Source organism: Mizuhopecten yessoensis, unplaced genomic scaffold, assembly GCF_002113885.1.
Source record: "Mizuhopecten yessoensis strain PY_sf001 unplaced genomic scaffold, ASM211388v2 scaffold739, whole genome shotgun sequence".
Classification (NCBI taxonomy): Eukaryota; Metazoa; Mollusca; class Bivalvia; order Pectinida; family Pectinidae; genus Mizuhopecten; species Mizuhopecten yessoensis.
In genome coordinates, this window is record NW_018403697.1 from 659,592 (window position 1) to 731,680 (window position 72,089).

The following is a 72,089-nucleotide window of genomic DNA, read 5'->3' on the forward strand; positions in this document are numbered from 1 at the left end:
CACGTCTGTATTAAAACAGGCTGTAGTTAGGACTCATTACCTTTTTTTCTCTCTACCAATTCCACTCATGCTTTACATTATAATGGGAAATGCGTTGCTTCGTTATTTCATGTAACTCCAGAAATAGCCCAAGCATTAAAGGACAAGTATTTCTTTTGAGATTTATGAAATTAACATCAGTAGAATTGAGACAAAATGGCACCCACTAACTTGTTTATATTGGGCTGTACAATGTCACGCTTAGTAAAAGCCAATATCGCTGATACCGTGATTATCAGACAGCGAGGCACCAACCACTCATAAACCATCAATGTACCAATTGTTTCTAAAGCTTATCTTCACTTAACGTTGTGAATGTCAACATATGAGTTGACGCTCTTCTGTCTTTCCAAACAAGAATCCGTCTGGTCAAGTCGATGGATGCCTAATTTTGGACCCGTAGAACAGAGGGTACGGAGTGGGCTTGAGCGAATTTATTGACATTACGAGCACTTACATGATGCTATAAACATTTTATTCATGCTAGGGAGAGAACTGAATAAACATTTAAACTGTTGAATGACATATATATTTCACTATTAGTTTAAAAAAACCAGTTATATATAATATGATGTTGTGAGAGCCTCTTGGCTCGTCACATCAACCAGTGTTCCATTTTTTTATTTGCACTTTCTGTTTGATCGTGCCATCCTGGGCGTCCCCGGCTAGTTGGTTGACAGTATAGTGTGACTGTTCGGGTTGTGTTTCTCTTGCATGAAAACAGAGACATTACGATGTAGTGGTATCTCGCAAGTAATGATAACTCCAATGTAGCGACACATATGCGTTAAAATACGTGGTACTCTCGGTGTAGTAATATGTTAAATATACTGATTCTCTTACTACAATGGTATTTTCAATAAAATGGCATTTCAATATAGTGGTACTCTCAATGTAGCGGTGTGCTCAATATAGTAGTACTCTAAGTGTAATAGAATGTTCAATATAGTGGTACTCTAAGTGTAATAATATGTTCAATATAGTGGTACTCTCTATATAGTGGTCCTCTTAGTGTGGTGGTATGTTCAATATAGTAGAACTATTAGTGTAGTGGTATGTTCAATATAGTAGAACTACTAGTGTAGTGGTATGTTCAATATAGTAGAACTATTAGTGTAGTGGTATGTTCAATATAGTAGAACTATTAGTGTAGTGGTATGTTCAATATAGTAGAACTATTAGTGTAGTGGTATGTTCAATATAGTAGAACTATTAGTGTAGTGGTATGTTCAATATAGTAGAACTATTAGTGTAGTGGTATGTTCAATATAGTAGAACTATTAGTGTAGTGGTATGTTCAATATAGTAGAACTATTAGTGTAGTGGTATGTTCAATATAGTAGAACTATTAGTGTAGTGGTATGTTCAATATAGTAGAACTATTAGTGTAGTGGTATGTTCAATATAGTAGAACTATTAGTGTAGTGGTATGTTCAATATAGTAGAACTATTAGTGTAGTGGTATGTTCAATATAGTAGAACTATTAGTGTAGTGGTATGTTCAATATAGTAGAACTATTAGTGTAGTGGTATGTTCAATATAGTAGAACTATTAGTGTGGTGGTATGTTCAATATAGTAGAACTAATAGTGTGGTGGTATGTTCAATATAGTAGAAATATTAGTGTAGTGGTATGTTCAATATAGTAGAACTATCAGTGTAGTGGTATGTTCAATATAGTAGAACTATAAGTGTAGTGGTATGTTCAATATAGTAGAACTATTAGTGTAGTGGTATGTTCAATATAGTAGAAATATTAGTGTGGTGGTATGTTCAATATAGTAGAACTATTAGTGTGGTGGTATGTTCAATATAGTAGAAATATTAGTGTAGTGGTATGTTCAATATAATAGAACTATTAGTGTAGTGGTATGTTCAATATAGTAGAACTATTAGTGCGGTGGTATGTTCAATATAGTAGAACTATTAGTGTAGTGGTATGTTCAATAAATATGAAGTGTCAGTGTAGTGGTATTTCAATATAGCAAGACACTTAGTGTTGTGGTATATCAATATAGCAAGACTCTTAGTGTTGTGGTATTTCAATATAGTAAGACTCTTAGTGTAGTGGTATTTCAATATAACAAGATACTTAGTGTAGTGGTATTTCAATATAGTAAGACACTTAGTGTAGTGGTATTTCAATATAGCAAGACACTTAGTTTAGTGATATTTCAATATAGTAAGACACTTAGTGTAGTGGTATTTCAATAAAGCAAAACTCTTAATGTAGTGGTATTTCAATAAATATGAAGTGTCAGTGTAGTGGTATTTCAATATAGCAAGACACTTAGTGTAGTGGTATTTCAATATAGTAATACACTTAGTGTAGTGGTATTTCAATATAGTAAGGCACTTAGTATAGTGGTATTTCAATATAGTAAGACTCGTAGTGTAGTGATATTTCAATAAAGCAAGACTCGTTGTGTAGTGGTATTTCAATACAGTAAGACTCTTAGTGTAGTGGTATTTCAATATAGTAAGACTCGTAGTGTAGTGGTATTTCAACATAGCAAGACACTTAATGTAGTGGTATTTCAATATAGTAAGGCACTTAGTATAGTGGTATTTCAATATAGTAAGACTCTTAGTGTAGTGGTATATCAATATAGTAAGACTCTTAGTGTTGTGGTATTTCAATACAGTAAGACTCTTAGTGTAGTGGTATTTCAATACAGTAAGACTCTTAGTGTAGTAGTATTTCAATAAGTAAGACTCTTAGTGTAGTGGTATTTCAATATAGTAAGACTCTTAGTGTTGTGGTATTTCAATATAGTAAGACTCTTAGTGTAGTGGTATTTTAATATAGCAAGACACTTAATGTATTGACATGTTTAATGTAGTGGGGTTCTTTTTGTAGAGGTATTTTAAAAAGAGCGTTATTCTCAGTGTAGTGGTGTGTTTAATATGGTGGTATTTTAAATTTATCGGTAAAAATTTACGTCATGTGATATGGTTTTTGTGCATTCATTAGATTATTACGCTGAGAAACCAATAAGGATTGGGTGTTTTGACGATTTTTGAAAGCAATATACTAAAACATACACATATAGGCGCCAACACACAACATATCTTAATGGTCGCGTTCATCATTGCATTTCCAATATGTTTGGATATATGGCAGAACAATTTTATCAATACACCTACACGATTTCTACTGCCTGTGCACCTGAAGTATCATGCGGTTATGCTGAAGGGAAGATAAGGTCACTTGCTATCTCAAACTCGAATAGATCATGTATGAAAATAATTATTCATATTTATTTGGATCTGTAGGAAGTATTCTTGACAGATTTTCGACAATTTAATTTCATATTCAAGTCATTCCACTACCCAAAATAACGAAAGCGTGAAATTAACATAATCAATCACATTCATATATTGAAGGATTATCCTGATTATGCCAAAAATAAACCCTTTCTCAAATTTTGTTTTTTAAATTGTACTCAGTTGTCTAACTTTCTGCAGGGTATTTGATATTTACAAGCACGTACCATATTTGAACTGGTGTTAATGATCGCTCGAGTCGACTAGTGAGGTCCCTGCAGAATTACGGGTTTTTGTCTGCATCCTCTGCTTAAAAGAGTTGGAGACTTTTGTGTACGCCGTATCTCCCTATGTACCTCCGGCCAGCATGTGTTCAAAATAATTTGACATAATGAACGGCAGGTCATCGTGTCCAGTTTATGACATTGTGGTGAGTGAGCACTATAAAAGAGAATTTTAGTGGCCACATCAACATAGAAGGTCAGCGGGGACTACAATAAGGACGTTGTTCCGTGGACCACAGCCGCTACGACAGCCTGTCCGCATCTCTGAGGAGCTGTCCGACCTCAGAGCGTGACCTGTATGGGCATAAGACATCTCAAATCTCAGAGGTCCTGGTATGCGGCAACTTACCCCCTCACGTCGACCGAACACCGGCTTCGTCAGTTATTGTAGACGATAAACACATCAACCAACCAACCAACCAACCAACCAGCACCATCATTTCTGGTGAATACCCTCATTTTATGGGGCTAGCTGTTGCGAGGACGCAACATATTGAACACACCAATGCATCTTATAACAATGTGTTTTGAAGAAGTACTAGTAACAATTACAAACTACAATAAATGTCAACCACTAAAATGCGTACCGGATTCAACGAATATTGGTGACAAGGTAGAAAAAAAATTAAACATTGGTTATTAACAAATGTCAGCGCCGAATGTCACAAGAGAAAATAAAACAAAATGAACGGAAGATAACAATTTCTCCGTTTGATCCGTCCTGGGAGCCTTTCCCTAGGTTTTCGCGCCAAATGATGTCATATATTTCTCCACCATTCGTTCACTTACCTTATTTGGTGACAGCCTCATGGAAGTGTGTCAGCAATCATGTTGCTTCATCTCTTATTTTGGATTGTGTGAGTAAAAGATACTATTTTTTTTCTTTAATGCAGATAAATGTTTGCTATTGTATTTGACGAGAAGATCTGTATTATTCCGTGTTTATGAAATGCAATCAGTTTCTGTCCGTCCTTTTTAAACTCCCAAATCTTCTTGTTTCGCCGTTAGATACTTTTGGTTTCCTGCACTATAAGTTTGAACTTATAATATCTTTCTCAATCTGAAATACAATGATCTCACTTCCATTTAGACTACCAACGTAAACTCTATGACCAGCTTGATGACACTTCTCACCAAGAACAAGCAAATGAACCATCCTACCTAAATGCCTCGTTACACAGCCTGACAATTAACGGCACGAAGAGTATAACCATCGCTGAACAGGGTTATATCAGCCTAATATTTAAAATTTATGTTTTGATGAAATTTCAGCTGTTTTATATACCTCTAGCTCTGCGGTAACGTAGCTTTCTGACGACGAGAGATTTTTCTTTATATATTGCGTCGTCAGACTCATCACCTTCGTAGTAAACATTTTATGTGATGACGATGTAAGGTGGTATAAGGTAGTATTGTGTAGTATTGAATACAGTTCTAGGGCCGGGGCAGAGGAGGCCGAGAATTAATATTAGTACTTATCCTTAGCCAGTGGATAGTGAAATACAGTGGTGATAAACTCATATATGTTGTTAAGGATTTTACATATGACATATCCTACAAATGTTCATAATTTCTTCTCCAGTGAAAAAAACATACAAATAAAAAAGCATTCGAAAAATAAATTAACCAATATACCTTAATAACTTCACGACCACAGCAAAGAAATCACTTGGCGACGATAACAAAGAGCGCGGTCTCGTGGGGAAAAATGTTACTTCGGCAGATCTTCTACTGTAGTTGAGTAATATGAGGTTTATAAAGAAAATAGGCGGGCTATTTTCCTCATTAACTCAAAATCTTACCAAATAAATGTGGAATAAACGGAAAAGAAGAAACTGTTGAAAAAAGCAAACATTTTATTTAAAATGCTTTACAACAGAGCCAAATAATTATGAACTTCAAATGAAACGACACCAACGATGTATTTTACCTAAACCATATGAATAATGTTTTAAAATGCTACCATTTTTATTATGTTTTTTTTCTTCATTATAAAACCTCGCTATATGAATGTTCTTTTTACCATAGAAGCAAATGATATTAACGATATTTTACAATATAACCATTCTGATAATTTGTTACCTGTGTTTGAATTCATCTTCGCTAGCCAAGTGTTCGCTTCGTTTACACTCCACTTACCCTTAGCGGATATAGCCGTGTTTTCATAATTCCCTCCACTGCCACCTAGCGGATATACCGAGTTATCGCTCTTCTCCCGAAAACTTTTAACCAATTAGAATGACCGTTACATACACACTCCATCGGCGTGTTGACAAAAGCACGTGTATGTCGAGGCGGAGTATAAATGACAGAGCAATATGGAAACGATCCAAAGGCAGCACACATATTTATTCCCCGGTCATTATTTACATGTGGCACAGAGTCAAGGATTTCAACCAACTGATTTAAAACTCCAGAAGTTTCCCCAAAGATCGTGCGCCTATCTTTTGGTGACAAAACACTCTGACATAAACGACAACGTGCTTCCGTACAGGGCGTCACCATTACTGTTTTCCTTTGTCAATAGCGCTATATGTAAAACGCGATTTCATTGGATGCGAGCGATTAGCACCGCACGAAAATTTGAAGGCTCGGTAAACACGGCTATATCCGCCAAGTAAGTGGAGTGTAAACGAAGCGAACACTTGGCTAGCGAAGATGGTTTGAATTATGCGTTTTACCATTTAACCTTTTGCATGCTATTTTTAACTATAAAATAGTATGAATAAAGCACGGTTTGTCATTTACTGTGAGATACAATTAAAACAACATTTGGTGTAACTGTTAAGATATTCAAATGTTTTAACCAATCCCTGCTATGTACAGTATCAGGTATGGAGTTTGAAGAATTCAAAAAGGGAAGTTATCAACGGTCAGCATTTATAACAGGTCACACTTAGTCTAGTAACTGTGTAGATTAGCTTGGTGTTATTTATGCTATTGAACTGATTGCCAAACAATAAGTCTTATTCATATTTATAAATGCTAAATAGCATACCGTCTCTGTACCCAAATCGGGACAGTACCCAAAACTCGACACTTTTGGCAAAATGGCCTAAGAAACTGTCATGCATTGCAAAGAAGTACTTTTATGTAAATTTTTTTTCATTTTGATAATACTTGTTATAACAATTTAACTGTATATAAGTTTTATTGACTGCTGATTATCGTTACATGGACAATAAAAAGGTAAGAATAATTACGAATAAAAATAAATCCTGATTTACGTGCCGTGCTTTGCTATTTATTTGGAGAACAATTTCAAAAGTCAATTTTATCAAAACTAATGCAAGTTTGGAGATGACATTTGATCAGTAACCCCATTGACTAACATATGTCAACTTTGCATATTTTTCTGCCTATATTGATCGTTTATTCCTAAATATTCGCCAAAATACCGGAAGTGTCGCTTTCAGGGTACAGTCACGCCGTTTCAAGAGCCTACACGTAACCCTGATTGTATTCCGCTTTCTATTTATAGAACCACGCACCCGAAAAATCAACTTGTAATATGAATGAAAAGAGAATAGTATCTGTGTTACTGGTAGGCAGAAATAGTTGTTGTGACTTTTAAGCATTTCTCCTTGGGTGTTTACGGACAATATTTATAGATACGCGCGGATTAATGTAGATAAACCTTATGTTTGTGACTTTTTTACGATATAAAAACCCCGTCGGGTACCCCCGAAAGTGTATGGACTGTGGTAGTGAATTTGATTTATGACGCTTCGAGGAGTACTGATATTTGCGAAGGCCGACTGGGAACATCAGTAAGTACATGTCAAAAAATCTCGTTAGGCACGGCACGGTAGTCTCGTGGTAGAACGCCGTGGCTCGTTACCGAAGGGTTGCGGGTTCGAGTCACGGCACGGCAGTGTGTTGTATCTTTAAGCAAGATACTTTACCCCGCTTGTTCCAATCTACTCAGCTGTAAATGAATGCGTGATTGGGCAGTGCTAGAAGTGTTAAATTGGTAGCTGTGAGCGCCGGAATGGCAGCACGAGCTGTGTGCCTCCCAGGGAGTTGAGAAAGGTTATGCTTTGTGATAAAGCGGTATATAGGAACGTCGAATTATTATTTAGTATTTTTTGTTATAACAAAACACCCTGATACGTTCGTGTAGCAAAGCAATCGCTCAACTCGTAATAAAGAGAAAGTTCCAAGCTTTAATTTAATAACGCGAAAATTAACTTTATAATAACGAGATCTGTCTAAGGACAGGATTAATGCGAACAAATAATTCGTAGTAACGAGGTAGCTGAACCCGTTCTAACAGGACAACTTAGGTTGTAATAACGAAATAACATATATCGTAAAATCAGAACCACTATCATATACTAAGGAAAAAGCACAACTTGTTATTATGAGAAAGTTAAACCTGTAGGTAGGAGAAAACGTTGCTCCCGACAACGGGATAACATAAGTCGTAATAACGATTTAATTGTTGTCTAGTGGAACTTATCGAATTTCGAAGCAAATTGCGAAGTGCGCTACATGTGCCATAAAACGGAGAAGCAGAGAGATAAAGAACGAATATATCTCCGGTAAAATAAATTTTAGCCTAAGGGTAATTAGTTTAGTTCCCCGAACAATCCCCAACAACCTTCCAGCTCTAACAGTTTGTCAAACTTAAGGTTATCTCAGGTGTAATAAACGTTGCTTTACTCATGTACAGTATCATCTGGTGGTGAAATTCACAGCAGATGGAATACTATTTGGACAAGTCTTGTTCTTTCTAAAACGACAGGTTAGTGTTTAAATGGCACAAATGCTATGTATACATTTTACAAATACAAATCCTGTTGTGCCAAAAATAGTACAAATATTATTGCATACTACCTATACAAATCCTACTGTTTAGCAGAAGGGCAAATGCTACCAATATTAAAATCCCCAAATAAGCAACTGGTACTTAATCATATAAATACTACATTACAAACCCTAGGCGTGCTATGGATACAGACTTCATATTGCATGTACAATACTAGTACACATTAGTTGTAGACGGTCTTGGTAATGTTGTAATAGTTTGTGCCTAATCCTTTTGCATTTCCACGGTAAAAATAAATATGTTTTAACTGAACAGCAACGTTTATATGATATCCATAGTCCTATGTTTACATTGTTCCATTATCACAAATTCTATGTTTACCCCACCTCATGTATAATTGTATATGAACCAATGTTGGATAACAATTATACCCTTCGAAAGAATATTTGAACCCAGTTGGATAAGCTGTGTGTCTTTAAAGATCGATGTTGAATAAGCTTTATATCTTGAAAGTAACCCTTGAAATCTCCTCTTTATCATGTAATTGACCATTGAACTCTGTTGATTGACACACGTACCAGCCGGGAGGAGATACTTAGAATACTATGGATTAACAGTAGTAATGCATGCAACCATATTGCCGCTATAACATTATTCTCGTTTCTTTAATATACTTTAATTCACTATACCAGATTACCTCATTATATATGTATTGTAACCTGGAATGAAACTTCGCTAGCACAGTTGGTCAAAAACATATTTATGATAATTATTCACGAACTTTATTGTGGAAGGAAATAGCGTGATACATCATAATACAATGAAGGCGTAATTCTACTTTCTTGACACAAAAGACTTCCGACCATCATCAGAAAAAAAAGGAAAACAATATTAAGTTATTTAAATTGAATATCAGAAAAATACCACTACTTAATTCTAAAATCGGCGTGATATAGTGATTGGAGTTCAAGCCACTCAACTATAATGGATTACACAAAAAGACATCTGTCTAACTATTAACATTGACCTTTACGATCTACTAAACGAGGAAAGGCTTATTTCGATCTTTTACATATTGTCACCATAATAGCTGTTATTCTTCTCTGTCAATTTGAAAACAAGAAGCGTGTGAGACATTTTCCTTAAGAACGTAGTAGACGTGGTAGTTTAGATCTGGTATTTTTAGCATCAATGTATACAATTTAGCGTTCTTGTAAACGTATTCTGTTGTATAAGGTTTTAGCAATTAATCTTCAAATATTTTTATATTTACAAGATTGAATACCGCCGATGATACAGAATAGAAATAACAAATGTCCTATATATGCTAAATGTATATCATGTTAATCTGGGTAACTAGAGGTTTAGTTTTGGAAGAGAAGTGCAAATTGTACCATTGCTCTATATATACTTCCAAATTAATTAATGAAACAAGAAAATATATTCTCTGTATAATTAAAATCTTGTTGGCTATCCCGATATACAAATGTTTTTCCACAAACACATAAGTGAACGTCTTAAGACAAGATAAGACCCAAAACAGCATCAACACTCAAAAATAATAATAATAGGAAAGTTATTTTCTAACACAAAGGAAGACAGTAACTGCGGAACACAAAAAAGGACGACAAAGACGCCATGATCTCCTTATAGAATATTAACGGGCCGCGGCGGCAAAGTGGTTAAGGCATCTGACATTCTGCTGCCACTAGCCCTCCACCACTGGGTCGAGGGCTCGCGGCCTACGTGGACCAGTCGCAAGAAACTGGTCGGTGTTTTTGTCTCCGGGAGCCTCGGCTTTCCTCCACAACCAAAACCTGGCAGGTTCTTAATAGGACGCAACACACAAACAAACCCAACCTTACAGAATAACCGGGACGTAATCAAGATTTACAGAAATCAAAGTGTCAATCATCAATAAATCAACAATTCATTTTGTTGAGATAGTGAGAGCTATATACATGATAAGAGGTATAAACTCAACAATGAGGAATTGAATTTTATTATTTCAATTTACACTTGAAGCAAACACGTCGAACTTGTGTATTGGGATGTTTGAGAGAGCTTACCATTTAACAAACACCCTCAGAGCAATGGTGAACAGGAGGCCATGCGTATACGGATTTTGTAAATTAAATGTTTAATCGTATTTTGATCTCTCGTAGTAGTTAAGATAACCACATATATCACTATGAAACGCGCATGTATCCTTTTGTTGAATTCGAAATAATGTCATGAAAATTGAAGTTTGATTAAGATCGAATTTAAATGTACGAATGTAGTCGTTCCGATTGAAAAATAAGAGTCTTAACTGCAAGACACAAACATTTTGTATAAAAATAACAGTTGTATGAATAGGATCCAAGTCCTCACAGACACTTCACTGTACTTTACTTCCTTTTACCGTAACACGCTACAAGATTCACAAGACATTGGATATGACCCCTTTTCCGGACTTTGACATGTTCCATTTTGGTTTTTAGATTATCCATCATGCGCAGTAAGGTATCCTCTTCATCTTGTATAAGTGCTAATTGCCGGTATGCATATGCTGCGTCTTGTAGTCCGCCTCGACCCCCCATGTCCATCATCTCTCCATCGCCTGCCTGAAACATGTCAAACACGTTATAGGTGAAACTGGGCAAATTATTTTGTTAAGCAAAGGACATTTTTTGATATTGAAAAAAGCACATAGAGAATGAGACAGTATGTTCCGAAAGCTTCATTGAATACACCCGTCAGTTAAATTCAGGATAAATATACTGATAATGTCACGTAAACAAAGTGAGAACCGGGGAAATGATAATGACACAACAAGTTACACCTATAAACAAAACCAAAAAAACATCGGCCTGATGTAAACACAGACCATTATAAGAATACAATACCAAATAGACCAAAAGCTTCAATCGTGGACGGATTTACAATAACATTTAGACATACCTTCTGTGTCATGTAAATGTTAAAAGTGGAAGGTGGCATGAACGGGAAAACGATCAACTAGTGAAGATATTGGGCAGGCGAATTGGAAAAAAATATCCATTATTTCTTTAATAATAATTAAAAAGGGTTGTTATGCTTTAAAAAACGTAGAGAGAAAATCTTCAAACTATATATTACGCTAAGCTTACTAAAGAATGTTTATTGATATCTTTTTGTTCCATTCAGAACAATATTCAAATGCATTTTGATCCAAAACCAATATAAATCTATAACAATGCGAAGACAGTCTGTCAAGGCAAACAATTGAGAAGTGTGATGTTCATTTCTATGAGAAAACGCAGATCAAATACAAATTATTCATATGTTTTACATTCAAGATCAACCTTCCTCTGTGTAAGTTAAATGTAGGAGAAATGGTTTTTTAAGTCATCAGATATTTACGGCATAAATCTACAAAATTATTGAAAGGCTTCGTGACAAATCAATAAGTAAAACAATACCAAAGAGTATAATAGAAAATTGTCATAAGATCCATTGATGTTAGAGGATTATTAAAATGATATTTCCACACGTCTACTTATAGCAACGCCTACCCTTTAACATTGATCGTAAGGTAAATTCTCACTTGTGAGTATGGGAGTGTTTCAATTGTATCACCAGCGATTGCTAGTGTACCTCGAGAAGTCGTTTTATTAATACAATTCATTCTAGTATTGATCTGTCAACAAAAGCGATAACAAGAGCAACACTTACAATCATAGTATTACAAGCAGTAATTTTATCAACCAAACGAAAAGGCAGATAAAACGTGATTTCACAATACGGTATCTATAACTGATGTCATTATATTACATGTATGCAGCCAAGGAATAATTGTTTCAAACAATCCAAAAGCAATGAATGGAGTAATAGTCGTGTTCTTAGTTTTATAAGAATGTGTTCCCTTAGCGACGTATATTGACCGAATCGAAAGCAAAAGAGTGATCATTGTTAACCGTTTTTTATTGCCGCTGTTAAATTTTCGCTTTTTTGTCCTCCCCAATGACAACGAATTGTATCATTATAGCGAATAAAGATTAACTACACCTTAGACAAAGTAATTTTATGTGAAGGGCGAAATTTTCCCTGGGCTAAAATTGAATATATGGCAGTGTGCTAAGGGCAAACGTTCTCGACTGGGTGAACATTTCCAGGAATAAAGTATTACAAGTTCGCAAAGTTGTTTAAACTTGTTGAATAAATAAAATCAATTATGATTGTCAAACACCAGTCTTTATTTTAGACCGTCACTGTTTAAATACATTCTGCCGATCAATATGAAATTTAGATAAGTACTAAGAATGTCAAGTAGACAGCAATCCAAGAAGCTATAGCGTCAACAATATTTGTATGACTCTTTAAACAAAACTTTTGAAAATTTATTGAGATTTGTTTTTAACTTTCATCTAAGATGCTCCGATCGTAGGACAGTATGTGTAACTAACATTGATGCGTCGTCATATATTGGCGGATTAATGACGATTTGGATAATCACAGTTTACGTTTGTGTGAACAGAGAGCACATAAGGACTTCCTAATTTTGATCGATATTGAGTAATTCTGGACGGCCAATATTGGCCGCAACGCTTACCCTCATCACAATGGTGATGAGGAATGCATATGTGAAACAGAGGTTAATGAGAACCATTTCGTGGGTTATCATCATAATAAAACAAATTCAGCATTTGTTTGGTTGATATTTATACGGGTTATTAATACATGTGGTAATAAACTTTAATAGGACATGGTGGTCATCTGTCGGTCAACTGATACAAATGACGTACGCAGTAATTTCCGTCTTATGTTTTGTCCTTTTCCGTGAAAATCCCGAAATAATCTTAATTGTCCATACCATAAATAATAAAGGATTGGTCAAGTTTTCATGGTTATATATAATTGTTTACCATATGAGTAATTAATTGAAGTGACACGTGGTATAACAGGAAACGTTTTAGCCAGGTTAATGATAGTAAACCAATTTTCAAATGTGATGTTGACATTTTGCTTTTGTTTAGGATTGAAATCTTCGCAACAGCTAAGACCATATAAATAGGGGTGCATAGGAAGGCATCAACAATAAAAGATATTTTATCCCAGGTGTTGTAATATGTGCTGCAAATCACCTTTGGTTTGTTCCTTAAATATCCCACCAGCAAGAGAGAGACGACCGTCGCCCCCCTCCCCCATCCACCACCAACAACAAAAAACAAAACGAAAACGACAAACTCCCAAACAAAAAAGTAATTCAAATTTATGGTTTTCTTGAATGTTTCCCTGGTTTCTTGGCTCCTCGAATAGAAAAGTATATAAGTATTATCATTATTTACGTATAATATTAAGTGCTTTACTTAGTATCAATTATATTTGTAAAACGAAAATGCCCGTCAGACAAACGCGAATAGCGCTTAAAATGAAAGGTTACATTTTTGCAATTTGACCCCTGAAATATTTTTTTATTCTTAATAAGATCTTTTCCTTGAAATTGATACCATAGTACTACATTCTAACCATAGCACATTGTTCCATGAATACTAGACCTGTGCTACACAAAACTATTTCTGCGTGTGTGTGTGGTTATACATTTTCGCAACAACCAAGGTCAAATTTGGACGGCATCTACTGACGATGGGGACATAGGTTGGTTCATTTTATTGAGACACGGCACCAAAATGTCACACCAAAAAAAGGTACATCACTCCATCTACTCATAAAATCTGACAACAGAATAATCAGACAACGCCAGAAGGGTCGTCATCAAATAGAAAGAGAAGATGAATGCCCAAATACGGAAAATTAAAGTCATACACAAATAGACCAGCGACACAAGGCATGCTATGCAGCGTCATATAGAGATATAAAGGAAACATAATCGGATAGGTTCCTTCAGCTACATGGGACTCAACAGGTGTTATTCCCCTGCAGTGTTTTATGTTTTCTTGGTGTTTTCTAGACCTTCTAGAGTTTGTTTGATGTCCAATTATCTATTCTTTTGTCCAATAGATTGGTTTCCTATTCATATCATTTGTGTGAGCGATTAAGAAAACATATTTAAATGAAAGGCTAATACAATTTATTATCAAAGTATAGTATAGAAAGACAGTATATTCTGATGCACTGCCATCTTTATTAAGCAAACACAAGTCTGAATTCTAACCGCACAATCAACATTCGATACAACGTTATAATCCGCCGCCGTGTTAGATTATTATGACGTCATAGTTCAAGTTGTAATGCATTATTTTCGATTTTTATTTCATGGTAGTACAAAAATAATATTCGACAAATGCAATTTGGAACTAAAGCAAAGAAAACACTAAGATAGGAAATCAAATATGAAGAATCAACATAAATGCAAATTATTTCTTTTTTTTTGCTGCGTTGAATGTATGTATACGGATAAATGCGATCCTCTTGATTGAGCGTAAATCGGTAAATGTTGTGGTGCGTGCTCGATAATTATACTATGTGTTGCTACCATTTATAAGCTACAGCTAGCAACGTTCCATAGACTAATATAGACCTACATGGAGCAGTACTTAACTCGCAGTAGCGCATGTACAGTCAATTCCAATTATCTTTATCAGATATAAACCGATAGTAGGAATCACATACTTAGTACTATCGACCAATATGTAAACAGAGAGGACAGATTTACCAATCCTCCTATTATATTAAGGATTCATGTCCCAATGCTCTGTGGTTTTTCGTATATAACTATAGTTAATTTATACTATCTTTAGTAAAAAAAAATGTACAAATTCCTCAAGGTTTGGTTGATACTTTTCAGAAACCATTTATCACAGCTTTAGTTTTTCCAGAAAAAGCAGTTTCTAATCAAAGTTATTACGAACAATTTGTGCAATGGTACGGGCACCCTTAAGCATCTCTTTCTAATTTCTACCATTTGTTATATATATTGCAATTATGTTTGTGCCGGAATCAATATCAATGTATGTTTCTTTGTAACACTTAACAGGGGTATCCTATACCACCATTTTAGATTATCTGTTGTCAGGATAATCGCACTTTCATCTGTTGCGCCGTGACTATTTTGAAAACTGATGGAAATACATACAGGGAGATTGTATCATAAATTTTCCATATAAGAAAACAAGTGTATGTCCTTGAAAGTAATGGACAACCTTTGTCAGCATCGTAATTCAAAGGGAACCAAGCGATGCTTCGGTGTGCTATTATTATGATACACACTCTTGATTGTATTGGTTTTGTTCCTTTTCCTATCACCGATCATTGCGAGATTTTATCATAGAATTATGTACTTTGTACATGGTCTTTAATATTAACTGTGGTCCACTCTACATGTAGACGTTTAATAATAATAAAGATTTATTGTTTTGTTGTGCGATATATCTCACAAAGGCTTTTGATTAAAATACATTTTCATCCAAATATCAGCAATACTCAAATAATTTTCTATTTTATCGGTCGAAATCGGTCGAAATCGGTCGAAATCTTCGAACAGCACTTTAACTAGATGCTATAAATTTTTAAAAAAAACGTAAATTTGTAATTTTACAACCTGATCTGGCGATCATTTGATCATGGTGGAAAAGATGTACGTGAGGAGGTTCTTTCATAAGTTAAAAAAGCTCCCGTTCCAACCTAGAAATGTTGTTAAATAAAAGAACTAAATCAAATATGAATCCCTCTGAAGACTGGTAAGTTGGGGAATGCATTGCCACACACTTCGTTTTAAATTTTAGATTCACTACATTTACCGACGTGAAGTGTTTACATAATGAATGATAACATGATCATCGTTCATATGGCCATATGTCACAGTCAATATTTATGTTGTTTGTCTGGCAGCATCGTATTATTAAAACTTCAAATATAGGTTGCATTATGTAGTATTTATTCATTACATTATGTAGTATTTATTCATTACATTATGTAGTATTTATTCATTACATTATGTAGTATTTATTCATTACATTATGTAGTAGTTTTTATTCATTACATTATGTAGTTTTGATTCATTACATTATGTAGTATTTATTCATTACATTATGTTGTTTTTATTCATTACATTATGTAGTTTTTATTCATTACATTATGTAGTATTCATTCATTACATTATGTAGTTTTTATTCATTACATTATGTAGTTTTTATTCATTACATTATATAGTTTTGATTCATTACATTATGTAGTTTTTATTCATTACATTATGTTGTTTTGTTAATAAAAAAAATCACAGAATGACCATTTCTTATTCCTGCTGTGAAACAAACACTCTTTCAATCCTCTCAATCATTGGTTGATAATTGAAATGGTTTATAAAGTAATGAACATGCTACGATTTGTCAATGACCATTTTACATGTACCACTTGTGTATATCCTCTGTGGTGAAGCAAACCAAAAGACGTATGCAGAAAGCTTTACAATGACACCAAAAATTAATGAAGTGAATTTTAATATAACATTTCTACATTAAGCCATGTATAACCGAATCATGTGTATTCTATCCCAACTTTACACATTACCAAAGACTTCGTGTTAGCATCAAAATATCAACATATATCATATCAAAAGTCTAGATAATATGAAAGTGTGAGCAAAGCCTTAATTCTAATTCAAATTAAATTAAATTGGACAAAATATGAAAAAGGAAAGATTTACACGGAAACCCCCTAAACACTTGTATTAGAATCAGACCAGGTGTTCCTACATGCTAAGCGTCTGCTGCTTCATTGACGAGATCTGACATGTAAATTTAGGTCAAATTCTGGTAGTTTATTGTACCTTTATTGAAAATTTAGGAAGTAACAATGAAACTACAAGGCACACTAATGAAACTAACTTTTTTGTTTCATTATATTTTTAGGAATTTCAGTTTGGTAGAAGGAGATGTGTACTATATAGCATGAGTAATTGACATTCATGATACTTTAAAGTAATACCATGTGGATTATTTAGTTTCGACATTGTTATGCAATTGAAGAAAAAATCACAAATGTGTATAATTATTTCACCATAAGCTCCGAAAGCAAAGATCGCATTACATCAATTATACAGGAGTTTCTGAAAATTTGAGCAATCGTGCACAAATTTAAAAGAATGTTTGATAAATATCTTTCATCCTCATCATGATACATCAACTTTTTTAGATCATTAAAAGTTAGGAATAGAGAACGGCGGAAATACTACAGACAGATAGATTAGACATAAACAGTACTTTTCTGACAAATATTTTAATGGCTAGCAATTACAGCTTTAACTCGAGGAGCGGTAACGTCTCATAGTTGTTGTATATTCTGTTTTAACAACTGACACCTTTTGTCATGTTTGTGTGTTTATATGTTGTTTGTTGTCATATCGACCTTCAAAGTTGAGATGTAGCTGTTATAACTCAATAAAAGCCTTAACAGAAACGGTTTATCGACAGATACAATCAGTAGAAGCATTGCCTGAAGTCGAATCTGTATACATGTATAAAGTATTCCAAGTTGCAACATTGTATTTTGTAAGAAATAGCTAAATTCTCAAATGCTGCTACATACATGGATGCATCACAAGTCTAGGCTTATTCTATACATGTGTCTACACTCTGAGACGTTTCTATGCTATGTGCATGCTTTTAAATCATTGTTACATTTTAGATGTATAGTTGTAGGTGTGTTTCAATTGTTGTTACATTTTAGTACATTCTTTCAAGGGAATAAGAAGACATATTAACCCGATCAAAGGGATGTTTCCACTGCGATCTTTCTTATACTTAACAATGATGACTGTGATTCTAAAATAATAAGACTATGTAATAACTTTTAGGACTTGATATCATATGTTAATGTACAGTAACTTATTCCATGTCAAAACCTTTATTTTCTGATACCTTAAAAAATGCGCTTAGTCTCATTTATAAATACAGTAGGATTTCGTTATTATGTCAATATTACAGACGACTGCATGTAGTTTCGTCTGTGCTTTGAATCTTGGCATAAGCAATAACGCTCCAGAGCAGGACAATATGTTAAGGCGTATAGCTTTATTGTGTGGAGCGCAATATCAAAATCTCTATTTAATGCCGAGCGCTCTACTGCTTTGTCAAGAAGAAGTGCATAAGCTGAACGTGCTGGATCTCTTGACCATAGAACGTAAAGATGTCACCAATTGATAACATGTTAATTACCAACGGCAGAACGCATTCTGTGTTCAGATGATAGCTAAAATAAGACACTCATGATGGTCAAAAGAGATGTTTCTAGAACTTGAATGCGATCACTTAAGGAGTTTTGCCCTTACGCTAAGCATAGATAGGCATTATTAAACGTCAATAAAAAAGAAAAAATAATAATAACTGAATACCGAAATCGAGTTATATTATTTAAGCTATGAATGATTAAATATGCATTGGTTTAAATGTGTGTGTTTTTTTTTTTTTTTATATGTAAACGATAGTTAACAGTTCAACAGTATATCGTTTATATGATATTACATATCATTTTAAAAGTAATGAAATATAAAAAATGATATAGGATAGAAATAAGAATGTGATGACGCTGGCTACAGAATACTCATTTACCATATTAAAGTGCAAATGTCATTGAAATATCAAAACACATATGATTGTCCTCCGGTCACAATGACATAGGTTAATCAGTGGTGTCTAGGGAGATTACGGGCGGATTTGCCGAGTGGTTAACACTCCGGCCTTCCACGCAGGCGGCCGGGGTTCGATCCCTATAGTCATCGTATGCAAACGCAGGAATAAAAACATAAGGAGATATTAGCCAGGTGACATAGGCCTGGTAGTAAGCGCCTGCTAAGGCAGCTCCTGCGAATTCCTAAAAATTGATTAATGAACACTGTTTATGCTAATTGTATTGATTGTATTTATTGTACATCAATGTACTGTACAGTGCGTTAGAGTGGCTTAGTCTAGCAAGATAGAGCGCTACATCAGATGTTGTATATTATTATTTAAGTATAGCAATTGACATACAGATAGGAAAGAAAAGAAAGATAAAAGTCAAAAGTTTTGGAAGAGGGAATGGACAAAAGGCAACAATTCCGTAGTGCATACCCTATAAGTCGACTCTAATGATTTTGAATGACGTTCGGCAAATCTGTTCTTTGAAGACTTTGGCCTTAAGATCTTTAGAGGTACTAGCTATGGGAAACAGTGAAATGGGTTCTATCTGTTTTTATCTATTTATATTGATATATTTACAGTTATTGCTAAGTGCATAAAAACCTATTAATATACTCCATGTGTCTGCTTTATTCTTTGGCTATATTCTCACGTAGTTTAACATTGTATAATGCCTTGCTAATATAAACAAGGACAAAATGAAATAAGTTCATACGTTGGTACTTGCATTGGATAAAATGTACACTTTAAAAACACTATATAGAGAGACGATTTATTATACCCGTAACGAGTTGTATGTATACTACTCTCCAAGAAATTCATAGTAGATAAATACTCATAAAAAAGCCAAGCATACATATTGCTTTAACGAGCTAACTAGAAGCAAAAGTCAGCAACACGGGCATAACAGCTACACTGTGAATGCGCTACACGCCCAGTAATGAGTTTGGATAATTGAGTTGCTATAAAGTGGGAGCAGTAATGACTGCCTGGACCAGATTGAGTCTCGGTGGTCCCATTCAAATAGCACTCTTTGTGAGAATGCTTTCTCTCACATTATGGAACACGTTAAATCCGAATCAACCTTTTCTCTCTATCTCTCCCATGCTTTTTTCCGTCTCTAGACACTGTTGGTCTAGCATTAGCTTTAAGACGGCTTTCAACACTTGTTTTTGCATAATCATTAAAACACTGTGTCAGTTATAGAGCTTTGTGACACTCCTAACCCCTTATTGATAAAGCAGTTTATAGCACAGTGCAACGCTCAAAATTTTCCTACAATAGTAATAAAACAATGTAATACATTTCTCCATGTTTTGTTTTAGCCTGACAGTGAAGTGACGGGGTACGTGACTACACTGATCCAAACATCTTACACCGTGTGAGGTATATCTCTAATTCCATCTCCCTTATATATTAGATGTCACGCGCCCATATAAATATTGGGAACTGGTTTAGTATCTTGTTGTCAAGACTACAATTAGGACTTAAGATGTTTAGAGGTACTAGATATGGGAAGCAATGGAATAGGTTTATCTATTTTTATCTATTTATATTGATATATTTACAGTCATTGCTCAGTGCATAAAAACCTATTAATATATTCCCATGTGTCGGCTTTATTCTTTGACTATATTCTCACGTATTTTAACATTGTATAATATCTTGCTGATATAAACAAGGACAACATGAAATAAGTTCATACGTTTGTACTTCCCTAGCAATACCTTGGTCAAGTGATGCTTCACGTATTTCCATTACCAAATTAAGAGGAGGTTTCTCTTTATTCAAAAAAATGCTACAGTGAAACTCTCCAGTGTTTTCCCTGCAGTGTGACAGGAATTCTTAGTGCTGAATCCGTGTTGGATATGTTTAATCTGACCTCTGTAACAAATGTTTACATTTCACCTCCAGTCTCAAGTACTCGTTGACAACTATGATTCATCATGAATGGAATAGCTTATGTTGCCGAGACTGACGTTAGATTGAATTTATCGTTTCATATTAGGAATGCCTGAAGTCCTATATGGCTGACTCCCAAGAGAGTTGAAATTCATTTTGGAATCATTTCTTTTCCGTGGTTTTGATAATTAAAGCTTTACTTCAACAAAGAGGGTTTGTGGAACAGAATCACTATGTGATTTTTCTCAAGATGATTAATCGTTAAATAGCTTTTGAGCGGACTGAATTGGCTTTATTGTTCATAAGAAAAATAATAATAAGCAGCCCTGTGGAATAACTTGTGTTGTACAATATGTTGCTTTTGATCTCAAAGGTCTCACGGTGTAATATTCTAACATTCTTTTGAAGAGTGTTTTACATCATTTTCATGATTTATCAAAAGCGATATGCTGTTACCATGATGATTGGTACGAAGCTTCCTGTATATCGGTTATGTTCCTATGACCATTCTGCTTATAAGGATCATCAATAAAAATGAATGTATGAAACCTTCACGTCTTTGTATTCTTTAACCATTTTCTAGAACACTTCGACAGCATACCTCATTTGACACGCATTCTTTATGTTAACGGAACAAATGTTTGCATGAACACATTTTTTTTTTCATTTTTTCATTTTTGATCTTTCTCACTCATTCATACCGTACGTTTATTTTCAAGGTTGGTATGCCATAAATATAACAGGTATCGTTTGGAAAGGCTTCCATGTAAGACAAGAGGTTGAAAAGTTGTAGTCAGTAATTAATGGATCATTCAATCAAGATTGTCGGGTTGTTTTCTGTAGATTTTTAAAAAAACTTTTTTTAGTTCGTTGTTCAAAATATGAATTGGTAAATGTTGCTGGGGATATTAGCATTAAGGTTTGCTTGCTTGTTTGTTTGTTTGTGGTTAATGCCCCATCGACAATTGTGGTCATTTAGGGCCAAGGTGATGTATTTAAAAAAACAAGTTAGTAGCGAAGATAAATTCAGATAAAAGGAATACTTGTGAAAAGCATTGGTATGTGTTAGCATATAATTAGAATATGAAAGGGGTTCAAATAATAAAAAAAAAAGAGAGATAAAGAATGGATTATATGGAATATGTGAGATATAGATAACGTCAAAGAGGGTAAGGTGGGTTAAAAAACTTTATAGAAAAAACCGATGTCTACAAAAAGTTAAATGATGCCCTCAAATCCACGGCACTGAAAAGGGTTTCCATATCCGGAACTCGAAAGTAGTTGTCACGAATGTGTCTGAAATCGGAACATTCTATTAAAAAATGTTCCACTCTAAATGGAGTGTCGCATGCGTTGCATGTAGGTGGACCTTAGCGTTTTACGAATGATTAGGATAAGTGTGCCCAATACGGTGACGAGAGAGGACACCTTCCTCTCTACGATATTAAGCGTTAAGGGCACGGAACACACACACAAACATAGGACAATTCATTCTTAAACAAACAAGATATGTTTAAGTGAGGACTGTCAACTTCATGTTTCATTTCTACTTTAACTGAATAATATATATACCAATGTATTTCCATATATTTATATATTTCTCTTTCATGCCAATTTACAGTATGTAAAACATAAGCCTCTTTGTCTTAATCTTTCACTTTTTATGCATCTGTCCCGATTTAATGGTATAAGCAATATTAATTTTGTGTCATGTAATAAAGAAGAAAGAAAGAAGGAAAGAACAGAAAGGTAGATAGAAGAACAAAAGAAAGAAAGAAACTCAGTTAGAATGTTGATTCACATTAGAAGATGTATTACACTAAAACAGATATAATATTTTCAACGTTTTAATTGAATTTTAAATTGATGATATTTGATACAGAAATATCCTTTTACAATGATTACGGAGATAATACACTATCCTTTTATGATTGTTAATTTAAAACGTGTATAGAATCTTGGTCAAAATCTAAAAAAATTGCCTCGATTACTGTTTGTTTGAAAACTTACAGTGGCATTTTGTTCTAGAGTTTATAATAATGTAGATATGTAAATATGTAGGTATGTTGGTTATTTATATTTTAACCGAGTGTAGAATCTTGGACAAATTCGAACTGATTTGGTTTTGAGTGTCAAGAAGATCTGATCTCAAAAACTAACAATAAAATTATCATTGTACATACTCTGTATTCACCTTATGATTCATATTCATCATATGATAAATGTTTTTCTCTCCCAAATCTGACATGAAATTTAGTTGAAGCAAAGACAGCAAAGGCCCTTTTTAGTGAGAATAAATGAGCTCTAAACCGGAGATTTACCCCAAATCAAGCATACAAAACTTCCAAGGCAAGCTTATTAAGAAATACGTAGGTTAAAATCATTTTGTGAAAAGCCGACAGCCAAAATGCCATAGTCAGCTTAACGACGTTTAAAGTGACGTCATAATTAAATGTGGTCGTCAGATTGTGATGATATAATAGTATAGGTCATTGAGAACACACATATCCAATTCGAGTGGGTTTTTTTGAGGGATAGAAAAGTAATGTAGAAATAGAACTACACTTGTTGAATTCTTGCTAGAAGGTTCTAACTTATACTAGCGATGAGGCAATAAACGCAATATTTTTTCGTATGAACTGTACGTGATTTGATGTAAGCATTGCCGAGAAGAAATATGATTTCAACAGCATCAGGAAGTTACAGTAAGGTGAGGGAGTGCGGGAATCCAACAGTATCTGTCACGGAAGGATCGAAATACTTCTGCATCAGATAATATTTCATTAGACCTAGGGGAGGTAGGAGTCCGATTTCTTTATTATTTATTTATTTACTTTTGGACAAAGTTTCATCATTTTACATAGTTAGGTAAACCATATGATTCACGTAAATGTAGTCTCAAATTAAATTCTATGCCAGGTAAATTTTATGAAACCTGAACTATATTACAGAAACTATTTACTAACGTTGTGCAAGTTAGTCCGCTAGTTCTGTAGGGATATTTATATTACAGCTACACTGTAATAATCAAACCATATGGGGTTTGAGAATGATAAGAAAACCACATTAATTAACTACGGAGACGTGAGTGGTTTCTAGTAGCACATCAGGGAGAATCAAATGCATTATCCTCACACCCACTTTGTGCATAATTCATTGTGTTCTTGATGCAGATTTCTATTCTCCGACACCGAGATTCCATTAGATGAAATAAACATGCTATAACTGAAGAATTATACACCTCTTGGTAGTTCATAGTTGTGGTTATCTCAACGACAAATAGGATTTAGCTGTTACAGCAAGGTTCTGGTAACAGCTAATGTACATCTGGGTACACAAGCATGATTTACACAGAATATGAAAATGTGGTTTAAGAGTTCCTCCTAACACTACGATATTACAAACATTGCATGTGATATCTCTTGTTTTATTATTTTGCGAGCTCGAGAGTATTTAAAATCATTAGCTCTGTATTTCTATTAATTTTTGGTGTGAAGAACAACAAGAGAATATGGACGTGTCAACAAACCTGTAATTCGATAAAACTAGGGCAAAATATGATCAAAGGATGGATTCACATTGAAAGCAGGAGAAAGAATAGGACCAGGTGGTCCGGAAATGTAAGCGTCTTCTGCATCATAGACGACACATGTCAGGATTAACATTGACAGCTGGTGAAAGATAAGGACCAGGTGGTCCGGACGGGTTAGCGTCTTCTGCATCATAGACGACACATGTCAGGGTTAACATTGACAGCTGGTGAAAGATAAGGACCAGGTGGTCCGGACGGGTAAGCGTCTTCTGCATCATAGACGACACATGTCAGGATTAACATTGAAAGCTGGTGAAAGAAAAGGACCAGGTGGTCCGGACGGGATAGCGTCTTCTGCATCATAGACGACACATATCAGGATTAACATTGAAAGCTGGTGAAAGATAAGGACCAGGTGGTCCGGACGGGTAAGCGTCTTCTGCATCATAGACGCCACATGTCAGGATTAACATTGACAGCTGGTGAAAGAGTAGGACCAGGTGGTCCGGACGGGTTAGCGTCTTCTGCATCATAGACGCCACATGTCAGGGTTAACATTGACAGCTGGTGAAAGATAAGGACCAGGTGGTCCGGAAATGTAAGCGTCTTCTGTATCAAAGACGACACTTGTCAGGATTAACATTGAAAGCTGGTGAAAGAGTAGGACCAGGTGGTCCGGACGGGTTAGCGTCTTCTGCATCATAGACGACACATGTCAGGGTTAACATTGACAGCTGGTGAAAGATTAGGACCAGGGGGTCCGGAAGGGTAAGCGTCTTCTGCATCATAGACGACATATGTCATACACATCAAGTAATATCACGTCAAATAACCTGAATCAAATTAGTGTCAGCAAAGCAACGAGGCACTCTTATAAGCAAAATAAAGAACATCGACCTTCATAAAAAAAATGGGGATACTAACATTTCCGAATAATTTTATCAACCTGAGGAAAAATTACGTTTTCAATTTTTTTAAGCTAAAAGATTTATATGACCGCCCTTAACTTTTTTTTTCTACGAATGAATAACCCGGCATTCATATAATAATACAAGATGAAAAGATAATTGTTTCCTATTTGGAAAGGAAACCCACTAATTCCAGGAGCAGATTTGTCTGGGTTAAAGCAATACATCGATAATGGTACATACGTTCTTTAAAAAAGAAATTACATTGTTTACGGGTTTCTCCTTGTTAAGTAGGAAGTATCATAATGTATTTTCAAATAATACATATAAAATGTATAAACTCGTATTTATAAAATATTTATATCCGTCTGATAGATATGAATGTGAAGCCTTAGAAATGCAGTTTAATTAGAACGATCTTAAGACTACGTTCGTTGAGTGACATTTCCATTCAATTTTTGTTATTTTGATTGCTAAGCGCTTAAGAACTCAGCACCTACACACGTAGTAGAGATCTTTCCTCACAGACACTCTGTAACCGTTTGTACAATTTATTCCTTCTAAATTTAATTTAAATTAATAATGCTCCTTTATAAATAGTAATAAAAGGCAAAGATTTTGCAATACGCTTCATTATCGTGCTCAAATTCGTCTAAGTGCGTTTCGTTTATATTTTGTATTGACTGTCGCTTTTGTACTTATTCATTGCATTCATTTGTTTCTAATGTCTTTAGTTTCATCCTACTGCTTCCTGATTGATTTCCATATGAGGCGACCAATGCGGGAGCTCTTGCTATATACTGATGCCTACGTTAACTTGCATCTACATAATAGCCACCTGGCTTTCAACATTTTGCCCTTTAACAGTGTTGATAAGATTGCATTTATCAATACCTTTCTGATTCACTACAGTAGGTGAATCATATGTTTACTTGTTTAAATCAAAAATGACGTATACGTTATTATTTGAGAATAGAGTTGTAAGAGCACATAAAAAAGGAGGATATTCAAATACAAAATCGATGAAGCAAGGAAATAAAAAGTAGACAAAAGTGCAATGTAGACAGAAGACCAGGTGTTTGGGAAGGGTAAGCGTTTTGTCTGCACAAAATTAGGCATATGAAATGAGAGTAAATCAAAATAATGTCATTTCCTCAAAATCAGACCGAGCAATTGACGACGACAAATTCTACCGGCTCCAGCACTGAGTGATATGCTGCTAGCTTAATGTATATATACTGATTATATCTTTAAAAGTTAAAGGTCTCAGGAGTGTCGACATGTATTACCATACATACATGCACAATATTAACTTACATTCAGACAAATCGAACGAGATCAATAAATGGCGTGATAGGTTATAGTTGTTAGACTTAAAACATTTACTAAGAATATGAAGTAAGGATTCTTGTAATTAGAATATGTTTGTCGGTGAAGAAAGCCAGGCAAAACTGACATTTCACTGCATCATATGACCGATTCGTTTATGTCGTATTCACAAGACCACTGTAGTTTAAAAATAAAAGTGCACATACATAAAGTTTTCCGAAATATTTATGCAAAACACAGCAAAAGTAGATATGTCTCTGCAACAGACCATAGTAGCCTCAGGATATAATCTTGTTTAGTTCAGCCTGATTCGAAACGTCATTTCGCATGTGTAATACATCCTTATCATCTAATCGGGGTTTAGCGTGGGAGCAATGATGATAATAAAGTTCTTTAAAATTTAAAATATCGTTATCAGTAAATATTTCCTTTGTTGTGTACCAATAAGATGTGTGTACGCAAGGTACTAACGCGGACAATTGGTCTAAAGGAAGTGTCGTACAGGACTTCAATGAAATCTTGTGTTATATACATGAATGGTTCTCATGAGAATATTAAAAGGAATTACAATCTTACATCTTAGTTAATCGTATCATCGACATCAAATAATTGTCTAGAAAAAATCCTTTGGACATAAACATGTCGCGTAAAGTAGGTATATCCTTTTGATTTGCACAAACAGTATCAGCATAAACACTATTATGTTTGTCTAAAATTCTTCATTTTCATTCGACGTCACTAGGCTACTACCCGTTCAGGTTCGAGGAAAGCAGGCCAGCTGTATTCCACTGCATGTGTATCGTAAGATGCGACGAATGTGGTGATCATGCTGAATCAGGGTTTTCCCTTTGTGTTCCATTTAGGGGGATTTTGAAGAAACCAACAATATGTATTCCCGTAAAATACGACTAAAATGGGTCCCTGCTGAATCGTATTTTTTCTTTGTCTTTTTTTAAGAACATATAAAAGGGACCAAAATAAATATGCTATCCCCATTGCACACTGTATGGATTTATTTCATTTTCCATCTTCCCTGCCTACTTTTTTGTCTAATTTTTCTTTCCTGTGCTGTCTCCCTAGGCATCCGTCCTCACATGATCCTGGCTGCTTAAACCACAAAAAAACTGAAAATAAAATCTTGGTGTAAGGGGCGACTTATATGTGGGGCCATGCTGAATCGGCGTAGGTGATATGATATGACATTGATAATAACAGACTTCATTGATTTATCGGGCAAAAATAATATTAGAGTTTAAAATAACAGATAAAACGTGAGCATACAACAGAAGTCGGTTTTAATTGCGTATAATAACAGCAATATTTTAATTCAATTTAAAAATATAAACATCTCTTCAAATGTTATACAAGTAAACCACCAAGCTAGTGAACTTGAGTGATTCACGAGCCAGGAATATGATAATCAGCGCTAATTTCGATAGGTCTGGTGATATTGATTTCCCAATTACTTGTCAAATATGTGTCATATCACCGTCAATTTTGTGTAAACCTTTCCAATAAATAATGTAATAAACACTGTCACAAAAGCCTGGCAGAAGCTACAAATAAAAACATCAATTTGGTAGGTGTCAACTAGGGGTTTCAGCCTTATTAATGGCGCACTTTAGTGAAATGGCTCTACAGTGCAGCAGCCACGTTATTTAGTACCACAACACACACAAACCACGTGGATCCCGTGTGGTTCACTTATTTAGGATTCATATACTTTGTATGTCCCCTTGGTAACGACAAATCTTAAACCTGAAGGTAAGATTCTTAAATTGTCAAACCCGAGGTTTACCGATGGGTTTAGAAAAATCTTGAATTCTCAACCACGAAAGGAATGATGATGTTTCTCCTATCCTTAAAAACCATTTGTTTCACTAACGAACTATGCTTTGTCCGCAACGGGTCCGGCTATAGTATGATGTTATCTGCCTATGCTGTTCAATTGTTGTTTCCATTAATTGAAACGTCACAGGAAATGACGTGGCTCACTTTGGTGTAGGACAACAAAATGTCATACAGGAAAAAACCCATTGAATGATCACTAAAATACGTAAAAAAAGAAACACCAATACGAAATTGTCTTTGAAGATACAGAACCATATAGTCATATGTTAATATATATCTAATTGATAATAATATACAACATTTGATGTAGCGCTCTTTCTAGCTAATATAAACCACTCTAAAGCGCTTTACAGTGCATAGATATAAAATTGATACAGTTAGCATATACATGTACATTAATCAATACAATTTTGAGGAACTCGAATTAGATGCTTTATCAGACGCTAGCTACTAGTCATATGCCACCTGACTTATATCTCCCTATGTGTGTATACGTATGCCTATATGTGTGTGCTGGAAATGTAATATGTTCTGTTGGTAGTGGGACCGCGCTTCTAACGGCATCATTTATAGTGCCACCCCTCACTTGAATGCTAAAGCACAGATACCGCAACATTTACCCCAGATCATTTTATACTCCATCTGGGTTGTTGGAGTTGTGTAGGCAGGAGAAAAACACTTTCTTTGAATATTACTGCGTACGACGAGTTCGGGGATCGAACTCTGGCCGCCTGCGTGGAAGGCCGGGGTGTTAATCACTCGACCAATCCGCCCTTAATAAGTGGTACAAAATGTTAAAAGGATGAACCATCTTTGTTTAATGTATTCCAAAAAAGAATTAAAATGCGACGAGATGACGAAATGCTTATAAAACCCTTTATACCGTTACCACGGTAGGCCGCAAAGGTTCTGGAATGTGACGACATATCAATGTGAAACGTTACTTAATAAATAATCGTTTTGACCAGCGGAGGAATATCTTAAACAGTAAGGAAGTGCCACTGCTTCACGGAGAACAACAATGATTAAACAGGATTGCTGTATTTGCACAGATAGATAAGGACTTTTTTATTTTTTGAAAACAGGCTCACCTCAAGTATATTGCCTAAAGAGACAGAGATTTTATATCATATTACAAAATGTTTTCTTAAGGATCCCCGTACCACTGCCAAACCCTGTAAATATAGTCCATTTGGTAGATTTTACCTGCATGGCAATATCTTTACTGAATAATGTTTGTAAAGAAGATGATATCTTTTATGAAAAAAATAATCAACGAAATAATGGGGGAAATGTTCTGAGAGTGAAAATGCAACGGAACTAGCTTCGATTCGAACTCTGGACCTCAGATCACAATAGCTCACTCCAACCAATCCAACTTCTTCATCAAATGCAGATTGTACCCAGTAGGACAGCTGTAGCTACATCTTAAATTTAACGAAGGGGAGGTTACTATATGCAAACATTAAGCAGAATTATCTAGTATTTTACCAAAATTGTGACAAGGAGAGCCACGGCGGCCGAGTGGTAAGTCGCCTTACCGTCTTCAATCACTAGTAGTGTGTAGCGGGTTCGGGGTCTACGTAAGTAGTGGATCTACTTGCCGAAAGTCATAGTGTCCACCACAAAACCTGCCATATCCTTAAATGACTATAGCTGTTACATGTATAATAGGACGTAAAACACAAACCTAACCAAACCAAACCAAACTTAATGTCCTATGACACTTTATGCGTATTTGAATAAAGATAAGTCTTGGCACAGCACCGACGACTTTGGCACATATGGTATGCTAAAGACAAATCATGACGTTAAGCAACATGACGTAGGAAAAACTGTGACGCTGAGTAACGATATGATTAGCAGAAAAAAGTAAAGTAGAGAAACTATGTTCAACGTAAAGAAAAGCTTGATTTCGAAAAACAAATATGACGTGGCGAAGAGTGAACATGACGTCAAGAAGAACATGACGTAGACAAAAATGTGGCGTTGAGGAAATAAATGCAGTAGAGAAAAACAAGACATTGACAAAAAATATGCCGTAAAATATTTTCACGTGAAAATGTAAAACTTTCGCAAGGGACCCTAGCAACAGCATTACAACAAAACAAACAAAATATAGTTCCATTTTCACACTTTAATTTGTAGAATTTATATACATGTCGTATATTATTATCATATACTTTATACTCCTTGTTTTAGCTTTGAAATAAAGCCAATAATGTTTAATGTTAATAATATGAGCCAAACAATAAATACATCGAGGGCTGTTTCACGGCGGACCTAAACTAAGTACGCCCTGTGCTACGTCATTGTAGTGTATCAATACGCAGTGATGAGGTTACCTGTGTTATGCAAGAATGAATGTCATTTTCGTCATTGGGTCCTAGCATACAGAATGCAAATATTGAAATAAAATGGAAAACATATCTATAAATGTTGTTAGGTTCAATAAATATATAACCATGCAGATATATTTATAAGAAAAGGAAACTAGAAATAGTATTTGACTCCAACTGAAGATGACAGATGAAAAGCTATCGTATACATGTAGTACACCTTGGCCTTATCAGGGTGTTTATAAAAGTGTTTCACTAATTAAAAAGACTACATCGTTTAATTACCCCATTATAACAAGTGTTTAGGTGTCAAAACAGATAAAATACATATGCATATATTGATTAAACATATTCATCATCCTTCATGCGACAAAACAGGAAATGGCTTTAAAATTACTTAAGAGATATTTTTACTCCCAATACAAATATATCATTTTGTTAAATTGTTTCACAGGCAATGAAACATTTATACATTTTTATATAGCTGTTGTATCTACAATAAATCTCTTACTTTTTATCCCACTCACAAAATTAACACATGTTCAGTAGGGACACGCTACCATTCCCTCAAGGTTGGTACAGCACGAACATCATTTAACCAGTTATTTCAATTATAGTTTTATGCCTTGAGTGAAGGAAGAATTCACTAGGCATCTGGTACCAGGGACAACTGGGACTATCTTCATGCCAACAAGTCAGATATGGTCACAAATATTTCAACAGAGGCTTATAAAATCCGTAATCGCCTTATGATTTTAGATTGTACAGTGATAGTTTTAACATACATTACAAAACGGGATGTGAAAAGAGTATAGAGAAAATAGACAGGAAAGATAAAAATGACATTTGCTGTAATGGGTATAATAGATCCCATTGAGTCTATAGAATTTCTCCTTATCTGATGTCACGGAGGTATAACTATAGGGGGCCTACATCACACACATCACACGTCCAGCATGTCGAAACCTAAGGGGACATACCTCTTCAAACATAGATTTACAGACCAAAAAAATCGGATTGTTAAGCGAAATGGCATTATTTTGTTTCTGTTGTGTTGTAATTTCAATACAAAAGTTGGCATTAGAATATCAATTAAACAATTATATATAGAGGTTACACAAAGAGTATGGTATTTATTTCCATACTCTCGTTAGTTAATTTTCAAAAGTTACAGAAAGACCTCGCTAAAGCTCGTGTATTTTGTAACTTTTGAAAATTAACTAACTCGAGTGAAATAAATATCATACTCAACAACCACGAGTCATGTGATCTGTTTCTACCACAATCTCATGATCAGTCGGAAATAACATACACACTGCTGGCGTAGTGATATGACCCATACGTAAAAAGTCAATCATTAAAATTCAAAAATGACTTTTTTTTTACAAATTTAATAATTGTCAAAATTAATGTTTCGGCAACAACTTCATGAAAAACTACTTTAAATATTGAGAGTAGCAGTATTGCATTAATTTATATAAATTAACCACGGACTATATGCGCGTAAGCATATCGTACGAAGTCTGCCTCCCGCTAAGTGATGAAGACGAACGTATCGCTGTCAATGTCCAAAACCATAACAATTAGGCCTACGTTTCTTCGTGACGGTTCTATGGTTGACATTTATTGTGAAAGTTCAGCCATAGTCAGGCCGTCCAAATTGCGATAACGAGACGTTGGGGGAACGAAATATTTTCCGACACTGTGACAGATCTTGTTTTGGTTTCACGACCTGGACACGCGACGGTGTGACGTCGAAACGATATCGAGCGTTTGTAGCAATTTTGCCTGAAACTAACGATCAAATCTTAAAGTGTCACCTTCTTTTAATATTGCCTTTATAACCCCCTTTTCTGCATAATCTCACAAAGTCACCAACATTTGTCGGATGTTGACAGCAGACGACGTAAACAAAACAGCATGTGGCAAAAAGCGCGTGGAAAAAGTCGTTCCGGTCAAAATTCATCTTCTCGACCAATCAAAACTCGTGAAGGTCATATACCACGTGTTGTATATAACTCATATTAACCTAACAGTTTGCGTGTTTATACAACGATCTGAGACTGGAATAACACAGCGTATTGTGGTAAAAAATGTAATTACACAATTTAAAAATTTCCCAAGCTACATATGTAACTCAACACCTTGTTTTGAAAACATGTTTTTTAATATCCATCCGAAACGTTCATGTCCACAGTATTTTGCAACAGTTATAATAAAGTCTGTATATATGCAACGGTTATTATAACATCTTTATATATGCATGTTCGGAGAAAGTACCTCTCCGTCACTACGTCATCTTGTGAGGAGACCAATGTGAGAATCCCATGTAGAATAAGGACTTTTATTATTTTACCGTTTACAAGTGGACATTGTGGTGACCGGCATTGATTGCTCTGCTGTCACAACACTCTTTCATCTCGGCAGGGTTTTCGTTATACAGTAAAACCTCGAAATAATGGCCCTCGTTTCATTTATCACTTCGTTTACCGCCAATATATTTCAAAGTTACTTTTACTCGTTTGCTTAAGAATTCCTTTATACATTTACCCCAATTTACCGCCAAACCCCTTATAACGCCACAATTTCTATGGTCAAATGGTGGCAGTTTATCGAGATTTTACTATACTTCAATGGGCAGCTGTTTTAACTTATTTTAACTAAATCTTTATGTATATGTATTCAAAATGAATGTCTTATGAAAAGTGATTGTAATTTAAAAACAGTTTTTTGAAAAACCTTTTTGAAAAATTATGGAAACTACTTATTAACCTCAACAAGCTTTGAAAGATTTAATTGTTTACCCGGTGATGATATGAACGGTTGAGGTGCCACGCTAGCATGTACAGTTTATGACATTTCAGTGTGATGGCACTATTACATATGTAAGTGCATTTTGTTAGTCGTCACATAACGTTATGACTGAAGGTGGTAAACACTAAACAAAGATCGTATTCCAAAGAAATTTATGTTTATAAATTCACATAAAGTAAAATCAGTTAATATGAAAATACATATTTTAGCGTTACATTTGAAAAAACAAAAACGTAATCAATTAATCATCCTTAATATATTTTTGAGATTTTCAGTCATTTTAACGTAAAATCTTTTAACCGAATTTAACAATATGATTGAACAAATCACCAATAGCAGACGACATCAAATCAATAATTCTGTTTTTAATAAAAAAAATTGTTGAAAAAATATTTTGTTGAAAAAGTTGTACTCAACAGAATTTAAAATACCTAATCATCTTTCTTTGTGCTAGCCTAACAAAAATGAACCTTGAATTCTGCCAAATGAGAATTTCAGTAAGTACAGTCTCATAATCAGCAAGGTATTGACAACGCTGCAGCCGATCTCCATTAGCGTTTAATTCCATTCAACGAACCGATGGTCGTACAACCCTTGGGATTTACCATTCCTCAATAAACTCTAATGAAAGAATACCTCGTCAGCGTTGAGGCTTATTGCTGACTCTGGATGCAAGACTTTTATGCCAGTCTTGTTTCGTTGTCCATCATTAAAGAGACATCCTTTCGGGGAGTATATCTCAATGGTGCTGATAGTGCTGTTAAGCCATTGGTGTATTTCATATATCCTGTATTTGTACCTGTATCCTAAATCGTGACATAGGTTGTCCTGATGGCGTTTTTGTCAAATGTATCTTTAATCCCTTCTATTTACCAGCAGACGTTTAACCGTCTGCCTTATAGCTATCTGACCGATAGTCCTCTAACAGTACTGATCGATTTTGCAAAGCTCCATCAACTTCATGGTAAGTTTTCTTAAACACATTTTTACAAATTAAACATTGAAGAAATATATTCATAGGTCATGTTTTATTATGTTAATTTGGCACATATGTAATTTCGAGTGTGTTTAGACAACCTTTTTATGCAAAATCTCAATTTCAAGGTCTAGTTAAGCTTGTTGGATCACGAACACGTAAGCTCCGGTCGGCTGTTCCATCATTCGTTATCCGATGGGATTAAGGTTTGTATGAAATTCAAGAGAGAAAAGTAGCGCCATAATATATTCAATTCATTAAGCACCCGATCGCTTAACAGCTCAATTAAAATATTTGACAGTAAGATTTAAAAGAGCTAAACACAAGTTGTAAGTTATTACAAATTATGCTATTTCAGGGAAAAAGTTCATTGTAAATCTAATTTAGACGACAGAGAGCAAAGCCTCCAATAATGTGATGGATGAAAACTTAACATGAATGAGTTCTTTGTACAGATAAGTAGTATCTTCCTTAAGGTTTTGTGTAGGGACAGCTTAATGTATATCAAATATTACAAGGGACAAACGTTTAGGTTATTTGCATCTCAATTAGTCTATAAACCAGATGATGAAAAAAAAACGTTGAAGGAAACAGACTTTAATTGAAAGCATTATAGTGACAATGAATGACAACATTTCATACAATATCCTGTTTTACTCTTTTATCATTATCTAATCAGTATTTTGTTAATCTTAAGTCTTGTTCTCTTTAATAATCATCCTAACAACCAAAACATAACAATGCCATCTACCTATTTTTGAAGTATAGTTCGATTTAACCAATCATATCAACAGATGCTTTGTAATACTTTAGTTTCATATAGGCTATGATTGACTGTAAATATAATCTTTGCGTATTAAACGACAGTGAATTAATTGCAAGCACTTATGATGTATCGGTTGTATGATTTCTTGCTGGTGGTATTCCCCCGTTGCAATGGTACTACCCAGGCCTATTTCTTGATGAGAAGTAAATACTATTCATATTTGAGGATTAATTTATATTCATAGTACTATCAAGGTTTTCCTTAAAACACGCTCTTTTAGCCGGACTATATTCCGCGGAAGGATTACAAATATTCCATTTAAGCCCGATGTGTGATACGGTTACGCTTCGCGCCACGCTTTTGCGGAGTCATTCATTGTTTGTTGATATTGAAGGTGAAGGAGCGGCTTGTGAACGATGAATGTGTCAACATACCGGACTGAATTGAAGACAAAACCGACACTTTTGAGATGGAAGTTTCTCTAGAAACTGTAAATATTTGAGGAGGTACAAACACTGCCCTGTTTCTGAACAGCTGTCTTTTTTCCGGATATATATTGGATTAATATTTCCTCGTATTTTTACCATATGTGTTGCATCCTCCACAATTTAAATGCCCCAAGCATCGGCTGAATAATGTGCCGCTAAATTAGCAGGCGCTTAATCAATTCTTATAGGTGGGGGCTTACCATGCAATATTTCTCTAGCTTGTACAAATTTCAATTCAGGTTGCTTTTTGATTGTAAAATTCCGCCGTCCCCGTCCTATTTAAAAAGATAGCCGAATATGTGCATACCGAATGCGATTATGGTATTTTTCTTAAATCTCAAGGCAACTGATCACCATACGTTAATGTTGATATAATCGGGTGAGGTGTCACCTTCGGTTTTTTATGACGTCACTTTCCAATGTGTTGACACTAAAAAATGCTCTTTGCGATGACTCATCATGTCACCTCAGCTATGCCAAATCTTGAAACCGTACACAACCTAACAAGGAAGGTCAATCAATCATACAGATTATAATTATATATCGTGTATGAGCAATTTTTTAACTTTTGGAGAAAAGATTTAATTAAGAATCCCTGCCCTACGGTATTGCGTTTTTTTCAAACTTAGGCATAGTTGGGCCAGAACACTTCCGTTAACTAGGCAGTGAAGTCGGTAACAGCGTTAGCATATAACGACCTGAAGTCCAGGGTTCGAATCCCAGTCTAGACTCACTCAGAACACATTTGTTTATTATGTGTTGTTTATTTTATGTTCTGTTTTTTTTCATAGGAAAATCCCGTAAGGTTTGTTTTCTATCCGTAAATGATTTATCAAAGTTATAGCCATACTGGAAAATAGGTTAGTATTGCTTAGTTACAGTTTCGGTAGTGGTACGAGCATCCTTAAACAAAGTTTGGTAAAGGGAGACAATCTACGGAACATCAAAATGTTGTGGCGGAGGCAACACTGTGAGGGTTAGTATTCCAGTTTATTTGTGTTTTTCGTCCTTTTAACAGCTATGTTCATTTAAGGACGTGCCAGGTTTTGGTGGTGGAGGAAAGCCCAAGTTTACGGAGAAAAAACACCGACCTACCTGGCGACTGCCCCACATCGGTCTCGAACCCGCGACCGAGTGGTGTAGGGCTAGTGGTAGCAGAATGTCAGACGCCTTAACCTTTTGGTCACCGCAGCTCCATTTTATAAAGGTTTGAACTATCATATAAACAATGACAGTTAAAAATATTAAATATTTCATGAAGATCATTGCTGTTTATCGTAAAAATAAGAAGTCATGCGAAAATTGATATTTTCAAAATACAGAACCGATTCAAACACATTTGATCTGATCGTGTCATATGTATAAATAGCATATAAAATATGTTAAGAGCACATAACTCATGTTTAAAGATTTGTCAATTGAAATTGTTGTGTTTTTGGTAAAAGTAAACTGGTAAAATTGACGTAGAAAGGCAATATTATCAAAGCCAGTTAGGTTTATAGATATTAAAATGTGTTTATGATTCAGAAAAAAATGTGTACTCGTTATGACAAAAAATACACTAATTAAATGCATTTGTTCTAATGAAAGACCATCACACACTCCATGTCATTTAAGGCGTAATAAGGATAGTTAGGATGAGCGCAACTTCCGTGCGCACCGCTTTCACTTCCGGCGCATGACAACATCTTGCTGACAGCTCATGCAAGATATATTTATGATGTAAATTTCAAACGAAACGTTCTCATGGAGCGCATGTTTTTGTCTTGTTTTTTGAAAGGAATCATCACAAGGTCCCTTTTGCTAAGGTGCTACTTTTGTTCCTATTATTGTCTTTTCTCTACAAAATAGGAACCCTGTTTATTTCTGAATATTTTAGCCTGTTTTATTCATTTTTTGGTTTCTTATTTTATTTATACAAATAAGTCTTACTTTTTGTTAACTTTGACAACTTGCAGCAACAGTGTCGTAGAATAACACTTTCATTCATGTATTTATTTATTTGTTTATTTTTGGTCGATAAATAGCTTTTGTGCGCGTTCATAAAGTACTTCAAACAGACTGGCGAATCGAGTGTCATCTCATGCTTATTTTAAATCGACCCGTACTTAAGGGTCTGATGACGATGACAGAGTACATACTGTGATAAAGTCATCGAAATAGCATAAGTTGATATCTCACTGGTTGTACTTTATGATTAGGAATACTATAAATACTCACTCGGTGACATACACACCCCAGCAAAATGTGTTTTCAGAGCGTAAAGGTTACACATATAGATAAAAAAATAATAAGAAACATATTGGCTGACACCCATGAGGGTACTCGCATATGAATTATTTGTCAAATCTATAGAAACCCAGGAACTTATAACAAGAACCCAATGGATATTAATCTAGAGAGAACAAAAACACACCTTACATGAACTTTTAGCAAGTTCACACATATCTCAAAGGCTGCATCAAATGGTTAATTTATCAGAGGGAAGACAATAAGATAGCTCTCACTAGCTGTTAAAGAGGGATGCTTTTCAACATTTGTTGTTTTTGTTCGAATCGCTGTAGACAATATTCATTTGTAATCCAATTGAATGATATTAATATTGAAGCCGGATAATGTACCAAAACGATCTTGCCCAGGTTGTAGATAAACGTCCACTTTGTATCACCATCCTGATCTATACGATTCAATGTCTAAGGTAGGACCTGTGCAATTCATCAAGATGTAGGTTCGGTCTTATCCCAGCGGAAATCAGCAGGTACAATAATGTTTCTCGCCAATCTTTGCTATCCTCCCTGATACGTATTAATTGCTGAGATACGCTAGCTTCACGTATTTTTAATTGAATTCCTTAAATAGAAATATTGCCATTTAGATCAGATCATGGAACAGTGATATCAAATTCGAACACTTTTGTCGTAATCATTGTCGAATAAATCTTATTTCATTCTGCAATGTAGATATCGCCAAGGCCAAAATACTTATTTCAGATTCACGGAAATCCTTAATCTTTTTCTTTTTCTTTCATTCCTTTCCTCGGATTGTCCATTTCGTGTAGCTCTTCCCAGATTTTTGGCGTTCGTCGATCAGATCTTGTGATATTACCCGTTTTCATAAAGCGAATTGCTACTCGTGATAATAATCAAACGTACCCTAATCGTTCATTGCTTTTGAGCTAATGGGGTATGATAACGAACGCTATGGTAGAAAGCAGATAGAATTTGGCCGTATTTCTTTCATGCAAGCATTTCTATTCGAGCATGATGAACTGGTGTATCGCAGTATTTTTGTCTTCAAGCAATAATATCGTGTGTTTACGTTGCTATTAAGTATATTGCTCAATAAAAGTTTATGACTAACATATGATACAAAACATAATCGTTTCGATTCATACACAATAATAGCTGCTCGGCTTTAATGGCGTGAGTTTCTCAACATCAAAGTATGTATAAATATGAAAATAATGATAAGTTACTTGAATTGGTTCAAACTAAAAAGGCCTTTTTCAGAAACATTATTTTAGGATTATGTATATTGTTCAAAGATAAAAAGTATAGCCAATGTAAATGACGTTTTTATCTTGTAAGCGTAATTGAATACTGACTTTAACAAGGAAAATGATAAATTGTCGTCTTCCATACTTGATTTCCATATGTATTTCAGAAAAATCAATAACGAAATGGGTCATATCATCTCATTGTTTTACATTAATAGTGTGGACAAATCGATATACTGTGAAAACATAGTTTTCGTGGGACATAAAATTCGTTGTTTTCATACCATTCCTTGATTTTTTTTAATTATTTCGTGTGTTTCTAGTACCCGCGAAATTAATAAAAAAAATAAAAATACATTAAGAATTTAAACAGTTCAGTGAACAATGAAAACTCAATAAAGATTAATACTTAACTCAAGAGTCATGCAAGCTGTATACACACCTTTTCTTCTAACGATTATAGTCTTTTTTACTTGAACGTCTGCACAGTCTTATCAAAGTTTGTAGACCATGACATAAATTTAGAGTTGAAATGAGAACCCTAGATTATTTCAATTAGATTGCATCATAGTAACTAAAGTATCAACAATAAAATGTGCATACAAACATGATCGAACTAGGTTTGAAATTTTGTAGATCATAATAACAATTGTCCGATATTTCTTAGTTTGTCTTAACGACGCTCTAGGTTTGAGATATTCTAGTTTTTAAGGATGAAGGTTCAAAATATCCTAGTTTATCATGATAAAGGTTCGAGATATCCTAGTTTAGAATCATAAAGGTTCGAGATATCCTAATTTAGATTGATAAAGGTTCGAAATATCCCAGTTAAGAATTATTAAAGTTCGAGATATCCTTGTTTAGAATGATAAAGGTTCAAGAAATCCTAGCTTAGAATGAAATAGGTTCGATATTTCCTAGTTTAGAATGATAAAGGTTCGAGATATCCTTGTTTAGAATGATAAAGGTTCGAGATATCCGAGTTAAGAATAATAAAGGTTCGAGATATTCTAGTTTAGAATGATACAGGTTCGAGATATCCTAGCTAAGAATGATAAAAATTCGAAATATCCTTGTTTAGAATGCTAAAGATTCGAGACATCCTAGTTTAGAATGATGAAGGTTCGAGATATCATAGTTTAGAATGATAAATGTTCGAGATATCCTGAATTGTGATAATGAGGTTGAAATATTCTTGTACATGATCACGACGTTTCAGATAGCCTAGTTTATAATAACGAAGTTCAGGCATCCAAAGTTTAAATGACGACGTTCCAGATGTCAAAGGTTATAAAAATGAGGTTCGAATATCCTTGGTTATAGAAACGATCTTCTAGATATCATTGTTGAGGGGGAAAAAAGTAGAAACCCGAGTTTATGTTTTTTTAAATTGGGCACATCTTCGAAAAAGCCAAAATACATTTGTTGGGTTATCCTAACGCATCCGAGTAAAATTTGAGATTTCATAGTTTTCGACTACGTTTATTTAGAGCGTAATGCCTGTATATAATAACGGAGGTGAACATTTCGCTTTTTGTAATTACAGAGTAGTGTACTAAGCACAGTGAAGCAAAGTTTTAATGACGACGTTCCAGATGTCAAAGGTTATAAAAATGAGGTTCGAATATCCTTGGTTATAGAAACGATCTTCTAGATATCATTGTTGAGGGGGAAAATTCCTGATATTTTCTTGTCTGACTGATATTGGAGATCACGATTTCGTAGTTTTTGATAATGACGTTCGTCTTAACAAACTGTTAATACTTCGCTGTTGTTGAATATTGAAGTCCAATTCTGTGCATTGGGCTATTAACACATTTGAATATATGAGCATGGTGACGCAATCCACTCTATCTTCCAAAATAATAAAACTACTGTGGGTGGTATTTTGTTGTTAATCAAAGGCTGAACTGCTAACAAGACTAATCATTTCGTTTAAAGGTTGAACTGTTGATAAAACTTTTCTTGTGGTCATTATTTTGATAAGTAGTGCAGTATTCTGTACTTATTGCGAGTCCGTTTTACTTTTGTACACGCAAACAGACGACAGTGCAAACCAAAAAATTGGTCACAAAGCTTGGCCATGCATTCCACTGTTAAAATCGTAACCTATATAATTCATCGATTGATTATAAGCATTGGCTATTAAGAAAATCAACAACTGCTCGTGCAAATGTATGGAACCGCATAACTCGAATACTCTGATAACTCGAAGTTTTCCACTACCCCGACGACTTCGAGGTAACGATGTTCGACTGAAATATCTACATGCTATTTTATGCTGTCTTCTGATACATAGTAGTTTTTCATAAGAAAAATATATCTGGTTATTTTTGTATGATAAGGAATTATATATTGTTTCCTCTGCAGTGGAACACGGGGGGATCCTTACATCAAGGAAAGGTGTAGGCCACTAATGATCAAACACCTAATAAACAAAATGTCATAGTTTGAAGGAATGTCATTATGGCGTCCTCGTAAAAGTTCTTTAAAGTAAATAGAAGTCTGTCGGGCAGAAAGCTATGTCTAAATGGATCACCAACCGGACGCAGGTACCCAGAAAATCCCGATATGTGTAAAAGGTGCTTTAACAGCAAATCAACTGTGGCATTTCTTTAATAGTCCTGGCATAATTACAGCGTTATACAATACTAAATAGCACAGCTAGACGTGTTCCACAAATAGTGCCCATTATAACAGCGGGTTCTTTTCAAATATTCTAGTACAAAAAATATGCAGAAACATTGTCTACCGAAATATGTATTTTATGAGCAATCCCGTCACTTGAGCAAACATACTTGCTCACAATGTATTGTAAAACGAAGTTTCCTTCCAATCAGTTTCCTAATTTTACACGACAAATCAACAAGGAATTGGTCACAATAAATATCCATTTAAAAGCCGGTAGTCCATTAGTCAATTAGTCTGCTAAATTTAGCAAAACACATTGTCAACAACAACATTGATCATATGCACAATTTCATTCCTCGATTACATTTTCTTGTGCCCAGTGTGTTGTTAATAACGAAGTCTCTAATGAACGTGGTCAGTGGCTGGATGGGGGTCCAACCCACACATTACAACACGGATCTGTTCGACATAAGTTTTAGCTTGGCCGACATACGATGGCGTACAGTCAGAAGAGGTCAACTGTTTCAAGATAAATCTGATATTTATAATCATGTAAGTTCTTCAATCCAGTTTTTTTTTTACGAAATCAACATGTGATCAATGGTGCTCCGTAAAAACGCAGAGTTACAATATTTTTTAAGCCTGCATTTTACTCCAGTTAATATGGTTGTTAAGAGGTCATGTGAAACTTCATCATTTTCGCATAAGAAGATCGAAATATGATAAAATGCCAAAATAAGAGAAAAAATATTCCAGAACTATTCAATTATTTCAAATCGACATGCACATGCAATTCAGACATAACAATTAGTAGTGAAATGTAAAAACACAAATTAGTCTCCTGAAAGTTTCGGTAAAATGTTAAAGGGACATTAAGGTATTTAACATGATATGTTCATGATATACATGACGAGGCCGAAATATAAGACAAATGTAAATTCGGATCAAATCCTAATTAGATTAATCAAATGGTACGAATACCAGTCTATGAATGGTCGACATCTCGTCTTCGAAACGTGTTGATGGGGTCACATTAGGATAACCCTTATCGTTCAACACACCTTTACGTAGGCAAATTCTGATTCAGAACAGAGTAAAGGCCTGCATGAAATGGATTAAGCTTTTTCAAAATAATGCGGCTTTGCCAATTTATCCAGAGGTGGCATTTTGTTGACGACAATGCTGACGTCACCCGTAATCACATTTACGAAAGGACTTCATCAAAATTTACACTTTGTTATTGATATATTTTTTCTCTTACGGAATATCATATAAATTACACTTATTTTTTATGACGTCATAAAAAGCCACCTGGTGTCGAAAACATCATTTACATCTATAGTTGATGACGTCATCAACGCGTAAATTTTCTCCAGCACGCACTATTGATGACGTAAAGGAAGTTTTTATAACGTTCCCGCTTTTAAGTATGAAGTGCTTGCATCCATAGCGCATTGACAGATTCATATATCCCTTTGCAAATTTTCGACATATGATGTCATGTTTTACAAATTTTACGGGATCCTTAAAATGATTCCTGATTACCGTTTTTCAGCACTCTGGACAAAATGACTACTTACACAAGAGAGCGTGTCAGAAACCCTTTAATATAATTACGACCGCAACATTGTATTGATGACATTTCAATACAGATTAGGAATGAGGAATTGCCATGTAGCTTTTCGGTGGCAAATTAGTGCCATTTGGTTTTATACAGACGTGCGGGAATATCATCATTAATACAAAAGTTGGAGAAAAACCAAAATGGTCGCATTTGGTCTTGAACTGCCTTTGCTGCTTTCGAAAAGAATCATTGTATTTGTTTATATATGTTCAGATCATTCGTTTATATATTTTCAGATATAACCATTTTCATAATAACACACACTGTACGATCAACACAGTAAGTATTGTCCTTCTTAATTTATTGAACAAAGTCTACACAACAGAATTATTCCCAACGCCGATTTCATTTGGTGGGCTTGGCTGGCGTCAAACGTCATAACATCATGACGTCATAACGCATGAAGGCTGTCTTTCCCTCGGAGAAGACAGGACCCTGTTTCACTAATGCTTGAAATCTACACGTAAACGTAAACGTAGCTTACGTCTAAAACCAGTTTCACTAAAAATTGTAACGTAGAGTTACGTCTGAATTTACGTATAAGTCTATGTCTGTCCTGGTGTACACGTAAGATTAAACGTAACTTTAAACAACAACACAAGATAGCTTTTGTTTTTATTTCGCAACGGAATATTAATCATTTTCGTCCGGGGAGTCAGCCGTTAGATATATTCCCAGTTGACGAATTTATGTCTACGTTTACGTGTAATTTTACGAGTTTTAGTGAAACTGGGTCCAGGTTTGTCTTTTCTCGGGTCAATTCCTGTCTATCACGGGCAAGTATGAGAAAGACAGTTATGCTACGGTAAGGATGGATACAAATGGTATTCATTCGAGAGACGCATCATTTCGTTTAAAAGTGTTTCAGTGGAAATCAAGAAAATAAGGGCCCAGCAAATAAACAACCCTTTAAATCACCCTACTCTTAATAATTTCCAAGGCCATTGAACAGATATGACGAGAAAAATCTCACATAGTTATGAACTTAATTCAAGATAAATTGTCATTATTTCTGTGGTGATATGTCTAATCTGGCTGAGCTATGTGCGGGTTAATGGTTAGTATACTTAAGGGATCTATCACCGTGCTAATTGCAGACGAAAACGAGGGGAGATTTATTGCGTGCTTTTTCTATACCTATATATGTGTACTTCAAGGATGTCCCTTATGTCACTATTTATCTCTTTATCTCCTTTATGCGTTCGTTTTCTTTCATTAAATCATGTCTGCTGCCTCAGTACATTTGTACCTAACGTATGTGACCTAGGGGTCGATAAATGCTGACGTAACAAACTCTTTAACTGCTGTAAATTACTTTCGTGACGTGGTAACTATTGAAGGTGACATTTGGCGCCAATTGTTGATCACACCAATGTCACTTTTGCTTTTGTGTGAGACCCCTACTCGGGATCATATCAAATTTTCAAATAGCATAGTTTATTTGATATTTACTTAAGAAGGGATTCAAGGTAATGCAACGCAAACATGTTTTGGTGTCTGTGTCGCGGTCACTCAAGTTCATTATATTCTGAATAGTTTTCATATTGAGTTTCGTTCCTTTGTTACAAAAAAGTTTTTTTTAAGTCTACGTTTAATATTTATGTACTTCTTATCATCAGATCGCATGCCTAATTGGTAAAATGTTAATGATTTATTACATTTAAGACGTGGATGCTTTTTGAGAGACTTATATATTATTACATTGTATTTTCAGGGTTTGTCGCGAGAACAATTTTCTCATCGCAAGCTCGTGGATACAATCGAGAGGCCAGCGTGTTTGGCAACTTAAGAATCTTCCCCCTCGGGTTGAGATTCCCCTATCTAACCCCCAAGGGGGTGAGAGATTATATTAATCTCACCCCACAGTTCTGGGAAAGAATAGGCCTGCTGTATCACCCTGCATGATACAATGTATCTAAGGGACAACTAATATGGATCTCCAGGTAGAATCGTGATTGTACTTTCCACGACACCTTCAAGAGGGCGTTGGGGAAACCGAAATAGAACTGGTGCCCCAATTTGAACAATTGGGATGTATATGATTTTATTCATCACTTTTCTGCTCTGTCTTTTGGGTGTTCCTCCCTAGTCGTACGGCGTCATAAGACCTTAGTGATTGGAAGGACGTTAAACCCCCATATACACAAACTAAAATCAAGAAAATGTTCCCAAAGATCGCGGTTTACAATCATGAAGTGGGATATAGAAGGCCAATAATTATAAAGGTGTCAATTCGTTCCGTATTTGTATATCCTGTTACCACATCAAATGACCATGATTGAACTGGATGTACAGCAATGCTTTTATCTGTTTGTTTTGTCTATTTGTTTGTTTGTTTGTTTGTGAGAAAAGGAACAATATAGGTCCCAAGTGTTGCAGTGGGGGCAGTATATCATTTAGATTTCTTTAAAGTTATATTATCAGAAAATACAGACGAAAGCCCGCGATTCTGCAGGGACCCCCTCATAAGTCGCCTGCTTAATGCCGGCGATACACCAGGCTTATGTTGTCCTCCAATCTACTGGGGTTTAGGAAGAAATGTGTAATGTATCTAAAATTAATTGTTCCCTTTAATTTTTAATAAAACAAATCTCGTTTTGAAATTATTGTTTCAGCTGATATTCCCTAGCTAGATGTGGTTATAAAGGACAGATTATTAGATAAAATATAATATAAACATTGTTGATCTTGTATGTCACCGTTTGAAACATGGCATGGTTTCTGTTTACGCCGCAATTAATGACAGGCTGTCAGTATGTATGCTTTTGCAAACTCGAAATCAATATATAAATTTCACCACTTCCGAACGATCAGAGACTTATATTTTTGTTTAAGAGAGCCTGGTGTTAATGTATAAATTATTATCATCCCAAAATTATCTGATGTTTTTTTTCTCCATTGAATTGTACTTAATGGTGCATTGTAAGAATTTATTTTCCCCCCAAAGATGATAATAACACATTGTTTAAAATCAGATGAACGTTTTGTTTGATGGTAAGTGCACATCCCCTTTAAAGAATATTTCACTTACAGCAATTTACTCGCCATGAACGGCAACGCTACCACACTATTAGGCGTTATGTCGGTGTTTTAAAAGTTTTAAAACATACTTTGAAGAACTTTAATACTTTAAGATAACGTAGTAGTTGCTTTGGCATAACTTGTTTTGTTTTTTTACTAAAATGTAACACACAAAACTATTAACGAAACACTTTTGTGAAATATGCTTCACTTTGAAAGTAATGATTAAACATGATCTATATTAAAACAATATTTTGACCTGCTAGAAGGCATGGCAAGTTTCCTTTTAACACTTGAATACATAACGATCATTTAGAATCTTTTATCAATAATCACGAAAAAAAATCAAACATTAAATACATCAACTTTCACTTTCATCGTTATACTGATATTGTCTCAAAAGGTCTATATATAACAATAGGCTGAGGTTACATAGAAATAAGAGTTTGATAAAGTTCAAATTTCATAATGGAACTGGGTTTAAATCATCTTCATAAAAATAATAACATTACTGGAATGTTCGTCGGAAGTATGAAAAGCAACACCAGATTTTTTGTTTTTAAGTTGCAATTTTACATATCTTAGGTTTGCAAAACTTGAAAGTACATCAGTCGCTATATAAAACATCCATCATCAAATATAATATCAAAGTTGTCATTTTGTCTTCACACTGTCTTGTCAACTGTGTTGAAAAAAAAGAAAATCGGTGTCGAAGAATAATGAGACTTGTATGACACAAGTGGAAATTTATAATTAGACAGTGATTAGGAATGATAAACTGGGAACGGACAGGACGAAAAAACAACAACAGAATACTTAAAAGTAAACAAAACCGTGGAAGGAAAGATTGCCATGGAGACCATAGAAATTCCTCAAAATTGTATTAATTAATGTAAGTGCTAATTGGATCAATTGTATATCTATGTACTGTAAAGAGCTTTAGAGTGGCTTAACTTAGCTAGATAGGACGCTATATCAAATGCTGTATATTATTATGAACTAATTTATAACAGCGATGCCTCAAAATTGGGGCACATGAAACATTTTTTAGTCCTAACTAACGCTGCAGTTATGTAATATGTGCCAAAATAAGATTGAACGTATTAGGCACTATGATAGATAAGTATGATATGTAATGCGCGGTAATAATTGGTTTAAATGATCTTTTTTTTGCGTTGGAAAAAGTATGTGAGAGCTGCAACTGCCAGATGACGACATCTATGATCTGTACATTGCCGTAAAAAGAACGTATTTCAATTTTAATAAATTTTATTGTCAAAGGACAAATGGATTGGGTAGCAGGCATAGTCTATTTAAGCCCTTTCCAAAAATAGTAACAGACAGTGGTACAAGCATATACATAGACATTAGAACACATACAAACACATACAAACAAGCTGGTATTATCAAATTAGGGGAAACAACTACTAATACTCATTGTTATGATAATTGAATCTAATGGTTTAAATTTAAACAAAAACGTTTGCTGAGTCAAACACCGAGTCAAGAATCACCAATACCGTATACGTCATACGCGGATGCAAGAAACAGTGATAGCCATAAGCCAAAAAGTATGCGTAATACGTCATACGCCAAAAAAATGTGTAATACGTCAACCGCCAGAAGGTATGTGTAATACGTCAAACGCAAAAAAAGTATGAGTAATACGTCAAACGCCGAATCAAGTAATCAGATTGTATGATCCGTTTTATGCCGAATCATTTAACAAGAACGTATGGTCCGGTTTTTTGTCGAATCAAGTAACAAGAATGTATGGTCCGTTTTATGCGGAATCAAGAAACCGGATGGTGTTGTCCGTTTTATGCCGAACCAAGATGTAAATTTCGTAATGCCCAGCCGTTATACGCCATATTAAGAAACTAGATTGTATGCCGTGTTATTTGCCGAAAGCATTCAAGAAAGTGTTATCCATCAAAACGAAAATAAACAACAACACATGTGTGTGACATGGTATACAATGTATGTCGACGGAAAAACATTAAAAAGGCCAGGAACGATTGAAGCCAATCTAATTGAAATTAGATCTTCGCATCGCTCCCTTTTACTGAAACATGACATATCAGAAAACGGGCGCGATGCAAATATCTCATTCTTTATTCGATTGTAATAAAGCAAAGTAAGTTGGAATAGGCAGGTACTCAGTTTATTTCTGTATAGACAACACCACTTTAAGGCAGGCTTACAACTGTATGTGCGATTTGTGTTCAGGCTTTGGTATTCTTTGTTTGTGAAATGTGTGAAATCTATAGCCCGGTCCAGGTTTACTCTTCCATTATAAAGTAAATTCACTGCATATCACCAAGTACAGATTATGTAGTAAGTACGAAATTAAAATCAATGAGTTTTACCTCAGCGTTATCAAATTTAAAACTTTTTTTCTGTACAGTTCTATGTTTATGCGTTAACCCATTCAGTTCGTGTTACCCATAGCTTTTAACAAGTGACACATCTGTGACATAGAACATTATTATATTACATTACAGATAGACCTACCCCAAAAACATAAATGTATTGCAGCAAACAGTATTAACTTATTAAGACAATGGCTAGGACACCGAAAAGTCAGGCAGCGCAAATGTTTCGAGTAACCTTTTGTATTGTCATGCAAGCAATGTTTTTGAACATAAAATATTTATAGATGACATTTATGAAGGAAATACAAACAATCTAATAAAATAAATAAAAAGATATTATGTTCTTATTTTATTACACTTTTTAATATGTACCTCCTTATTTTTTCGTTGACAAATGTGTTTGAAAAGTCGATGTGCAGTTTTTCTAACGCTGAACCCTAAAATATGTTTATTTAGCATAGAGTAAAAGGATAAAATTGAATTATATTCACTTCTACTGTTCGATGTACATTCTAATGCAAGGTAAAAAGTTTAGAGGAGAAGTTTTCGGATATAATATATATATGTACAAAAGATTGGTTTATCATACATCCTACCTATCAAATTTGTTTTTTGACAAAGATTATGGCACTTAATATCTAATGAATATATATATATCAATATTAATAAGTATTTTGACTTTAAAGTAGAGATAAAGAACGTAATGTTTAATGACTAATAAAGGCAATTTAAAAATGATGAAAAGTAGTGTATGAAAACCATGTAACGTAGCCGTTTGCGAAAGTTTTTCTCATAAGTATAATAAAATGTTACCTAAATTTCAATTGGAATAGTTTTTCATTTGTTAACGTTTTTTTAAACATGTTATTTATCCCAGTTTGTGCAGAATGCGTTGTCAGTTCTGCATTTATAGCGTCGGATCATGCAGAGCTTATTGTCATTTCCAAATAAAACGTAAAATAAACGTAACAGATTACAGGTATATTGTACTCACCTGAAGTGCTGATGACAAGTTTTCGTCGGCTGACTGTGCTTTTGCTGTGGTTATGAGTAATGTACAAACAAACATTGTTCCCAACATGAAACATAATCTGTATACATCTCTACCTATCATAATTGTTGAATGTAATATGCTCCTCTAGCAGGATAAGGTAAATGGCAGCTGATGTTCAACAGGCCTTTGCTCTTCTCGTACAGCTGCTTCCCCCTTTATATAAGTTGGCTAACCTGTACAAGCGCTCCCTACTCTTCCGCCCACTGAACGAACGCCTGCAGCAAGCAACGATATTATTGGCAGGAACACGGCTCAGTTAGGCTTCCCTAAGTTCGTACGTAGTCCTTTATTAGCGAGGTAGTACTGCGTCTAACTGAACGGAAGTGATCACCGTGCAAGATGGGTATTGATTATAATTGTTATATATTAATGGCTATTTTTGGTAGAGAAGGTATCAATTGTACGCGTTAATACATGATATCAAATAATGCCATAGTCAATTGCAAGGACTCACCTGTGATTGTGTGGGTATTGATTATAATTACTGAACATTACTGGTAAACGTTAATACGAATACGTTTTAAATTAGCTCATTAGTTTTCAAGTTAGTTGCAATAGCTCGTCTGTAATCCAATGTTATTTATCTGCATCGATTAACCAAATTAAACGACACAAATAGCGGCTTCAAAGTGAATGTACAGTTCATGTACAGTTCATGGTTCGTTCGGTTGGTTCATGACGTTAGAACGATGTTTAACATGTGCTTGAAACATTTTGTTTTTGAATTTTATTCATTTTCTTTCTTTGTTTTTACTGAATCGAAAACTATGCTTTTATATTTCCTTTTTCTAACCAACGGATGGTATTTCAGTATTGATAATTGGAATTCTACATTATGTTTCAATTAATATTCGTTAAAGATTTAAAACGATTTGGCTTCATCTCTTTCCTGATTCATAGCGCTAAACTTAATCTCTCGCAAAAATAAAATAATTTGACAGAAGATAACAGTTTGTTATTTTTGACAAATTACTACAGAATAAAATCTTGTAAATTTTTGTGAAACCCTACCTATAATTTGTCATATGTTAAGTTATTACTCAATTCATGCAACACGACTTGATAGCATCAAAATAAAGTGAATTTGTGGGAAACTTTGTGTTATAATAACTGATTATGAAAACGAATAAGGATGAATCTTTTTGTCCATAATATTTTATATTTTTTGTCATTTTTATGGAAAATTTTACTTTTTGTCGAGTAAATTAGACTTTTATTTGTAAACTGCATTTGCTTTTTGTTGAAAACACTACTTCGGATTTAAGCGTTAGACTTTATTCTAATAAATCAAAATATTATATCAATAATAAAATCAAAGATTCTTAGACGCTTCCATCTCATATTAAAGCCACTTACTAAGATCATACACATACTTAGGTGAAACTTTAAATAAAAACATCACTAGGGATACATTTCATAATAAGGTAAAATGTTGAATAGCGTAATGTTGGTTTTTGTTTATGTTTTTCTATATCAATGATTCCCAACTGATATTACCGTTGAATTTGTTGATTCGATTGTGTAAGGTATACTGTATTCTATGCTCAGTAGTTTGCCATGTGATTTCGTTGTTCTGGTTCGTAGTTTTAAAACGCAACATTACTTACATTGGCTTAGATGCCGTTGATGACAAAGACGCTTATACCTTACGCATATATCTCTCTAGTATTAAAAACCCAATTTCAAATTAAATTCGAAAGGAAAAATCAGAGCTGCATTATGTATCTAAAACGTTGGTTAGCGTTGTGTAAGCGACAGTCTGTGTTTAACGAAAAAAACATGTTTCCAAGATAAAGCAATTATGAGATTTTTCAATATTTTAGCTTGTCAGGAATGGTAACAAAAATCTTTCGAAGTCAATCAGGTTCACTTAATATAATATCTACAATTCGTTATCCTGCATTCCTAGCCTTCAAGCATATCTTCAGTAATCTATAGCGTATTTGAACTATTCTTGAATATTTCATCGTTAGTTTTAAGGAAGACAAAATATCATATATGTGTTTTAGTTGATGAGTTTCCTGTTTTTAATAGTGACCAACACTATCATATAAGTACTCTGAATTTCTTTAAATTGTATTTCTCTGTTTCTAAACTAAACACAATCTATTTCTGTAATATGTTATACGGCATGTCATGAAACAGATGTAGGAATTACTATTCAAACTGTATAAGATGATCCACCTCTTCTAAAGAGCAATGCGTCTTTCTGCCCGCTCTGAACTAAAATAAAAGAATGCTTTAATTTAAAACAGCTTACCATAATATTAGATATAAATGCACTTTTAAGCGTGATTATATAATTGAAGGTATGATGTTTTAACTGAGGTTGTCGTTTGACAGAACCACCAGGGATATTGCATTTTTATCTGCAGAGGAAGTAAATTGGTTTATTCACCTATGTTTCCTTATACCTAAATTTACTTTTTTAATCTGTCACATGGAATAAACAGTAACGATTGTCAAACAGAATTAACACGGAAAGCATCTATTAGAAAAGCGAAATACCTGTCACTGATGTGTAAGCATTATCTGTAGGTAAAGGGGATTTACCTCTGCCTTATGACAAGGACAAGGAAGTGAATATCTCGATCATATTATTGAATACTTATACAGCAGTGCGTAACATCATTTAAAACAGTCTGAGATAAAATCAAAGGTCTATCTACTGGAAACGACTAGAAGCTATTGAACAAAAGTAATTATGGTATTGGCTTCTATTTCTTTTAATTCTCCTATACTCCAAATTACAGAAAAAGTAGATATTACAATTCAAAACTTGGCCAAATATGTGGTTTTTTATCCTTAACCGAAAGAAGATGAAAAACATCATGACCTTTCAGTGTTTGTATAAATAAATATGTGTATCTGTATATATGCTGCGACTCCAAATCTATCAGTAAGGAAAACAATAGATGCAAATGATTTGGTTTTCGAGAATTGGTCTAGAGGAATAACTTGTACAGATTTCATATAGAACAAAACCATTATTTTTTAAATCAGTTACCGTTGATGTGTTGCATAAATATATTTTTTACATAATGCATTGCGTTTGTTCTTTATATTCTGAAATCGACTTTCTTTTGTTATTAACGCTTTCTCCATACGAAGTTGGTAAAAACGTGAAAAAACATTTAACTACATTAATTTATTGTCTTGTAACTGTGAAATATAACCTGTTTTTGAATTGTCATCGGTTACATGACTTATATACTAACGGTCACGTCACGATAACGTTTATTTTGTTCTTTAAAAGAAATTGATTTCTAGCATTCAAATGTCATTGACTGCTTTGTTGTTAATTCTCCGTGTGAGTATTTATATGGCAGATTGATTTTTATTCTCTACTGTGGAAAAAAAGAACAGTTTGTTGTACAGTATAACAAGTACACTTCACAGAAAATGTTCATGATTTCCTGAGGTATTTCAAATCGTACAAACACTTTTTCTCGAAGACTTTTCGTTGTAGTAGCTGACACAATAGTTAATAAGTAATGTTGGATGTTATTAATAAATGTAATAAAATATTTATTAAATTTCTGTCATTGTTAAGTCAAAAGCAGTTGCTCCCTGTGCTAGTTATTGCTTGTGTGTTGTATTGCAATCAGCCTTCGACTTCATGGAATATAAAACCAAGTACACACACATGTTCTACTACAAGCAGAGAAACGTCGAGCAATAAATCGCTCGGCCAACTATCAGCACCGAGGGACAAACTTATTAATTACTTTTCCTTGTGAATGCATTTAATATCAGTATCATATCATATTGTTCTTCACGCCATTGTTTCGGTAATCTGTTGCAGATGCTTTTATCTTCTCGAGTCCAAAGCTTTACACGTATATAGCCTAAACGCTTTTCTAACTAGTTATCGCTTTACTACGTCACTGCAACGCTTAAGCTTTCGTGTGGGCATTCGACTTTTGCATTCAAATTGGATACTAGTATGAAATTGCCATTTGTCTCACACGGGTGTTGTAAATAGTTCGATCTTATCTCATTATGACGACAAGAAAATATTAAAATCTACATTCATCAGTTGTTGGGGAACAACAGGCTAATCACGAATGTTCCCTATCGTGTGGGCTTTTCAATGAGACGTATTTTCGGAAATATACTTAGCTGTTCCAAATTGATCAATTGTAAAATGTTCAATAGCAAACAGGGAAGTTTGGGAAAGTTAAGGGTCCCTGTACCACTGTCAAAAAACGGTAACCATGCGCTGGCAACTTTTTCTCCATCGTGACTATAGCTTTGATTAATAATTTCTGAAAAGAACTCCATACATTGCGATTATTTTGTGAAAACAATAGTAGTGTTCTTAGTGTGAAAATGCAACGAGGTTAGACCAGAATTTGAACCCTTGACCTCCAATCATTTCATCATTTTACTGCCAATCGAAGCTTGTGTCTTACCTTGTTAAGAAAAGTATCCTTACCCTGTCGCGCTATAGTGATATCCAAAGCGAAATTAAGGGGAGGTAACTTTGAAATCCTTTAGTGTTTTGCCTGCAGTTGGACAAACATCCTTAAAGACAAACTTCAGGATAAAAAAAATCAACAAGCTACAATGTAGAAAATCAATGATGTACTGGCCTATTGAACGGCATTCTATTTTTGACATTGTTTAAAACTTGTGGTGAAACAACAAGAATAGATAACTACGATGTTTTTACCGACATTACAAACTAGTCACTCCTATTTATGGAATTTAAAGCATTCCACTCACACATCCACTTCCGACACACATACATCAACCTACTTACAACACATTATGTATAGCAAAGCTAGTGCAGTAACAAAAGGCAATCTAATTCTAGACATCGGACATAAATGTACACGATTTATTGCAATTAAGAAGAAAATCTTTGGATCCGAGAAATCAGATTCTACTTACATGTACTTCTTCGTCATTGTACGAAAGAAATTGTTCAGGTAAGATGAATCACAAACGGAGCGGAGTTTCGAAAACAATGACTAAGAGAAAATTGACTAACAATAGAAGCAACGCCCTAAACCAGAAAATAAACCAAACGATGAGGACAAACAAGAAACCATGAAAACATAGCAACGAAACGCTGTAATGTCAAGAGTGTCTCTATCAAGGAAAGCAAACTTTATTTAATTTGAAAGAAATAATCCATATACGTTGTTTCAGCCCATCAACAATGTAATATCACTCTTATTGGAATGGTAAAATCAAACGATGAGGGATTAAAACGAATAATGACATGTATTTTGTGTCCTTTTTTATTTGTCTGCAGACTGGAACCGTAGCCGTTTATGCTCTGATGTTTGTAATCCAGGAAAATCAATGGAAAGAATGACCAAACGCGGTTAGCTAACGACAGCAAGGCAGACGTTAAGGAGATAAATATCGGGCAATAGACCAAACAGGTACCGCTTTCTTTCCCTTAACGGAAATGTAGAAAAAAGAAGAGTCCACGAAGTAGTCAGTGGGTTTTCTCCGGGTACTCCGGTTTCCTCCCACACTAAGACCCCCGCGCGCTAACATCCGGGCCAACAAGAGTGATTAATATAAGCTGAAATAACGTGTTTCATAATTGTTGTAAGACAAATACAGTTTGTATTTTGAGTCTGAAAACAATGTTCCGGCTTTTTTTGTCATTGAGGAAAACGTGTCTTATTTGATAGCATGTCCATTTTGATGACAGCATACCAACCATTGTTTCTAAGTGCCACTGAAAACGACTGGATCCCGGTGTGGAACGAGTAATATTCTATGAAATGATATAAAATTCCACTCACCTTCGATTTAAATTTGAAGTACATTGTGTGGGGAGTGATTTTTGCAAACTTGCGCTGTTTGCTTTCATAGCTGTAACCATTGTAGCATTTGGATAAATATACATATGTGTGGTGTTATAATGTAAAACAGACGATGGGGTTCTCATTTAGAGTAATGATAATTATATCCAGCTAGAAAAATCAGATATGAGGTGTAAAGTTACACTATACACATATACCATTCTTACAATCAATACGAGTTTACTTTTTTCAGTTTCACAAATTGAATTGCCCCTTAAAGTTTAGCGAGTGTCTATGATTTCGGAGGAGCTACCTTATGGGATATCTAGCTTTTAGCTAAGTAGCGTATACTACCTGGTTATATCACTCTGAAAGGATTGAGTATGTAGGTCTTAACGGTGCATTATTGTTCTGTTATATTGTAAGACAGTGCTTAAAGTGGCAGTTTTTATCATATTGAAACCTCACTGAACCATTGCAGTACAACTATTGTGATACAGATAATTTTATACTAGTTTTTATGTTCGAGGATTTACCCTCAGCCATAAAACCTCTTTTTGGTTGCTCCATCTCGTACTGTTGAATAAAAAAAGGTAAATAAGACCCTTTTCGTAAAAGTCTTCCTCGCGATTATAATATAAAAGAGGTTAAATAGAAACCTATTTGCTTGTCCGTAAGCAAATTTTCAAATACATACACAATTACATGGTTATTCCCTCATTCGAAAAAAGGAAACCAGTTCCACGACTTACTTGTTTCCATTAGCGGGGGAGATTTTTGGAAGAGAATAGTACTTGTTATTTACCAATGAAAAGTGTCGTTAATATCAAAGATAAAAGATTTGAAAGAAATTTGTATCATTATCATTAGGATATTTCACAAACTATAAAAAGACCTATTGTTTTCCCCCCTTTAGATTATAATTATTAATGTTTTTGTCCTACCTTGTGTTTGCTCAATTTGTATCATCTAAGAATTAATTGCTGTGGTTCCGAAGCTCTTTAATGGTAACACGTGCGTTGGTAAACAGAGTTGCTTCCCCTTTTTACACCTTGCCCTTGATTGTTTTCGTCCAGAAGTAGCATACATGAACATCCTCATATAGTGAAAACAATACCCATTTTTATTACTTATTTATTTAGATAAAAAATAATATACATTCCGCGTGAAAAAAAAATCTATAACATAACTTTTGATACTGGCATGAAACGTCTTTCAGAGAGTTTCATACGATGACGTCACAATCACGCCACACTCCATCGGCCTTCACCGGTTTTTTCCGGAAGGATGAAAAATATCCGGGAAATCTTGGAACTGATGGCCGTTGCATTTATCTTTTTGTCGTTGCTTCATGACTTTTTAATTTCAGTTTTTGCCACAGGCACAAAATTAAAAACGCGGATGCTTCATTTTCGACTTTCTCCCTGTGATTCAAATTTAGGTCAGAAAAGAAAATACAATTCTTTAATATATTTTTCAAAGTACCAAGCTAGTCCTACATACATAAAATACTTTGTATATGCAAGCATCTCTCTTGTCATGCTTTCCAAAAACTGTTCACTTTTGGATTCATTAACATAAGTCGCAAAATACCAAATGGACAGGCAAAATAAGATTGCCGTTATCATATTTTCGAATTCATTTTTCAATGTGACGTCAATCACGTTGACATGCGCATTGAGGTTTGCCAACAAAGGTTGTACTCTCGCGATTAAATTGAAAGAGTCTACAGCTCTGGTAGATATAAATAGCACATTGTTTTGATTAGAAATTCCTTCTGAGATTTTCGAAAAAGAGTAGGCTTGATAACGCCGACCCAGAGGATAGGGTTATATTTATTTTTGGCCGTTCAAACAAGGTTCTCTTTATATAACATTTTGAAGGACTTCTAAAATATATAAACCAAACAAAATTTATAGAATAGTCAGGATCTGGTGTAGCTGGCGGCGGCTCAATTCCTCACTTCCGGTCCAGGCTTGGTGCTGCTATACGACTAGTGTTAATCTAAGGCAAACATGAGGCCTAAGAGCCATCTTACAAAAAATAGATTTATACATTAAATAATTAAAGGATAGACGGCTCCTTCTCTCCTCTGTCTTTCTTTTCTATTCCTTCACTGCATACTTCATTTCTTCTACTCATTTTCCCGCCTTTTCTTCATCTGCTGGATTACCGAACTACTCTGTAGTGAAGCGGACGTTAAACCAATCAATCAATCAATTTTAGAAATTAAGGCCACATTTTAATAAAATATATCACCAGAAAGAGTAAAAAACGCATTAAATTCATTCGAGTAGTATGGTACATGTATTTCATCATACAAAGAATGCCTAAGATCACTTGTAGACTAAGATTTTGTATAGCATTCCTTAGTTTTGTTCAGTGCTACCTACAGTTCTGTTAGGTGTGCTTTGATGAAGAAGTTTGCAAAACTATTTGTCTAATGAGTACCAATTCCTTTGTCAAGCAGAGTCAAACATATCTTTCGATATGCTTCTTATCATCTTTATTTTTTCAAGTGAACCCAAATGTTTTCTATTGAATTCATTTCATTGAATATATTCCCGTCATGGTAATATTATATTTCTGCTTTCTTCTGAAACTTAAGAACTTTTTCTGTTAATACTGGTTTGCTTATTAGAATATATTTCACCACCCGATAAATCGATGAAATAAATCCAATGTCAGCGCTTTCTCATATTTACCGTAAAAGAACCAATCCTCTTCGAATAGTTCATAGTTGTCATTTTAGCTGGGAAAATTAATTTCAATTCGTAAAGAAACGTTACATTTATCAATTTTACACATAACTGCCACGTTATTTTCAAAAAATAATGTTTGAATGTATAACGTGTGTACTTTCAATTTAATAATCATGTGCCCTTGATTTCTGAACAAAACAACAATGTGTTATTTATTTTTGTATCCGAGCTGAGATAATCATTAAACTTTAGTTTTCATCAATAACGCGTAGTAAAACTATAGTTGATATTATACTTAACCTATCTGTATCTATGGATACATTTAGAAATAAAATGGTTTATGTCTCTTTCGTGACTGCCTACTGTCTCAAACAATCAATAACTTGGCACCAATGAACCTTTATGGAAAGTCATATATTCACTACACATCGCAATAATAATTGAAAATGTAGAGGTAAATTAGGTTAATGAATAATTCCGGGTTTTCATCAATAACAATGATATCTTAACACTTTGTAGTACTGGGCTGAAAGTGAGACACCCAAATAATTAATTAGTGGTGTATAAATGGTGGGGCAGTCGGATACGGGATGGCTTGATTAAGAAAATATGTTAATGCCTCGTTTTGAATTAATTTACAGAAACTCAGCAGAGATAAATGAATGTCACTCTTGTATGTGTAATGTTTTTCCCCGTCTCATTGAATTGGAAAAGAAAATACAACATGAAGTTATTGGCCTTAACATGATATTGCCTCTTTACTACATTTAAATGCTTCCGTGTAAATATTGTAGTCCATCCCCAGAAAAGACGAAACGCGTTTTACGATTTGGATTATATATCATATCATACCTAAAATACAAAAAACAATACACTTAACGACAAAATTGAGCGAGGTTTTAAAATGCAAAATAGGGCGTGGATTAATACATCTTGGCGTGGAATTCAAAAGTCAAGCAAAAAGTACCAGACAAATAAGACGGTGTAAATTAATCAACCATGGGTATCGCTTGGGAAATATTTGCCTGTGTTGCAAGTATAAAAAGTATCAATTCCACATGTTTGAAATCGGGGAGTGTTATTCTGACGTTTACTCATGAAATATTTACATTTCTACTAAAATTTGACGTAATATACCTACTAAAGACTTCCATTGTGACGTCATAGGTCCCCAGACTCATTATGGTCGACTATCATGTTTATTAATCTCGTTTGTTAATTTTCAAATGGTAAATATAATACTGAAAAATTATTTACTCGAATTAGATAAACAGGTTTAGATATCCTATTTAACGGCTTTATATCTAGGCATTTACCTGCAATATTGTAATAATGTTGAAAAATATTGATTATTTTAATTTCATATTCATCAAGTTCGTAGTGTAACAGGTACAAATTAAGCCTGAAAAAATATGAATGCCGTCTGTGACGTCACAAATTAATGACGTCATGAGAAATTACATTCTTGTATAACGGAATGAGATGAACTCTATCCGACCAATCGGCCTGGACTGTTTGCACACGTTGGTTAGTGCAGAGCTACTTTTTCCACAAGGGAAGTAACTCGGGTGTTGTTTACAATTCGTCTGCTCTCTCCAATACACCTCAATACGGGCGTGCGGGCGTTCACATTGAAATAGATATGTTACATGCGCTAGTGTCGAAAAAGGAAATATATTGACGTTTATTTTTACTGCTGTTCGTCGCATGTACAGTGTACAAGGAAACTGTACCAGTGGTCGTTAACATTAAGTGATGTGCCACCTGCTTTAAGTACCAAAGCAGTAAAACCGTGAACATGGCGACCACTGGATACTTTGATGTCACCGAGTTAAACCAGTGCACGCTTGAATTTATTGAGATGTATATATGATTACGTGAACCGGTATAATTGAAAAAATTTGAACAGAAAAATATTGAATGATGCATACTAAAGCTACGTGAAATTGATGCTATTTATAGCAAAAGCTATCTACTGAAAACAAGAGAATGCTATTCAAAACGCTTTCTCTACAACAATTTATGAACATTTTACCAATCACCTCTCCTTTTTTTTTATTCATACATTTTCTAAATATAGATATATATTTTAAGATAACATGATTGATTATATCAATGTAATCGATATTTTTGTGATTGTAAGTAACAATTTCTACCGTACGGTCAGTGAACCTGGTATTTTTTACAGTCAACTTGATGCATAAACATTTGAAAATATGTCGTTCTTTATTCGCTCTAATTTCATAAACGATGCAAGTTTGTTTCTAAAGAGGCTCGCAATTCTGAGGACGGAGAACATGCTATAGAGCACAATAGCAATATTTTTGTAAAATATTAGGAAGGTTACGATAACTCGCAGTGAAGCAGATAGCAAAACGTATGTGAGTATGTGATTATTGTTGAAAAATGAAATGGAGAACAAATTTACTGTACCATTCCATGACGTACAGCTTTACGTTCGGTGACCATTTGCCAGCATATTCCTGGATGAAATGCCCTTTGAAAAAACGTCACTTGAGAATGAAATATGGTAAAACGTGAGGGAGAATCGTTCGATTCGGATAAAGGATGCCTACATCATCAAACATTCGCAAAATAATTTTAGCTGATAATTAAAAACGAACATTGTATACGTGATATTTGTGATACTTCAAAAGTAAAGCATTATTGCAACTGGCTTTAGATTTATGTTATGTCAGATAAGAAGAACAAAGGACAGGAACAAACACAAAACCAGATATTGTATATGGACTACGCAAATTTCGTGATAATTATGCACGAAATTATCAATTTTTTAAGTATTGTTGATACATAAACAACGAAGCTATATTGATGTTTAGGTAGGAAGCTGTACAAGGCAATTGAGCAGTTATTACATTCTTCATCCGAACTAAACATTATGATTTTTTGTCTGATGGATGTGACGCTAATAAGTAGTGGGCTAGAAATAATTATCAATAACAGACTTTTTGGGTTGAGTAGGGTTAGGGTTACAGTTACATGTATATTAACCCGAGAACAGATATTATTTAGTGAATATTAATATATCAAGTTGGCTCTAGAACTAAAAAGTTACAAATGTTACAGAGTAACGTTCAAATATGCAAGAGAACAACGTTTTTATAAACGGCAATTCCCTATACATTTCCCAAACTAACTAGATTTGTACAGCTGATTTGAGTGAACTGTTAGAACAGAATCCATCCCCGGTGTGAGGTACGATAGCCAAGGTCATGTGTAACGCTAACGTTTTCCACGGTAGATTTTTTATACACACCTTTTAGATTTTAAAAGGCGTAACTATGATGGGACCTGGCTACCGATCTTCCGCTATCCAAGTAGCTCATGTAGTTAGAGTACCCGTACGGATTCTGTACTCAAACATGCTTTCTTGAAACTCACTCAAATCATTTCAACCGATCTCAAAAAGTCGATTGTAAACATTGAAAACTGAATTCCGTCTCTTGATTTTTTTCCCCAAAGCATTGACAAATAAGATGTTTTGAACTATTTATAACCAGAAGAAGAAATTAGACTTGAGCACAAAAAACATGCTAGAGCATGCATGAGAATGATCTTATGCATATTAACCCCGGTTTTTTTGGGGGGTGGGTTGGGGTTCAGAAAGGAAAATGTTTTTTTTTGATAGATTATACTCCGATTCGCAGAATTGGATGATGCTATACCATACGAAGCATTACATATACTAATATTTAGCATATAATAACGTTTGTGCGAAGTCTGTTCACCATCATGACTCTAACCGGAAATCAGACACTGGATGATAATACAATAATAATTAGAATTGGGTACGGACAAGAATATCCGGAACTTTATTTTTATATCAAAAATGTGAATGTATACTTGAACAATATGTACATTATTTAAAGGCCCTTCTAGACGCCCATGTACATTGTATGTACATATATATGTTTATGTCATAAAATTATGGAAAAACATAAAATCACACACCGGGGAAAAAAAAAATTTAAAAAAATATTTACCCCGGTCTGAATCGTTGCATTTTCATCCTCAGAATACTGTTTTTGGTTTCTTGAGCTTATATTTATATCTATGTTGTTGTATAAAAGTACCATTGGGTATTGTTTTTTTTCCCAGAGAGGATTTATTGAATATTTTGTCCTGCCGATTAAATATTTTTCATTCATAGTTTCAGTTTTCGGCAGTGGTACAAGGATCTAAAATTGATATCGATATTATTTTGTATTATGATCATCCTTAATAAGGTTGAATAGAAATCATACATTGAAATAAAACCTAAGGATGACAAGATTACATTCGGAAATAATACATCAAGCACATGTCTGTGACATTGTAGCAACTGGTACGAACTGTCAATAACCATATCAAATAGGACTGGTATAACAGCTGCTTGATATGTGATGAGAAGGCCTATAAAATCATGCGTTTGGTAGACGGGATGGCAGTCAGTTAAGACATTTCTGGGTATTTTTTGCAAAATTGTAATGTTATATAAGGTGAGGTCATATTAGCTAACGATCCATTTGTTCTAGGGCTAAATATTTAAAAAAAAAATATTTTGTGAAGGTAGACGCACAAATACATTTCTTTTAAATTCGTAATTTATTAGATTCGAATAATTCATATGAATTAAGAAATTGAATTTGAAATTAATGTTGTTCTCCCTAAACCCTAAAATGTCAAGGGGTGATGCAATTACAACTCTTTGGTGATTGGTTTTACAAATCGAGGCTCGTAAATTCACTTTGAGCAACAACATTCACTTACTCAACACGGGAAATCTTTCATCTCACTCTTTGCCGGCCAACTTTACACTTACACTTAATTTCAACTCAACTCAACAGCCGATCCGAGAGCTTGACTGTATAAAGCAAAGAGTCGTGAGGTTTTTCGTATCCTGTGAATAGGGAGAACCGAAGGGAACAAAACTGATGCAAAGGGGTTGTGATCATTGGAGTGGTAAATATTTACATTTTATTTCAGTAGCAACAGCTGACCAAGAACAGCCCTCCATTGCTCCCTTCGTAAAATATTCAGATAGCTATCAATTCTTAATTCTGTTAATGCAGTCTGTAAAAAATGAGAATGTATTGTTCATACACAAGGCTGTTTAAGGATGACTGTGCCATTGTAAAAAACTGTAAATATACATTGCAATGGTTTTCCGACATTGCAATAGCTTTGATTTATCATTTCTGAAAAGAAACTCATAACCTTCGGAACTCACACGAAAATATATTAATAACTAATTTAACCGAAAAGTTCTAAATATAAACATGTAATGGTTCAGGACAAGGATTCGAACCAATAACCTCCAATCATAATACCGTCACTCTCGCCCACTGTATTACCTGGTCAGCGGTAGTAATCTGGCACATTCTTTTCTACAGTTGTATCCAAAACCTAATTAACGTGTGTAGTGGTGTGTTACTGCAGGTGATAATAATTATAATTTGAAGTTCTAATATACCGCTTTATCACACCCTAGTACGTAGGTCGTCTCAAAGAGATAGGACCTTTGCAACCAGCCAACATCTTGTTCAACTCCCTGGGGAGCATGCAGCCGGTGTTGCCATTGCGGCGCTCACAGCCAGCATTCAACAATCCCAGCACTGCCCAACCACATACTCATTTACAGCTAAGTAGACTGGAACAAGTGGAGTGAAGTATGCTGTTCAAAGATGCAACACATTGCCGATACATGACTCGAACCCGCAACCCTTCGGTCACGAGCCCGGCGTCCTACCACTAGACTACCGTGCCTCCTTGTAGTGGGGTGTCACTGCATGTACGAAAACCTAGAGTGAAATTCTCTGATATTTCCCAACAATGAAACAGGGATCCTTGAATTCGTTTTAATCAAAAGTGGTATAGTCGATTTATTATACATTTGTATGTGGATCCATGGCTTCGTTTCCCTTACAATAACGTTGTCACACGGTAGAAATTCAACATCGAGACGAGAAAACATTGTAAAAGTTTGGTAAGTGAAATGGGAGCTTTCATAAAGGGTATTCGTGCATAAAACAGGATAGTCCAGTACATGATAACTACGGCAAATATCCTCAATAGCACTCGTTCATCCATCAAGGTTAGGAGAGGACCTGTTCGGAACAGAAAACAACGAAATCAATATCTAGAAAATTTCTAGGATCGCCCTTACCTTGCTAATTTATAGTGTTAGACATGGAGGATATATGGGAACATAGCCACATGCTGAGGTTTGTGCGTGCGCCATGCGGGCCGAATAAAGTCCTGCCAAGCCAGTCCAAATATATGAAATAGGTAAATGCTACTCCAAAAATGGTTCCCCAAAATAGTAACCATTTATTTCTCTCTAAGAAACAACTGTAGGTCTGAAATCAATATCTTCTGAGACATCAAAGACTAACTTAAATTGATTTCCACCTCCGATTTTGCCGTATATTGCCATAATTATACAACTTATATTCATATATGTAAATTTTAAAGTTGATAGTTTTTAGGTTGATGTGCTGTGTGCTGTGTAAGGTAATTTTTAGATTCAATCTTGCGTCAGTCACCAAATAAAGTCAATTGTGAAGACATTTTATATTTGAAAATATTTACCTACTCAATATTTGCTTAAGTTGAGAAACATGGACATAGATTTTTTTAAAAACCGCTAAAATGAAAAAGAGTACATTTAATACCATATAAATTGACATGCACCATGCATTGAATAACAGGTCATAAGTAAATAAAAATAGTTTCATTAGGAAACTAACGATTCTTTAACAAGGCTAACGTGCGTAAAGATATCTTTCAACACAACAAAACCAACTTTCGGTAATACGGCTAAAATACTTTAAGTTGATTTCCATTGCTACGAAACTAACGATTCTGTCACGCAGCCTACATACGTAAAAGTGATTGCCATTGCTACGAAACTAACGGTTCTGTAACGCGACTAACATACGTAAATATGTTAAGAAACTAGCTTTACTGTAATACGGCCTGCATATGTAAGGTTATTTTATCGCCACATTTTACAACTTGAAAACGTCACATTAAAATAAACAAACAATATGTATTTAAAGATAATCCTTTTTTTTAAACAATATCTAAACCAAATTATATAGCACAAAGCTACTCACTTAAAATGAAATAGATATTTTGTATTTTATTGGAAATACGGATTAGTGAATGATCCCCGAGAAACTGCCAAAGCATGTAGTTATGAACTAAAAACGTTTTATTGTAAAGACAAAAGCATTAATAGTTTCTGAAAAGAATCGAAACTTCAAAAAAGAAAAGAGCCAAAACAGGAATGGTTCTTCCCGCGAAGAGTTTCAATTTTTTGGGGGGGTCGCGAATTATAACCTTTTATTTTTATCTATTTATTTATTTATTTATTTTCATTTAAATTTTTCAAATATTCATATTTTAGACAACTATAAACCTGAAAAGTATGGTATGATGCGATTTATATGGGGCTATTCTGTTGCAAAATACTTAAACAAACATCCTATAGTAGGACAATGTTGAGTGTATTTTTTGATGATTCCTACATCGGTTGATTGATATGTTCGGTAAATGAAAGGAAATTGATTTAAGAAAATATTACATGATATGAACCATTATGTTATAAAAAAACTAAAAAAAATCTATTTTAAATATTTGTTTATGTATGCCAACCTGAACAAATATTTTGGTAAACATTATTTGAGTTATTGCAAAAAGACAACCAATGTTTATAAACATATCTCGAAAATTGTACATAATTCCAGTTCGTAACTTTGGACTAGTTTACACTTCAACAACAGAGAAAAATATCAGGAGGAAGCTTGGATGTATATTTGGTACGGTAAAAGTGCTTTTCTACTACTCTGTGGTAAGTTAACTCCTTAACTAAGGCCTTAAAGACGGTACAAAAGAAGCAAAATTGTAATGAATTGAAGAGAGCACGTGAATGGCTGGTTGAGTGGTAAGTGTCTGGTAGGGACAATTCCTCGATAATGAACCCGACTCATTCTACGCCGCAAAAAAGCAAGAGCTTTCACACGTAACACATTCTTAAGAATATACAATATCGCTTCTTAATGACGAGTCTTTATTATGAAGATTTCCTATCTTTGTTACGGTTTATATATAGATATATAAAGAATGGAACAAATGTGTGTTTTTTCATTGCAGATTTTCTACCCGTTAATTTAGTTAGAGAGATATCAATCCAATGTACTTAACTTGCTAACGTCACAAGGAGCAAATGTCGTATGGTCCATTACTTAGAGGAATGAGGGTATGGTTAGAGTTTAATTCCGTTCGACATCTGTTATTTGTAACACTGCCCTGCTTTTCGCTTTAATTAATGTCACATTAGCCGAAACATCGATTCGTGATTTTTGGGGAAGACCAAACCATCCTTTGTTTGCCGTCTACTTCACCGCATTAATAGTAAACAAACGCCATCTTTGTTGTATGTACAAACAATTGACACACCCACGGAGGAATACACTAAGACTTGAAGAGGGAAAACGTGGATGGTTCTCTTTGTTTACTGCAAATATTAGCGGCACTTCAGATTGTTGTAAAGTTCCAGCACAATGTCAGCTCGCCTATCATGTAAATAACTCTGGAAGGCCTTATCCCATTACGTTAGCGAAGATGAATACAACACTAATGCTCTTGACAGGAAGCGAAACTTGATATTTCCCGGTGGTTTTGTCCTCTGTGATTAAAACATATGCACTCCGTATGCTCATTAATAAAGACATCATTAACGTGAGATTTTCTAATCCTTATAATACCCAGATAAAATGTGAGATTGTCTTTTCTAAAGTCTGGTAGTAGTGATGTTTTCAACTTTTAATAAATCGATATCACCGACTGTCGTAGGACAAGCTCGCAGACGTTCAATTGGAGAAAGAAGCTACTTTGGAAGTCCAATTTAGCTTTGTTTCTAATTGTTATATTCTAAAGTGTTAAAATTGATTTTTTGTTTCGTGAAACTGTACATCTGATAACTTCATCATTATCTTTACGTCAGCTTTTGGATTAACATTTCAAAAATAATTACGCTTCTTGCATGCTTCATGTTAAAGTGATCAGTTGAGTGGTAAGCGGCTTAAAGAGAGTGTGAAACATAAATTAGCAATGCCTCATAGTTATATCAACTCTGAAAATCTTGACTTCCTAGCCGAAAGAGTATCTATCTTACCGTAGCATATCACGACACTGAAACCCGAGACGTTCCACCCGAAAGAGTATCTATCTTACCGTAGCATACCACGACTCTGAATCAATTGACTTTCTTACAGAAAAAGGTATATATATCCTACCATAACATAACACTACACTGAATGATTTGTCTTCCTTACCAAAAAGATATATATACTCTACCATAGCAGACCACGAGTCTGAAACCCTTTACTTGTTTACCAATACATTCTGCAATGGCATGGCATGACTATGAATTCATTGACTTCCTGACAGAAAAAGAATACTATAGCAAATCAAGGCATTGAAACCCGACACTTCCTAACAAATATACTCTTTCATAGCATATCACGGCATTGAAACCCAAGAATTCCTAACAAATATACTCTTCCATAGCATATCACGGCATTGAAACCCGAGACTTCCTAACAAACATACTCTTCCATAGCATATCACGGCGTTGAACCCGTGACTTCCTAACCAATATAGTTACTTTTCCATAGCATATCACGGCATTGAAACCCGACACTTCCGAACAAACATACTCTTCTATAGCATATCACGGCATTGAAACCCGAGACGTTCTACCCGAAAGAGTATATATCTTACCATAGCATACCACGCCTCTGAATCAATTGACTTTCCTACAGAAAAAGGTATATATATCCTACCATAGCATAACACTACAGTGAATGATTTGTCTTCCTTACCAAAAAGGTTTATATACACTCTACCATAGCATACCCAGAGTCTGAAACCCTTTACCTATTTACCAATACATTCTACAATGGCAAATATACTCTTCCATAGCATATTACGGCATTGAAACCTGAGACTTCCTAACAAATATACTCTTCCAAAGCATATCACGGCATTGAAACCCGAGACTTCCTAGCAAATATACTCTTCTAAAACATATTACGGCATTGAAACCCGACACTTCCTAACCAATATATTCTACGATAGCATATCACGGCATTGAAACCGATATACTCTTCCATAGCATATCAAGGCATTGAAACCCGACACTTCCTAACAAACATACACTTCCATAGCATATCACGGCATTGAAACCCGAAAATTCCTAACAAATATACCCTTCCATAGCATATCAAGGCATTGAAACCCGACACTTCCTCACATACATGCTCTTCCATAGCATATCACGGCATTGAAACCCGACAATTCCTAACAAATATACCCTTCCATAGCATATCAAGGCATTGAAACCCGACATTTCCTAACAAACATGCTCTTCCATAGCATATCACGGCATTGAAACCCGACAATTCCTAACAAATATACTTTTCCATAGCATATCACGGCATTGAAAACCGAGACTTCCTAACCAATATATTCTTCCATAGCATATCACGGCATTGAAACCCGACAATTTCTAACAAATATACCCTTCCATAGCATATCAAGGCATTGAAACCCGACATTTCCTAACAAACATGCTCTTCCATAGCATATCACGGCATTGATTAACCCGACATTTCCTAACAAATATACTTTACCATAGCATATCACGACATTGAAACCCGAGACTTCCTTACCAATATATCCTACCATTGCATACCACGAGATCAGCATCTATGTGGGTTTTTTATCTAAAGAAAATGTGCCTCCTCACATACTACTGCTCGAAAGCACATCCTCTAAAACTTATGATTTCCTCATGGGGAAACATATCTTCTAGCATTGAACAGTCTGATATCATACCCTGATTCTGAAACCAATGTCTTCATCGCAGGAGGAAAACAGCACCTTCTATATTAGTTCTCATAACATACTGTAAACAGGTGTGCTTTCGCGGGAGATTATTTTTTGCAACTATTCGTAATGAGCTCATTGTTGCTTTTAGATATTCAGATAAAATTAAATTTACCAGGTAAATAGTATCATCATTGAAATAGCATCCTTTCAATGGCGATATTCAAGGAATTCGCAAATAGAAACCTAACTATATTAGTTGAAAAATAAAGAACATAGGAAACACATTTTACAGTACCATGATTTTGAATTTGATGAGTTCAATTAAGAATAAGTCTTTAAGCATAGTTCGGACGGCTGGTTAATTTCAAATCAATTATAAGTAAAGTGTGCATAATATGAACCCTTCCACCACTCAAAAGAGATTACTGTCGCCATCTAGGTTTCTGCAAACCCAGGAGACTACGAAATCCACCTTCAGAGTCTACCACTTGTATGTATACAATTTGGTAACGATACACTATGCAAAAAAATAAATAATAACACTGCATCGTACAGCTGTGTGCCCTCTAGGACTTTTCGATGTTGCTTTGTTGCGGAAATCCAAATTGGTATAAATTACTGTTGAAGCAGAAGGAGAGGAGAATGGAACCCTTTTATTGTATGAATTTAGAAAAAAGTATCGTTGGGGGCACGGCAGTCTAGTGGTAGGACGCCAGGCTAGTGACCGCAGAGTTGCGGGTTCAAATTAAGGCACGGCACTGTGGTGTATCTTTGAGCAAGATGCTTTACTCCGCTTGTTCTAGTCTACTAAGCTGTTAATAAGTACCAGGTTGGGCAGTGCTAGAATTGTTGAATTCTAGCTGTGAGCGCCGAAATAGCAGCACCGGCTGTATGCTCCACAGGGAGTTGAGCAAGATTTTGGCCAGTTGCAAAGGTCCTATAACTGCGGATAATAATTTGTAAACCGCTTTTAGACGACCTACGAACTAGGTTGTGATAAAGCGGTAAGAACCTCGAATTATTATTATTATAAAATTATTCTATTATCACTTTTGCAGTGTCATAACAAATATCACATGAACTGTGTAGCGGAGCAGTGTATAACTGCAGATATTCTTTGTTTCAATTATGACGTCACATTTCACGGTTTCACAAATAACCAATAGCATAGTATAGTCACAAAAAAATGGATTTTGGGTCAAAATGTCGTTTTTTTAAATTTCAAGTCAGCTTGAGAAAACGTTGCTTAAAAAAAAAATATGCTTCAAATTTTGCTTTCTTCATGAACATTATCATCAATTCGTTTCCCTTTCACATAATTGTGATTGATGAAACTCATTATTTTAATTGTAATCAGCAAGAGGCTTGCTGAAATTAATAATTACTAAACTCATTTCATAAAAATAAAAAATAAACCCTTTTAAGATCCAGTAATTCTAGGATACTTATTCTAACATATATGTAACCAACACCTAGAAGTGACTGGAATTTCTCTGTGTAGTCCGGTTTCCATACAAACTGTCATATAATATTTATGCTATTTCATTTAATATCACAACTTTTCGGTGTTGATTTATAATCAAAACACATATATTATAATTCTCAAATTAATTTTGAGCAAAAGATAGCAAGAAAACAAAAAAAAACCTTTTGGTTTTCATCGTTTGAATTTCAATGTCGAAATTGCAACATTTCACTTTAGTTAAAAACATATATTTGTCTATGTTTTCCTATTTTTTGGGTACGAATTACATCTCTTTCAGAAATACGAATCCGCCTAGGATCATAGTTATTTCCATGGATGATTTTATTTGATACCGATACATGCGTGTAACAAAAGTTATGTCTTCGAAAATCAGTTTAAACTTTCCACAATTAAAATCTATTTTAAACAAGTGCAGTTCGTCAAGCTTTGCGCGATGATATCCGAAATTTGATCATCTCAATGACAGATGTTGAATATAAATTTTGGGCAAATATTGCACTGAGCAATAAACTTGTGGATTTCGACAGATCTTGGTATCAAGTTATTATATCATCGTGAATTAAGATACCTTTGTGAGATATGGAAAATACTAATATGATGTATGGAAAAATCTTAAGGCGTTTTATACTTTTTATGCTCACACCTGGATTAAACTTTGGGTTTTATGTTGTATATAAGAAGAAATAAGAGGATTCCATACCATAATATTTGAAATGATGTCTATTCCTATATGCAATTTCAAATAGAATATATTTGTATTAATCAATGAACTTCGTAATATTAAATCAAATTATTCGAAAATTCAGTGCGCACGAGTGAAATAACTTAACGCAATGTCAGCATTATTTAATCATAAGTCAATTATCAACTCTCTGTTATTTTGCTAGCAATGCCCCGATTTTCTCTTTGGGGACGTGGAATTATTTGGATTCCACTTTGATTGGGATGTCGGGTGTCTTCGAGCCAAGGAAGCTCACAATTGTTTGTGTTTTACGTCCTTTTAACAACTTTGGTCATTTAAGGACGTGTCAGGTTTTGGAAGTGGAGGAAATCCGGTTTTCCCGGAAAACCCCCACCGACCTACGGCTAGTACCTGGCGACTGCCCCACGTAGGTCTCGAGCCCAATGGTGGAGGGCTAGTGGTAGCAGAATGTCAGACGTCTTAACCA

General features: G+C 34.7%; 1 protein-coding gene across 1 annotated transcript; it reads right to left on the reverse strand.

Annotated features, from left to right (window-relative positions):
• Window positions 1-10,345: 10,345 nt before the first annotated feature.
• LOC110452294 lies at window positions 10,346-50,331 on the reverse strand. The gene is made up of 2 exons (XM_021500718.1): window positions 50,006-50,331; window positions 10,346-10,967 (listed from the first exon to the last, which is right to left on the reverse strand). The coding sequence occupies exons 1-2, from the start codon at window positions 50,123-50,125 to the stop codon at window positions 10,752-10,754; spliced, it is 336 nt and encodes a 111-aa protein (XP_021356393.1). The 5' UTR covers window positions 50,126-50,331; the 3' UTR covers window positions 10,346-10,751.
• Window positions 50,332-72,089: the final 21,758 nt, after the last annotated feature.

Excerpts from the sequence above, each read along its gene's own strand:
- LOC110452294 (XM_021500718.1), bottom strand. The coding sequence starts at position 50,125 with ATGATAGGTAGAGATGTATACAGATTATGTTTCATGTTGGGAACAATG. Across the intron at positions 10,968-50,005 it reads ACTTGTCATCAGCACTTCAG|GCAGGCGATGGAGAGATGAT; the intron begins GTGAGTACAATA and ends GACATGTTTCAG.